The following is a 62,613-nucleotide window of genomic DNA, read 5'->3' as shown; positions in this document are numbered from 1 at the left end:
CACAGGGCTTCAGTAAACACTACCAGGAAGCACCAAGAGAGACAAGAGATTAAGTACAAACACTAGTTTAACCGAAAAACTCTGTTAATGGAGATTGTAAAGTAAGGCAATCTGTATCTGAGTTTTACCTCGAGATTGTAAAAATTCCTTTGTTCAGACATAATGCTTGATACATTTCCTTAAGAAGGTGGGCTCTCAGAAACTGGCCTTTGCCACAGCCTTACAGAATCCATCTCTAGCTGTGGTCTCAGCTAGCTGATAAGCTTTTTGTGCCCCATGAAGATTATTTTATTTTATTTTATATTAATATTTATTGAGCTCTACATTTTTCTCTGCTCCCCTCCTTGCCTCTTCCCCACCATTCAGTCCTCTCCCAAGGTCTCATGCTCCCAATTTACTCAGGAGACCTTGTCTTTTTCTACTTTCTACTTCCCATGTAGATTAAATCTATGTAAGCCTCTCTACCTGGAGGAAGGAAAAGAGATGGACCATGTGTTCCTCTTTTAGGAGTTCATTTAAATACTCTGGGGCGGGGTGTCAGGATCTGGCCTGCTGGGATTTGGAGTCCAGACCAATATAACTCTCTGGCCTGGGGCCTAGGCTCCCAACTTAACATCTAGTTTCTGGAATAAAGTTTGCTTCTGGTTTATTATTAGACTTTGGTGGTCTGTCCACATCTTTATGCAGCCCCTCTGGACCCAACAATTACATTCCTAAATATAGCCACCAATGTCTCCTCCTGGCCACTTCCTCCTCCTGAGGCTGACGACCAAAGTCCAGCAATCAAAAGCCCCCTTTGTTTCACCTAACATGCCCAACTAAAACCAGCACCTCATCCTAACACAGGGTTTCCCCCTTTACTTTTTTGTTTGTTTGTTTTTTGAGACAGGGTTTCTCTGTATAACAGTTATGGCTGTCCTGGAACTTGTTTTGTAGACCAGGCTGGCCTCGAACTCACAGAGATCCTCCTGCCTCTGCCTCCTGAGTGCCCCCCTTTACCTTTATAAACTGCCATTTGCCTATGGGCCACATTTGTCTCCTCTCTATTCCGAGGCCTGTAACATGACACATTTCTTCCACTCACTCCGGATAGGAAGCCCGCAATAGACCGACGTAGAGACACCACCATAGTCCGATTCTCTGAGTCGTGTGTTTTATTGGGGTTACTTACAGGAATGTAGGTGAGGAGTTACTAACAGGAGCAGCAGTGACTCAGAGACTGGGAACCTGGAGCACACTGTACAGCCTGCAGGCAACTTCACGGGCGGGAGAATGTCCTCTCTAATATTCCTTAAAAAATAAATGCTGCTGGCGTGCCCAGTCGTGTAGCCTGTCCAAGATACCCGGGCAGCGAACTCACAGAGATGGCTGTCAGAGTGATGTAGATTCCCCGTGGCGAGTGGCAGAGCTGGCTGTGGGCAGGCAGGCAGGACACAGAGACATGGACATGTAAAATGAGATTAAAATATTTATTCGGGGTGATGGAGGAAAAGGGGAGGGGGCAGAGAAAGAAAGGGAGAGGGGGAAGGAGAGGGAGAGAAAGAAAGAAACAGAGAAAAGGAGAGAGAGAAAAGACAGAAAACACGTGTGCACACGCCAAGAGAGGGAACAGAAAGAGAGAAAGATGGCGAGGAGAGGTCAGAAGGCACTGGGAGTGGGCATGGCTTGCCCCTTAAAGGGACCAGGGACCAAAAGGAATAACATTCTCCAAGTGAACTCAGTTGGTCTAAGCCTCTTCCAGACAACTTGACTGAATTTTGTTTCTTCCGAACGGCTGGTCTGGCTTCAGAACCTTGGCCTGGCTGAGAGTGACCCTGCTTTTTTTGGTTACTCTGGCAAGGAGGAACCTAGTGAATCTGGTTATTTTCAGGGACTTCCTGAAGCTATTGTGAGTTGTTTACCTTCCTGCTTAAGGAGCTTGCCTGCAGGATGGAATGCTTTTTTATGTTTTGCCTTTTGTTTTTGGTTGGTCGGTTCGCCGGGTTTTCCAGACAGGGTTTCTCTATGTAGATTCGGAGCCTGTCCTGGAACTCACTCTGTAGACCAGGCTGGTCTCAAACTCACAGACCTGCCTCAGCCTCCTGAGTGCTGGGATTAAAGGCATGTCACCACCGCCCGGCAGGGTGGGATGTTAATATTGAAGGAAACTATTTTACAACGCTTGCTCACATAATGCAGGAGTTAGGGCTCAGCTCTCTGGGGCTGAGAAATCTTCGGACCACACAGGTAACAGGAGGTAAGGCGGGAGCTATGGAGAGTGGAGATAGTTTCACCCTGAAGAAAGCCCCCCCCAAAGAGCCAGGCTAGCGGAGGACTACAGTCGCAAAACCCAGGAGAGTATGCCCCCTACCTGTGGGCATCAGCCATTCTACAGCTTGGGGCTGTGGAGACAGGCTCAGAGGCAGGGACTCACATCTACTGGGTCCTTCTTGATAAACCACAGTCCCATGCCCAGCTGGCCAGCAGTGGAGATCAGCAACAAATCCTGAAAGGCCAGCCTTTTCCCAGGGGATCCAGCAGCTACAGACGGAAGGTTGGTCACAATCAGCTGCTTTCATCATAGAAGAGGAAGGGTAGATCAGGCCAGACCCCTGCGTTCAGTGTTCAGTGCTGCCTGGAGGTTGGCTGTAGGACTCAGGTGACTGGCTCCGGGTGGGATCAAGGACACAGTCAGTGAGCAGGTGAGGAAACTCTACCAGGCAGCAGCACATCATTAGGTGTCAACCTGTGTGTGCCCTGGGACAGACTCTCTGGCCCCCAGCCTCCCACGGTGTCTGTTGTCCCCCGGAGCCCCAGGATGAACCCAGAACACCAGTGTGGAGGGACACTTGGTGGAAGGGTATTGTTGTCCCTGCGCTGCCTCAGCCTTCTCTGAGGGAGTCACACCCAAATCATGCCAGGGACCCCCCCAGGTCTCAGGGCATGTAGCGCACCTGAAATACAGCCGACGTCTTTAGAGTCACACGGTCGTAGGGCTGAACCTGGCTGAGGAAGGGAGAGGCAGCAGGCAGGAGTCTGAGCACACCTGCTCCCTGGGCTGTCCCTGGATGGTCTGTGCCTGTGAGCCCCCTGCCTGGTGCAGATGCCGTGTGAACATGACTTCCTGGACGGACCTACTTGTTCCTTGATCCCTGGTACACAAGATAGGAGAGCCTCAGGTGGAATTGAGGTGCACAATAAAGCCTCTGATTGTTTCTTCAAACTGTACCCCTAAAGAGCCACCTATCTACTCTGAGAAGCAGAGACCCACAGAGGGTCTCAGGGGTCACTACTGGGGCAGGAAACCCCAGAATCCATTAGATTCGCAAGAGTCACCCCTCAGGGGACAGAAGGTGCCTCCATGTGGTCACCAAGGGCAGAGTCCCAGGCTGGTAGGCGCAGCAGGGGAGGGAGAGGTAAGAAGGACCCCACTGTCCTCACAGGACAGACTACAGGCACAGTGGGGTCCTTGGGCTGCTGGGCATTTGGGTTCAGTGCCCAGAGTCTTGCTCCAAGCAGGCATCTAAGTCACTTGCTGCAGCTAGATCAGGCCACTACCCTCATTTATAATAACAAGATAAAACGTTACAAGTTGATGTTTCTGTCCAGACCAGGCGAATCCCAAACCCAGAATTTTCACTTCCCTAGGCTGAGTGTGGCTCAGCAGGCATCATTGACCGTTCGTGCTCCAGGGCCCTGGGTTCAAGATTAAGTGCTGGAATGCTGAAAACACAAATTCTGTTCCCAGGCTGCCACCTAATCTCCCACTACACTGCTGTGTCAGGCCCTCTCACAGTCATGTGCGTGTGTGTGTGTGTGTGTGTGTGTGTGTGCATGCGTGTGTGGTGTTTGTGCATGTGAGTGCATGTGTGTGCACGCGTGTATGTGTGCGTGTGTGGTGTGTGTGCATGCGTGCATGCACGTGTGTGCGTGTGAGTGCATGTGTGTGTGCGTGTGTGTGGACTCTTTTCCCACGGTGTTGTCAGGCCTTCTGAACGTGTGCACACACTCCTTCCCATTGCTTCTTCAAACCCCACAGGGAACAGGTCATTTGCCCCTAACCCCAACGCTGTCCCACCTTCCAGTTCAATCTTAACAACCTCAGTCCCTCCCCTTGCTGCAGGAAGACTCCGTCGGTGTCAGCAGCATGAAGCTGAATTTCAAAGGCCTGAGGGCCCTGGTGACAGGGGCAGGGAAAGGTGAGTGGGAGAGGAAAGCGGCCGAAGGTGACCTTGTCACAAGCCCAGTCCTATCGAACCTGACTCTCACATCACCCAGGACGGCTTCTGTTGCCTGGCTGGAGACCCACTGCCCACTGGGACAGAATGCCACTCTCTGCCTGGTCACCACAGTGCCACATCCTGAAGGACAAGTTTAACTTGGCTCCAAGGCAGCCCCCTAGATCCAGGCTGGGCAGATGGGCACCAGAAATATCCTTCTCTGAGACGCCATCAGGAGGGTACTGCCCTGGTGCCTCCTTCGGCATGGTGCTAGTCAGTCTGACCTCTGCTCAGGGATAGTCTTGTCTAATCCTGACTTATAACCTTTGGGCCAGCAGCCTCTCACCGCTGGCTGCAGCAACATGGGGGCAACAGCCTTTACTCCCTTCTGGGACCCAGACCCCGGGTGTGACCAGGCCTACAGGGCTCTAATGCCGCCACCCTCCGTCCTTACAGGGATTGGACGGGACACTGTGAAAGCCCTGCACGCCTCGGGAGCCAAAGTGGTGGCCGTGACACGCACCAACGCAGACCTGGTCAGCCTTGCCAAAGAGGTGAGCATACAGCCCTGCCTGGCCTGGACCTGCTTCCCACCCTCAGGGATACATCAGAAGCTGACAGGGACAATGCCTCAGGTCACCAAAATATGTCTCCCACAGTGTCCGGGCATAGAGCCCGTGTGTGTGGACCTGGGTGACTGGGAGGCCACGGAGAAGGCGCTGGGCGGTATTGGCCCCGTGGACCTGCTGGTGAACAATGCAGCCGTGGCGCTGATAGAGCCTTTCATAGAGTCTACCAAGGAGGTCTTTGACAGGTGGGCACTTGGGGAGCGTGGGCAGGCTGGGGAGGGTTGCGGAAGTCGGGCGGTGCAGGAAGACATTGTCTCTCTCCTGCCAGGTCCTTCAAGGTGAATGTGCGCTCTGTGTTGCAGGTGTCCCAGGTGAGATGGTAGGAGTTCCATGGCCTGGAGATGAGCACCTGGGGAGGGTGGGGTGGCATAGGGCACGGTGAGCTACCCCTAACTCTTGGCTTCCAGATTGTAGCCAAGGGCATGATTAACCGTGGAGTGCCAGGGTCCATTGTCAACGTCTCCAGCATGGTGGCCTATGTCACCTTCCCTGGCCTGACCACCTACAGTGAGTGCGCCATTCATTGTGGTAGGAGGAGGCGGTTCTGGGTGGGTCTCCCAGGAGGAGGGCTGAACAATTAAGGGGTCCTCAGCACGCGCGCACACACACACACACACACACACACACACACACACACTCACGCACATTTACAGGTTCCACCAAGGGAGCAATAACCATGCTGACCAAAGCCATGGCCATGGAACTGGGGCCATACAAGGTAGGCACAGGAGCCTGGGCGCGCACCTGAGGGACAGATGACGGGCACCTGGGGCAGGGCTGGGGGTTGAGGGTGAGGATGGGGTGAGGCTCGCAGACTACACACTGCTCTGAGCAGCGGGGGTCAGTGCTCAGCTGGGCAGAGTGAAACAGTCTCATGGGGCTTGTGCTGGGGTAAGTCCTGAGCATGTGGGTAGGGCTAGCTCACTGGCTGTGCCACCACCCGTGGCTTCTGGCCCCAGATCCGGGTAAACTCCGTAAACCCCACTGTGGTGCTGACTGATATGGGCAAGAAAGTCTCTGCAAAACCTGGCTTTGCCAAGAAGTTAATGGAGCGCCACCCGCTGAGGAAGTTCGCAGGTCAGCTGGGGGCGTGGGTGAGGGAAGCAGGCCTGGCTCCCAGCAGGCAGGAGAGCAAGCAGAAGCCCTGACTGCTCTGTTCTGCAGAGGTGGAGGACGTTGTCAACAGCATCCTCTTCCTGCTCAGCGACCACAGCGCCTCGACCAGTGGCTCTGGCATCCTGGTGGACGCTGGGTACCTGGCCTCCTAGACTGCCCAGATGCAGTGGATTCCTGGAGGCCTCTCCACCCCCACCCTCACACCAGGACGCTGCCTTCAACCCACCCCATGTCTATCCCTAATTTTAGACTCCAGGATCCCTCCCTTCCATACCAGCTGGGCTGGGCTAATTTGCCTGAATAAATGACCATAGTATCCCAAACTGTGAAAGCTCACACCTGACACACATGAGTCGTTACATTGCAAGGCCATTTGTGGATTGTCACACCGCAGTGTCCTGTGCCGGATGCCCCTGGTTCCCCCTGTTGGATCCAGCTGCTGCCCTGTGTCTGCCCCTCACCTGTGCCAATGACCAATGCCTCATGGTCTGTAGTGGCCCTGTCTGAACTGGGATCAAGGACAGTTGGCTTTTTAAAAAGGAGGGTATCGTCACACAAGAACGCCTTCTGTCACGGTTATTGGCTGAATGGAAGTGGGCGTGACAGAAGCGGCCCCTAGCACCAGGGTGCAGTTTCTCAGAGTGCACAGGACTGATCCAGCTATGGAGAATTAGCTGACTCTACTTTTTTTTTTTTTAAGATTTATGTATTTATTATGTATACAGTATTCTCAGTATTCTGTCTGTATGTATGCCTGCTGGCCAGAAGAGGGCACCAGATCTCATTACAGGTGGTTGTGAGCCACCATGCCACTGCTGGAAATTAAACACAGGACCTTTGGAAGAACAGGCAATGCTCTTAACTGCTGAGCCATCTCTCCAGCCCGTATCTACTTAGTTAACCCTTGTGACACAAGCTAGTGTCATCACAGAGGAGGGAGCCTCAACTGAGAAGTGCTTCCACGAGAACCAGCTGTAAGGCATTTTCCAAATTGATGGTCAATGTGGAGGGCCCAAGCCACTGTGAATGGTGCCATCCCGGGCTGGTGGTCCTGTATTCTATAAGAAAGCAGGCTGAGCCAGATGGTGGTGGCACATGTCTTTAATCTCAGTACTTGGAAGGTAGAGGTGTTAATCCCGCCAATGGAGAATAAGACTGCTACCACAGTTTAAAGTCAAATTTGAAGCAAGCTTTAGTTAACTCTTGCTGTGGGAGTTCCTTCAGCTCCTTCAGCCAATCGCCGCTGAGTTACCAGCCCATTGGGGCGTGGTCTCTCTCCCTTTAAAAAAAGCAGCGGCTGTCCTCCACTCTGTCTTTGTCTTCCGGCTCCGTTTCCGGCCCCTGGACTCCTTTCCTGTTCGCGCGGAGGGGCTGTTGTCTGGGACGGTAATCTGTAAGTTTTTTCCCCTTTGAATAAATAACCATTCTATTAATCATAATTCCAAACTGGTGTGGGATTGTCTGTGACTTACGCCTTCAAACTCTGACCTGGTGAATGGGCTCTGGCCAGGCCCATACCCAAGTTCCTGGGAAATGGCCTACAATAATGGTTTACAGAGGCTTAAGAAGGTAAACCCATAATTCATTGCATTTCCCGTCAGGTTCAATCAGGGGCAAGCATACAGCCTGCCTACATTCAATCGGGGGCAAGCATACAGCCTGATGTACCCCCAGCCTACATCCAATCGGGGGCAAGCATACAGCCTGATGTACCCCCAGCCTACATCCAATCGGGGGCAAGCATACAGCCTGAGGTACCTCCAGCCTACATCCAATCGGGGCAAGCATACAACCTGAGGTACTTCCAGCCTACATCCAATCAGGGGCAAGCATACAGCCTGAGGTACTTCCAGCCTACATCCAATCAGGGGCAAGTATACAGCCTGAGGTACTTCCAGCCTACATCCAATCAGGGGCAAGCATACAGCCTGAGGTACCTCCAGCCGACATCCAATCAGGGGCAAGCATACAGCCTGATGTACCTCCAGACTACATCCAATCAGGGGCAAGCATACAGCCTGATGTATCGTTTGCCTGTGAAACTGCTGTCTGTGAAACTCCTGCCTGTTTGTGATCTAGCACATCCGGTGCAGATGGGTCAAACAAACTTATTTAGGGAGTGAAAACATGTGGCTTGTTATCTCCATAAACAGTAGCCTCCAGTATCTCAGGAGCTGTCTGTCCTTGGGCAAGGAGCTGCAGATCAGAGGCATTTTTGTCTCATAGATCTCTTAGGCATAGTAATTAAAATTTTATATGTAACTTTGGCTCTCACAGAGGCAGGTGTATCTCTGGGATTTCAGTTACACAGAGAAACCCTGTCTCAAAACAACAACGACGCCGACAAAAACAGGCTGTGTAGGCCATGGGTCAACAAACCAGTAATCAGTCCTCCCTGGCCTCTGCTTCAGTTCCTGCCTCCAGGTTCCTGTCCTGCTTGAATTCTTGTCCTGACTTCCTTTGATTATGGACAGTGATGTGGAATTGTAAGCCAAATAAACCTTTTCCTCCCCAAGTTGCTTTGTGGTGTTTCTTTTCTCTTTCCTTCCTTCCTTTTTATTTCAAAACAGGGCTTCTCTGTGCATCAGCCCCGGCTGTCCTGGAATTCACTCTCTAGACCAGGCTGGCCTCGAACTCACAGAGATCCGCCTGCCTCTGCCTCCCAAGTGCTTGTGCCGCCACCGCCCTGGCAAAAGTGTGCTCTTTCAATCCCAGTGCTAGGGCAGTGGAGACAGGCAGATCCCTGGGGGCTCAGTGGCTAGCCTCTAGCCTAATTGGTGATTTCCAAGCCAATAGGAGACCAACTCTCTAATGAAGTTGATGGCATCGCTGAAGATGGCTGACCCAGGGCTCTCTGACTTCCATACTCATGTCCACAGTTATGCATCAGCACACATGCTGCACGTGCACACACACAAAATTAAAAACACAAAGAGAGGGCCAAAGATGCTACTCCATAGGTAGAATGCTTTTGTCGAATCCCCAGGTTTGTATAAAAGGAGTCTTGTGATGAAACCCTGTGATCCCTGCGCTTGAAGTGGAGGCAAAAGGATCAGAATTTCAACTACACAGCAAGTTCAAAGTCATACTGGGCTGTGTAAGAGCCGGTGTCAAAAATAAGCAAACACAGGGGCTAGAGAGATGCTTCAATGGTTAAGAGTACCAGCTACTCTTCCAGAGGACCTGAGTTCCATTCCCAGCGCAGCTCACAACCGTCTGCATTGCCAGGTCTAGAGGATCTGACACTCTTATGCAGACATACATACAGGCAAAACACCATTGCACATGAAACAGAAAATAAATCATTAAAAGAATTAAGGAAACACATGTGGTAGCACTCACCTTTAACCACAGCATTCAGGGAAGCAGAGGCAAGTGGATCTCTATGAGTTCAAGGCCACCCAGGTCTTCACAGGAAGCTTCGTTAAATATTTTTAGCCATTTGGTAACCTACATATCTGCGTGTAACACACACACACACACACACACACACACACACACACACACACACACAGTGAAATGTAACCTGTAACTCAGAGTTGTTACCTAAGACTAAAGTAATAAGATAAACCTTGCTTGCCTATAGCCAGGCCATTAAAGGAAGTTGAAATTACTTGTAAATTATAGCAAACCAAAGTAACTTGTGAATTTTCCTTTACATGATACATTCTGATATTGTGGAAAGACACAAGTGTATCCTATGTTTCTGACATACTGTGTTTATAACACCTGGCCAGAGTAAAGTAGATCAAACCAGCCTGAAAGATGCCACCCAACATGCCCTGGGTCAAGTAAACAGCATGCCCACACATCGCACCTTCTTCTTCTTTTTTTTTAAATATTTATTTATTTATTTATTATGTATACAATATTCTGTCTGTGTGTATGTCTGCAGGCCAGAAGAGGGCGCCAGACCTCATTACAGATGGTTGTGAACCACCATGTGGTTGCTGGGAATTGAACTCAGGACCTTTGGAAGAGCAGGCAATGCTCTTAACCACTGAGCCATCTCTCCAGCCACCCCCCCCGAGCCATGATGTGGTTGCTAGGATTTGAACTCAGGACCTCTGGAAGAGCAGTCAGTGCTCTTAACCTCTGAGCCATCTCTCCAGCCCCACATTGCACCTTCTAAGCAAGTTGCTGCAGTTCCTGCCAAGCCAGGACCAGGTGTCTTTTTCTTACATGGCTCCCTACAAGATTACTGCTTGTCATGAAGCCCCTGGCATCCCTAATGCCTCCCCTAATACCATAGTCATCTAGAGTCACCAGAATGGGCTGGAAGAGCACGAGGCTAGATCTCTCAATGAGACAATTGTCACCGGATTGTCAGGTTCCATCAAGCCCACTGCTATAGACAGACAGTTACGCCCTGACACAGGGAAAAGGTAACACCAATCCAGAGAACCAAGCCCTGACACAGGGAAAAGGTAACACCAATCCAGAGAACCAATCCAGATAAAGTGTTGTTCTGTGTCCTTGAACAGGCCTTGGAGCCCTCACTGAGGCAGGGAAGGAGAAATAGAAATGACAAACACATGAATACAGAAAACCAGGGACCAGGTGGTCTGCACTTGGCGATAGAAAGGCCACAGCAGCGCCCACCCCCATCTCAGTGTGTTTATGACACATGGTTGAACAAGGGAGATGGGCTTACTGTATACACCTGAACGAGGAGCCAGGGTTAGCTGACCTCTGTAGGAGAGCAGACTTAAGGTCGTCCGGTGTGGGTGTACACTGAATGTTTTCTGCGAACACTGTCAACCTTCCAATCAGACCAGAGGCAGCAGAGGAAGGCTCTGCCTTCCCTCAGACCAAGGGCGAGGCTTTGCCACTCCCACAGGACTGAGACATTGGCGGTCCTTGATAGTCCAACACATTCACCAAGGACTTCACTCATCCCTACAGTCCGTTGAGTCACAGATTCGTGATAAGAGGACTGATAGGCTGGTTCTCCCTTGAGGGCACCATGATAGCACATTCAACATTTCCCATGACTCTTAGATTAATACAGAGATCTAACAACACCCAGCTCCTTAAGGTACCTTGAGCCGTCTTACTTTCTGGATTTCAAGTTTCCTATCTAAAAACAAATGACCTAAGCTTAAAATAGTGTGAAAAGCCTATACAGCAAAGAAATAAAAAACAGGCTGTGGTCCGTACAAAATTTCAAGTTTCCCTGCCAGGGGCGGGAGAGAGGACTCAGTGGTACCACTGACTGCTCTTGCAGAGGACCTGCAACCACTCTCTTCTGGCCCCAGTCAGCGGCTCGCTCTGTGCTGCAGCGCCCCCTGCTGTCTGCGAGCCTGGCGTTCCGGGAGCTGAGCCTGAGCCGTGAAGTTCGCGGTGCTTCAGCAACCAATCTTCTAGCTCCTCCCTAGGTGCCCCTCGCTGCCTATCTTCACACTCTACCCTGCTCCTGAGGTGTATGCGCCTCTTTAGTCTTCCTTGCTCCTGAGGTGTATGCATCTCCTTAGTCTTCCTTGCTTGAGGTTCCACTGTTGCGTACAGACCACCAGGGGCTCAAGTCTGAGACTCAAGTCTCTTCCTAGAACATTTGAGCTGCAGGAATGACCAGATCAGAGCAGAAAATGACTAAAATCTACAGCCATAGCCAAAAACTGGGCAAGAGTGCATGACTAGTGACCCAAAAGAAACACAAGAGTGAGAGAATTGACAAAGTGAGTCTGACAACCAAGCTCAAAGCTCAGCTTCTACAGAGGAGGGGGAACCTTACCCTCTTTCTGTTTGCTTTTTAAGTTTCTATCAGGATTAACTCTCCATGAGCGCTGCGGAGATGTGGAGCTCATGGTAGCTCTGGGTTTCTTGCTCTTTGAGTAAAAACCAAACATCTAGGGCTGGAGAGATGACTCAGAGGTTAAGAGCACTGGCTGCTCTTCCAGAGGCCTTGAGTTCAATTCTCAGCAACCACGTGGTGGCTCACAGCCATTTGTAATGAGATCTGGCGCCCTCTTCTGGTGTGCAGGCACACATGCAGGCAGAACTCTATATGCATAATAAATAAATCTTAAAAAAAAAAATCCAAGGAGCCTTGGAAGGCTTCCTGGCCCCAGTGTCAATCACAGAAATATCAGAGACAAGCCAGCTGTGTCGATGGAACCTCAGGACTTTCCAAAGACGTTCCCCAAGAAGGAGAGAAAGGCAAGCTTTCAAGAGCGGCTGGAAGCTATGTGAGCCAGCGGGACACAACCAGCACTGTCACAACTTAGGAACTAATGTGAAAAAAAACACCTCTCACCGTACATCCTAAAGAATCCAAAAGTAGGGCTGGGGAGACGGCTCAGTGAGTTGTGTCCTTGTGCAAATGCGGCCTCAGTTTGGATCCCTAGCATCCAGGTAACAAGTTGAGTAAGGGGGCAGCAGACATCTGTCACCCAAGCCTGGGGATGGAGCAAGAGGATCATGGGATGAGGGAGGAGGGAGGGTAGCGATGCTCTGGCATCCAGTCTAGCTGAAATGGTAAGTTTCATTTTCACTGAGAGACCCTGTCTCAACAATAATGTGGAGATCAATTGAAGATGACAGTCAACCTCAGGCCTCTAGATGAACACAGATATGCACAGGGGAACACACTCACAGAGACAGACAGACAGACAGACAGACACACACACACACACCCCAACAAACCGAAACTGTGAACTGGAAAACATGACATAGCTGTATCCAGGTCATGCATTTGGGAAATACCAGTTGTGTACTTGGGTGGTCTCAAACTCACTAGGAAGTTTTGACTCCTAATCTCTCTTCCTCCACATACTGAGTGCTGAGATTATAGGTGTTCACCGCCACACCCAGACTGATTTACTTTTTTCTTCTCTTTTGAGACCAAATTTTTCTGTGTATCACCCCTAGGTGTCCTGGAACTCACTCTGTAGACCAGGCTGGCCTTGAACTTAGAGATTCACCTGCTTCTGCCTCCTGAGTGCTAAGATTATAAGTGTGTACCACCACCACCCAGTTAAGAGGGCATTTATTAATCTTTCTCCTCACGAGCCAGAGATCCCCGTGAGATGGGGTGGGAGCTGCTCTTCCACAGATATTAGTGGGCTATGTGATGCTTAGGTCATGGGACCAGCCTTGGCAGGTGGAGGTACTGGGGACACAACCACATAGTCTTTATCCTGTAGTAAGCTGCATTAACTCTGGAAAGGCCCTGGCAGTGACCATATGGTCGGCTCTGGGTTACCACCCCTGCAGAGTCTATAAGCGCCCCTCCTGTTGGTGTGGACTTGCTCTTATCCTTGGTTCCTGCAATTCAAAGACACTGTATTTACTGCTGGAGCCCCTGAGCGAAATTAGAGGAGCCTTCTGATGGGGTTGTGACTTGCCACGTTCCCGCATTAGAGTCCCAGGCAGGTGACTAGGTCACAGCTGCATTGGCGGATACAAGGGACACCTTCCCTCATATCTCCACGCTGCTGTGAGGACTCTGTAGCAACTTCCACGCTCCATCCTTCTTGCTTCGAGCTCATCCCGTTCAACTGTTTCCCAGCCTCAGTCCTTGGTCTTCTACCCAGAACCTGACTGTACAGAACCAGAGCTTCTCCCCGGAACCCAGCAGGCTAAGGACCCCAAAACCTATAGGGTTTGACCCAAGATGGAGTTTTCTCTTCCTTGTGTGTGTGTATGCCTGTTCATGTGCAGCCTACTCTCAGGTGCCATTCTGTGTGTGTGTGTGTGCACATGCCTGTTCTTCATGTGCAGCCTACCCTTAGGTGCCATTATGTGTGTGTGCACACGCCTGTTCATGTGCAGGCCACCTGTAGGTGCCATTCTGTGTATGTGTGTGCATGCCTGTTCTTCATGTGCAGCCTACCCTTAGCTGCCATTCTGTGTGTGTGTGTGTGCGCACGCCTGTTCTTCATGTGCAGCCTACCCTTAGGTGCCAGCCCTCAAGTATGACACATCCTGTTTTATTCTCTCTCTCTTTGATTTTTGAGACAGGGCTTCCTTGTGTAGCCCTGGCTGTCCTGGAACCAGCTCTGTAGACCAAGTTGTCCTCAAATTCACAGAGATCTGGTTGCCTCTGCCTCCAAGTGCTGGGTCTAAAAGCATGTGCCACCATGCCTAGCTTACGTTTTCTTTTAATGTGGGTTTTGTGGCCCAAATTCATATCCTCAGGTTTGCATGGTAAGCCCTGCAGTGACCAAGTCGTCTGCTAGCCCCCAGTGTCTTTATGTTGAAACCAGGTCTGCATAGCCCAGGCTGGTCTTGAATTCTCCATCTCCCCGAGCTGAGATTACTGGCTTGCACTGCTATGCAGGGCTCCGAGGCGTGTTTCATTTCTGGTGAGCACAACCCAGTCACGACTAATTGCTTCCTGCCCTTCACACACACAAGCCCCTCTAGTGACAACGGGAAGCCGTAAGCCCATCTCAAGTTGAAATCATCATAGATGGGAAGTATTTAACAGATCTAGCTCCCACGGCACCTTAGCTTAAGAACACAGCCTGTTCTGCGTATCCACCGTCGAGACCTCATTGCTGGGGCTGTCAACTACTCAGAATCTGGAGAGAGAATTGCATGGTGCACCCCTAGTCCCGGGGAAGACCACTTAACTTACAGTAGGATTAACTGAGACAGTGTCTTAATTTAGCCCTGGCTGACCTGGAACTCCCGTTCCTCAGGAGGTAGAGGCACACGGTCCTCTGTGAGTTCAAGTTTCACTTGGTCTACACAGCAAGCTCCAGTACAGCTAGGGCTACAAAAGAAGACCCTGTCTCAGACAAAACAAAACAAATGTCCTAAGCTGAACCATCCTAAGCCAGGGACCATCAATCACCTCTCTATGCACCAACACACACAACAAGCACACATGGGCCAGGGTACAGACCCTCTCTCAGTCATGTTCACACAAACACTATATATGTGCCCGTGTACACAGGCATACACATACTCATGCACACAGCAGCTATGCCCATACACTCTCATGTACCCAGGCACAACCATGCACACAGCAGCTATGCCTACTCTCTCTCATATCACCAGCATACCCACGCACAAAACATCTGTGCCCTTACTGGCACAGGCACAGTTATGCACATTACAGCCACGTTCACGTATGTTCCATCCCATGTGTTGAGAAAGACTACTCTCTAGTCCTGTTTGGCCTCACAGTATGGAGGGCTAAGGAGGTGGCTGGTGCTGTAGGAGCAGGCCTTCCTGGAGGAATGAGCGGGTGTGTGGACATCTGCAAAGCCGAGCTGCCAGGTGTCCTGCTCACTTATTACAAGAGGAGCCAAACTAAGAATGTCACAGAAGCCTTTACTCAGTACTGCAGCCGCTTCCCGCAGGACGCCCCTGAGAAAGGTGCTGGGGCTGCATCCTGCTCCGGAGGGGCCCAGAGGAAAGGCTCTGGCTGTGCTGTTGATTTCGGAGAAGCTCGGGGAAGAAAACCCTAAACCTCCAGTTAGAGGAAGATTGTCTCCTGGTGGTGATTCCGGGAGGCCAGGGATTGAGGTAACAATGAACAGCAGCCTGGCTGGGAAGCGCAGCCTTGGGCTGACCGTAAGCATCCAGTGGCCAGGTCGTCTGCACATTCTGGGTTTGGACAGCGGCTCTGTGAGCAACCCAGGAGGAGTCTGTGGCCAGGCCTGGAGCCCACCTGGCACCACCCTAAGCTGCGGCTGTGGGAGGTCGGGGACCCGTCCCCTCCCGAGCCACAGCGTCTGCATACAGCTCGGCGGCATTACTTTTCTTGCTGCTCTTGTGATCTCCGCACACACAGTCCAGCTGTACTCACGATCCCGAGGTACCTTGTGTCCCAACTGGAAGAAGGATCGTGGGAGGCCTTCAAGCAGTTTCGTCTTCTGCTGACTGCCTGAATCCAAGGCCCGAGGGAGCCAGGACGAGCAGCCACCAGGGGTCATCAGTTACTGAAAAGCTACCTCACCCCTGTTCTTCATAGGGCACCAGTGGGTGTCTGGGTAGAGAAGGCAGTGCACAGACTGGAACCTGCCAGGGGAAGAAGTGAGGTCAGCTCTGCTGGGCAGGGGGCTGACACCAGAGCCCTCCGGGGCTGAAAGAGCCCGGTGCCCACTCACCGTGTAGGGTCCTGCTGTATACTGAAACCTCCAGCTACGTTCACCACATTACGTGGGTTCTCAGGACCCCCATAGCTCAGGGTGACCTGGGAGGGGGATGGGGGAGAGTGGGGGTCAGTTCTTCCTCTTGGGTACTTTACCTGCTAAAGTAGAGGCTTAGGGAAGCAAGACAGTGACCCTTCATAAAGAAGCCCCTCTGAGACTTGTCATGAGCTTCTGCTCCCGAGGATCCTTCATCCAGCAGGCAAGGTCTTGGCCCAGGGCTCACTCCCCAGGGACAAGGACACCCTGCGGCTAGCCCTCTCCTGAGCTCTGCACGACTGGGAGACCCCCTGGGAGAAAGGCTGAGTCCCTGTAGGAGTGGGCTGAGGCCCAGGTTCGGGTGTCTCACCTGCTGCAGAATGGCATCGGACGGCAGTCTCTGCAGGTTCTCCAGGTGGGAGTGGAAGAGGGGGCTGTGGCGCAGACGGGCACCTAGAAGCCCTTCCACAATGTAGCCCACTGTGCAGTCATCAGGGAGCCGTACCCGCTCGGCCGTGCTCATGAAGCTGCCCAGGCTGGAGGGCAGGTCAGTCAGCACCGACGTATCCCTCACCCTCCCCAAGCCAGGCAGCTGGGCTCCCAGCCTCCCACTTACCTGGCCCATGGACTCATTTTGAGAGCAAGGCCTCTGCTCAGGCAGAACCCAGCCCCACCAGTAGCAAACCAGAACTTCACTGTGTTTGACTGGAAAAAGGGAAAGCTCGGTCAAGGCTGCCCAGGATAGGGCTCCTCACCGTCAACCCTCCAGCTGAATCGTGTCATCCTGGGCCACCGTACAGGAGAGTCTGCAGAGGGCACAAGATGTTCCTAACAAGTCACAGTGGCCTCTAGACCCTTGCCTATCACTGTGCTTGGTTCGCTAGTTCCAAGGGCCTCACCCAGCCCATGCCTGTCTTAGCCCAGCCTCAGTTCTTGCCCAATTCACTAGGTCAACCTCGGGGAGGATGCTGGCCCAGCACTCACGGCGCCACCACCCTGGACTCTCTCGGTGGCCTCAATGGGGTGGTCCAGGCTAGGTCGCCCCAGGTAGACGTCCTGGTTGGAAGAGAAGGTGGAAAGCAGGTGCAGCAGGCTTTCGGGGTTCACGTAGTTGTCATCATCCACGTGGCAGAACCATCTGCAGGCGGAGGGAGAGGCCTATGCACTGAGGGCCCCCCGTTTGCGTGGGAGCCTCCAGCACGCTCAGCCCTGGGTTCTCTGATGGGTGAGTTACTTACTTCCGTCCGGATTCTATGAACTTATCGTACTCCACCGACATTTTACAGCACAGCGCTTGGCGGGTGCGCACAGCAGAGCAATTGGTGTTGATCATGCGGCCGCCTATACGGTTGGAAATGGGAAATTTGAGGGCTGACTTCCAGCTTGTCTCCTGGTTTAGGCTGGAACACGCTTGTCCAGTCACCGGATCGGGTTCAGCTGCAGTCCAACCACAGCCCTCATTTTGAAACAAATGACAGTTACTTAGAACAGCCCAGGTGGGAACAGGTGACTGCCGACGGGCTTGGCTTCCTCAGGGAAGGTGGGTGCCATTGGTCAGTGGCGCCCTACCAGGAACTGGGGGTGGGGCGGGTGAGGAGCTGATGGCAGGAAGGATGGGCACTGGAAGGTGGATTGGCCATGGATGGACATCCCGGCTCTGCCCTCCACTAGCTCTGTGAATCCAGCCAGGTGCCTGACACAGGAACAGAACTGCCCCGGTAGCTACAATTCAGTCCAGGGGGTAGGGGCATCTCACCTGCCAGCAGCTGGAGCTCAGGGTCCTCTCCGTCGGTGAAGATGAACGTCTGAGGGAGAAAACACCGTGAGGCACCAGAGGATGCAGTGAGTAGGTCTGGGACCAGAGGTGCGGGGAAGGGTCCAGCCCGGGCCCAGAGGTGCGGGGAAGGGTCCAGCCCGGGCCCAGAGATGCAGGCAGGGGTGCTAGCCCGGGCCCAGAGGTGCGGAGAGGGGGTCCAGTCCGGGACCAGAGGTGCGGGGAGGAGGGTCCATCCCGGGACCAGAGGTGCGGAGAGAGAGCCAGCCCAGGACCCCGGACCTGCGCGGCGGGGGCGGGGCGCGCACCTGCCGCGGGGCTCGTGAGATCCAGGTGCGCAGCAGCAGCCGCAGGCGCGGGCTGTGGTTCTTCCGAGTGGTCTTGACTGCGATGAAGACATCGTCGGGCTGCAGGCGGGAGACCTCGAGAGACAGACCAGGAGTCGGGATCCGGCCGGGGTCCGGTGCGGGCGCGCGGGGCAGCGGCAGCGGCAGCAGCAGCAACACGGCCAGGACCGCGGCCAGCGCGAGGCAGGCCCGGCACAGCAGACCCCGCACACGATTCATACGCTCGCCCCGGCCCGGGCGCTGTGCGCCCGCCTGAGACTGAGGCGGCCCCTTTAAGAGCGACCAGTGCCCCGCCCCGAGCCGCGACCCGGAACTGACGGCCGCGCCGCCCCGGAAGTGAACGTCGCTCTGCGGCGCCGGGGGTGGAAGATGCCGCTGCCGGTTCAGGTGTTTAACCTGCAGGTAGGGGTTGGCGGCTGCGCTCGCCGCGCGGCCGTGCGGTCCGGGTCGGGCTTGGTGGGCGGGGCTCGCGGCGGGCGGGGCTCGGCTCGCGGCTCAGGCCTGGGCGCGCGAGCCCCGCCAGCCTCGCGGGCCGCCCTGGGCTCCGGCCCCCGCCCCGCCCCCGCCTCGCGCGCCAACGCTTTTCCGTGCGGGTGCAGGCGGCCCGGGAGCGGTCAGGATGCGGGGCAGCCCGGCGCCCAGCTCCGCCTCGTCGTCGGCCTCAGACCTGAGCCGTAGCCCTGCGCACAGCAGGTCAGACTTGCGGCCCGGGACGTCGGGCGACTACAGCCTGAGCGCCAGCCTCTCGGCCTGCACGCTGCTCTCCGAGGTACCGCGGCGCGCCCTGCCTGCGGGAGGCGGCCCTCGGCGTCGCCCGAGGTCCCGGCGCCTCTTCCGCTCCGTGGCCTGCCTGCTGTGGCTCTCCTGACTCTGCAGAGAGGGTGTCGATCTATTTTATTATCTGTGACCTGGAGGAGGCTTCATTAATCAGTGTGGCGGCTGGGAATGCCTGACGGCTCCTGCAGTCAGTCAGAGAACTGTGACCCACACCAGTGTGGGAGAGCAGAGGAGGGCGCTTGGCCACCAATACCTGTGGGAGCCCAGCGCAGTTGTGCCTTGGGACATGTTGGGCAGGACCGACCACGGAGGACAGCAGCGTCCCCGCCCTCCCTGGTGCTGTGTGTCATGGAGCTTTTTCTGTATTGCAGGGGGCTGTGGAACCTATGCAGATTGATGTCGACCCCCAGGAAGATCCCCAGAACGCACCTGATATCAACTACGTGGTGGAGAATCCCACCCTGGTACGGATCTTCGTGCGGGGAGGACTACCATCACTTGGGTCTGTTGAGGGGTCCAATCAGACTCCCCACTGTAGTGGATAGCTTTGGGAGATGGTGATGCTTTAGTGACACTTTCGGAGCCAGGAAACTGGGTTTTCATTTGCCCGTCTGGGTTGGCTTCTCAGGCAGTTTTAAGACTTTGCACCCTCCTAGTGGGAACACCTCCGTAAAGGCCTATTTCCAGCCAAAACACTTTGTAATCTGTTGTCACCCCAACTTCCATCACTTGTCGGGTATGTCTGTGTTCCCGCTTTCCAGTGCAGAGCTGGAACCCTGTCCACACTAGTGGGCTCTTCCCAGAATCTGGGACAGCAGTCAGTTCTGTAGGCCTAAGGGAAGGTTTGGTATTCTGGCTCATTCCCTACCCCCACCCCCAGGACCTGGAGCAGTATGCAGCCAGCTACAGCGGCCTGATGCGCATTGAGCGGCTGCAGTTCATTGCTGACCGATGTCCTCCACTGCGGGTCGAGGCCTTGAAAATGGCCCTGTCTTTCGTACAGAGGACCTTCAATGTGGATATGTATGAAGAGATCCACCGGAAGCTCTCTGAGGCTACTAGGTAAGGCCCTGAAGGGGGCAAGTGACTACGTTCTGTGCCCGTCATGCCCAGCATCCTATCTGAGGTGTAGCAGTACCTCTGTACATTAAGTCCTGTGGCAGGGAAGTGGTCCCAGGCCCTGTTCTCCCTCTCCTGGCTTCCTTTGCCTATGTGCACACAGCTGGAATACTAATTCTTCAGAACCTGGTTTAGCTGTCCTCCCCCCTACCCCTGAAAAAAAGGGGGGGTCAAAACCCTTTATCCTCCATTAAAACTTCCCTATCTGACTGTGGGTCCTAGGTCAGGAAGTTTCTCTGTAAAGGGCCCCTGGTACAGATGGGGCCTTTGGATGGGGCAAGGCAAAGGCCTCTTGACACCCAGCCTATAGTTTGTTCTGTCCTCTTCCCTTCCTCCCTGGTTCTTGTGGTTGTCGCTGTCCTGATGGCTAGGTTATCCTCCAGGGAGCTGCAGAACGCACCTGATGCTGTCCCTGAGAGTGGAGTGGAGCCCCCACCCCTGGACACAGCCTGGGTGGAGGCCACTCGGAAGAAGGCCCTGTTGAAACTGGAGAAGCTGGACACAGACTTGAAGAATTACAAGGGCAACTCCATCAAAGAGAGCATCAGGTGCCGGCCTGCTCTGGGCAAGGGAGGCGGGCAGCTGGGCCTGGCTGGCTCCTCGACCAGTGTCCACTCACTCCCAGGCCTACAGGCGCGGCCACGACGACCTAGGTGATCACTATCTGGACTGTGGGGACCTCAGCAACGCCCTCAAATGTTACTCACGAGCCCGAGACTACTGTACCAGTGCTAAGCATGTCATCAACATGTGCCTCAATGTCATCAAGGTGACCTAGGTGACAAGTGGGTAGGCATGGAGGGCCCGGGAGAGGCCACCCAGACTTAGCTCGGCCTTGCCTGCTCATCTGCCAGGTCAGTGTCTACTTGCAAAATTGGTCTCATGTGTTAAGCTATGTCAGCAAGGCTGAGTCTACTCCAGAGATTGCGGAGGTAAGATCCACCTCCATGGTGGCCCCCTGGTAGCTCCCATACCCATTCCTAGCCTCAACGTCCTTTTGAGTTTGCTCTTGACCCTTCCCTGGGTAGGCTGGGGGACAGGGAATAGAGCCTCTTGAACAAGGAGGACAGGGCAGGGCCTCTCATATCTGCTGCCTTCCCCTGCAGCAGCGTGGAGAGCGGGACAGCCAGACCCAGGCCATCCTCACCAAGCTCAAGTGTGCTGCAGGTGAGGCTTCCAGACATCTCAAGCCCTTGTAACCTTGGGGAAATAGCTAGAGATGCAGTACTGGCAGGCTCCAGGACTTCCATGTGTGTCTGTGTTCAGGTAGAGAAGCCGGTGGGGCGTGGGAAAGTAGATCAGCTGGTTTCCAAGCCTGGCTGTGTTACGGGCATTTTTGAGGCTTCCCTGCAGACATACTTACAAGAATGTCTTCAGTTAGATGCCGTTACTAACAAACTGAGGAATACTGAGGGCAAGGCCAATGGGCTGTCCACTGATGACCAGTCTCCTAGGGCTCTAGCAGCCTCCTCTAATAGCCTGTCTTCACCTGTCTCCTGCCTGGTCCCTCTAGGCCTGGCTGAGCTGGCTGCACGAAAGTATAAGCAAGCCGCGAAGTGCTTCCTTCTGGCTTCTTTTGATCACTGCGACTTCCCAGAGGTGAGGAGGAGCACGTGGGACTCTTCAGCTTTCCAAGTCCATAAGAGGAAGTGAGGGCTCATGGATTGAGGTGTTAACCTCTCCTGAATGAAGTCAAAGCATTGTCTGAGTGGGTAGTGGGAAGGCCAGGCCCCGGCTCTGGGCTTCCTTCTTGGTGTGTGCACCCGTGGCCCCACCTCCCCTTCTGCCTCTCAGCTGCTGTCCCCCAGCAATGTGGCTGTCTATGGTGGCCTGTGTGCCTTAGCCACTTTTGACCGTCAGGAGCTGCAACGCAATGTCATCTCCAGCAGGTAAGTTGGGTGGTAGCTCCCACCTCCTGTTCCTGCCCAGGGTCAGGCCCTTAGTCCCTTCTTAGCTGAGCACTCTGGTGTCCTCAGCTCCTTCAAGCTGTTCCTGGAGCTGGAGCCACAGGTCAGAGACATCATCTTCAAATTCTATGAGTCCAAGTACGCCTCGTGCTTGAAGATGTTGGACGAGATGAAGGTAGGAGACAGGTACAGTCGCACTGAGACTGGGCTAGCCTGTGCCTCAGGTCACTGACCAGTTCTCCTCTGCAGGACAACCTGCTGTTGGACATGTACCTGGCCCCCCATGTCCGGACGCTGTATACCCAGATTCGCAACCGGGCTCTCATCCAAGTAAGTGGGGGAGGGGAGTGGCAGTTAGAGGCTGCATGGGGCACACACACTGGGGACAGTGGACAGCTTGTGGCCTCCGTCCTGTAGTACTTCAGCCCCTACGTGTCAGCTGATATGCACAAGATGGCTGCAGCCTTCAACACAACAGTTGCGGCTCTGGAGGATGAGCTAACACAGCTCATCCTGGAGGGGCTCATTAATGCCCGCATCGATTCACACAGCAAGGTGCGTAGTTAGGGCTGGGATTGTTGGGGGCGTGGCCTGCTGGGCCATTCTGAACCTCCCATACTTGTACAGATACTGTATGCTCGAGATGTGGATCAGCGCAGCACCACCTTTGAGAAGTCCCTGCTGATGGGCAAGGAGTTCCAGCGACGTGCCAAGGCCATGATTCTGAGGGCAGCTGTGCTGCGCAACCAGATCCACGTCAAGGTGAGCAGCCCGGGGTGTGAAGGAACGGGCAGCGCTTACACAGCCTCCACTGAACCCCTCCTGTCCACTGCAGTCTCCGCCTAGAGAAGGGAGCCAAGGGGAGCTGACTCCAGCCAACAGCCAGTCACGGATGAGCACCAACATGTGAAAGGCATCCCCGACCTGCAGAGACCGGTCCGCACTCCTGCCCAGCCCACGGAAGCAGCACCTGGGCCTCTTGCCTGCTTTCCTCAGAGGAGGCTCCAGACTATGTGTGGTTCATTAGAGCAGCCTGGCCACTTGGATGCCAGTTCATTGGCCTTCCACTCTGAGGTACTCTGCTGTGGTAGGCAAGCTGCCCGCTATGGCCACTGAGGCCTGACTCTAGATTTCTGTCCAGTGAAACAGACTGTGTGCAATGCCCAGGTAGGGGACCTCGAAACCCTCCTGTCTGTCTGTGTAGTTCTGACTGCAGCAATGTAGCCCATTAAAGTACAGATTGATCACTGCCTCGGGCTCTGCTCCTCTCTGCTTTGGAAGATCTCACCCAGGGCAATCCCCTGAGTATTCTGACCACTCAGGAAAGGCAAGGTGTACCCTACTCATTCCACACTGCTTTCCACTGAGCCAGGAGAGCAGCCTCCTTGGGTGCGGGCTGGAAGCAGCAGTCATTGGCCATTATTAGATCTCTGCAAATGAATCTCTGAAATGGTTTATTGTTCAGTCCTGGAAACAAGTTGTGGGAACAGGGCAAGTTCAGCCAAGGTGCCTGAAGACACCAGCATGTCCTTTTGTGTCAAGTAGGAGATTCCCTGAGTAAAGGCATTTTCTTAAAAGAGTGTCTAGGCTTCAGTGGCTGCCTGGGGTAGAGATGGCCCTTGCTGGCTCTCAGGCTAGGGCACTACCCATGACTTCGGAGAAACCACCTGGTGTTCCGGGCCTCCCCTGCTGAGGTTCCTGCAGCCCAGGCTGGGTCTCTTTCCAGGCCAGAGACTTCTCTAATTTGGTCTTAAAAAGTAGTCCATGGCCTGACAGGAAGAGCGAGAGGGGAATGGTTGTTAGGAAGCCAAGGTTCCCACTGCTGCAGAGGTGGATGGGCTGGTGCAGCAGGCGCCTGCTCACCTGGGCAATCTGCTGTCTCCTTGAATGCTCGCTTCTTACAACAGCCACGGCACAGGTTAAACACACATCTGTTGCCCTGTATACAAGAAAGCTGGTGAATTGAGGCCAACACCCATGCCCAGACCAAATTCTGAGGTAGGGAGTATCAGACTCCAGCAACACCCATGGGGACTGCCCTGCCCACCTGCAGAACAGAAGGGCCAGCTCACCTTTGGATTTCCACACTGGTCACACTTTGCATATTTAGCTGGAAAAAAGCAGGGGGAGAGGTGCTGGTTGAATGAGACAAACACGAGGCAAGCCAGGGTGACTGGCTGCCACCTCTACAAGTCTTGCTGTGACCGACTGGTAAGGATGGAGGATGTGGCTAGTTATATGACAGGAGATGGTGGACACAGCAGAGTGAGCATGGCCTCACTGGGAACAAATAGGAAGCAGATGGGCTTCCAAGTGTTCCAAAGCCCTAAGGTCTGTTAGCCTGTCACCCAGTGAGAAAATGCAGCCAGGTACGGTGGCTCATGTCTGTAATCCTAGCACGCAGACTGCTGCTGCTGCTGAGGCAGCGTGGACTACACAGTGAGATCCAGGCAGCCTGGCTTACAGAGTGAGACCTATCCCAAGGAACAGAGACAACAAGGTCCCTCCTGCTAATTCCCCAGGCTTGCAGAGCTACTAGAGAAAACTCCCAAGGAGCTGCCACCAGACTGCTGAACTCCTAAGAAGCAGCTGAGTGTGAGAGCCCAGGCTGCCGAAATGGCCAGGGCACAGAGGACAATGCACTGGACTGAGACCTCAAAGCTGCACACCTAGAAACAAGAGAGGCTAGCCACCTTCACCTCCATCTATTTGGATCAAGATCCTGGCTGACACCATCCACATAGCAACCTCCCCAGAAGTTCTCAGACTGCATGGAGACTGCCTGAGCCCCATACAAGAATGGGGCTCACCCAAGATTGAGCAGGCCAAGGATAGCCCTAGTGACCCAAAGCCCTGACATACAGGAAAACTCCTCTGTGGTCACCTGAACAGCACCTAGCTAAGGAGTTCATACAATGGCCTTGTCTGATACATCGTACACAGATGAGATTTAAAAGCTTTCACATGTTCTTAGTGTCAAACCCAAAGTCTGGTCTGGGCACAGGACAAACGTCCCTAGGCATTTGTTTCTGAACCCAGGCCTTAGATGTGGCAGAACCTGGCTCCTACCTCCAGTTAAGGCAAAGACAAAGAGACTGACAGTCAACCAGGTAACCTGGCCTGAACAGAGCACTCACGTTTCAGGGAAGGGTCGAAGGTCTTGTGAGGGTTCCTCAGCTGCTTCTTCAGCTTGTTCTTGGACAAGCCATCCAGGCTGCCCTCTTCCTCCTCCAGAGCCCGCTTACTGCGGCCACCACTATTCTCCTTGCTCCCTTCCCTGGGCCTGAAGGGAGAGGGCACACCCAGAAGATACGGTCAGCTCACTGCTGCCAAATGGGGCCCATCTCAGGTGTGGTCCTGGGCAAAGGGGCGCTGCATAGCCACGGAGGGCACAAGCCAAGGACACGTTTCTCCCCTTCATCCCAAGTAACTATTCTTGTCTGCCCAGCCACAGAGGGCCTGTATCAGGACACACGTGCAGCCCACACAACAGAGATGATATCTAAAGTTCAAGGGCACAAGGTTAGTGCCACTGAGCCCAGGCAGGCTTTGATCACAGATGACAGCCTGCCCAACTTTGGAGATTCCAGCCCCAGGGTCCACCCGGTAACCCCAAGGACAAAGTCACACAAGACCAAAGGATCTTTGGTAAGTACCCAAAGCACTTTTCTCCACACAAAGCCTCTCCTCTTCCTTCACTCAGAACAGGGACTTGCCTTAGTGACTAGAGACAATGACAATGGGCACCTGTGCGTGAATTCCCACCGTAGGCTGCCTTAGCTCACTCCCTGTGCGTGTATTCACACTGTAGGCTGGCATAGCTTACCCTCTGTGTGTGTATTCCTACCGTAGGCTGCCTTAGCTCACTCCCTGTGCGTGTATTCACACTGTAGGCTGGCGTAGCTCACCCCACCCCCTGTGTGTGTATTCACACTGTAGGCTGGAGTAGCTCACCCCACCCCCTGTGTGTGTATTCACACTGTAGGCTGGCGTAGCTCACCCCCTATACATGTATTCACACTGTAGGCTAGCGTAGCTTACCCCTCTGTGTGTGTATTCACACTGTAGGCTGGAGTAGCTTACCCAGGCCTGATGTAGGGCTGGCAGATCCAGTGGAAAGCAGGTAAGTTGTCAGGTGGCCTCACTCCTTCTTGCTGCCTGGACATGTCTTCCTGCAAAGGCCCAAGACGTGTCAAAGACCTAAGCTGCTGGCCACTACAGAGCCTGCTGGGCTCCCACAGCCCTGCACCTGCCTGACACCGAAGCTTTAGCGCCTGGCTCACAGCAGCCACGCCCTCCAGGGTCTTCACTCTGGCCAGCTCCTCCCGAAGCTGCTGATGGACCTGCAGCCTGAGGCAGATGCCTGTCATTCAGTCACCACCTGAACCATGGCCAACTCTTTTCCCACCCAGGCTCTGGCCTCCCTCACTGCCAAGCCACCAGACAGCAGACTTGGCTGTCTTGGGAAGAGCACAGAGCACTCCACAGCTGACACTGCTTAGAGACACAGACTCTCAACTCCTATCCAAGGAGCAACTCACGTGTGGTGCCACAGCTTGAAGAGATGGGCCCGGACGTAGGACAGTGGGCAAGGGTGCTGCTGTACAATGTCCAGGTACTCCTCAGCCAGCTCCCACACAGCAGGGCTCCGGCCCTCGAAGAGGGCAGGGTTGTGCAGGTTGCCCTCTGGGAAGTGGGGAGAGAGGAAAGCCTGGAACACCTTCCTGGCCACTCAGGTCACAGGCTAGCTATAGGGGAGCAGGCAGGACAGTGAACACTGTCCACTTAAACGGTCTACAAGGTCAGGACAGGCTGAGCCATCCACTGCTCACCTGCACTCATGACCCCTTGCACACCCGTGTCCTGGATACACCGCTCCACATCCTGCAGGCACCGGATATTCCCATTTGCAAACACAGGGATTCCCACAGCCTTCCTGTGGGGGGCAGGGAGAGAAGCCTGACCCTATACCACACCAGGGCAGTGCTAAGCCAGGAGGGACAGAGACCAGCCACCAAGTTCCACCCTGTTTGTTGAGACACCTTGCCTGCTATGGTATTGCTGCCTTCACTCCTAGACACAGGACATCAGGTAATGCTGAACACACCAAGGTGTGGAGCTAGGTTTATGTCCCTTCCACGAAGCCCACAGGACCAATGATTGCACCCAACCTACTGCATCCACTTGCCTGACCGCCTTGATGTGCTCCCAGGAGGCTGTTCCTGCCATGGGCCCCTTCTGCTCCTTGGTGCGCCCATGTACAGTCAGCAGCTAGGACAGACCAACACATGGTTCAGCATTCTCTAGGCCAAGGTCCCAACCTCAGCTTTCCATGCAGGAAAGAATGGGGGCCAGCTGGGCCTGGGTCTATCCCTGGACCCCAGGGTCTTAAAAGCCCTGCCCCGTGAAGGAGCCCCAGGATGCTGAGGGGTGGCTCCTGCTGCTTTCATGCATGTCTCACAGCACACTTGACCAGGCTCAACATGGAGGACTGGGGAAGAGTACCAAGTCTGATGCCCTGTGGCTTACACCTAGTCTTCCAGAGAGGCTGGATACTGAGCTCACCTAAAGGAGGCCATGGCTGATGTCTGGAGGGCCTGAGACACGGTACTGAACCCAATGTTACTCCCCATCGTCAACACCCTGGAGCTGGGATGGCAGTTTTAGAGGCTCTGAGACCAAGGTAGCAAGTCTTTAAAATGGGGCCAGGAGGGGCCCACTGCCATGCCCACATGATGCACCCCCCACCTAAAGCTACAGGAGGATCAAGAGCCACCTCTGCCTTGGAAGGTTGTCAGGGAGAGACAGTGTGGACGTGAGCCCAGACTGCCTGCTGGGTCCCAGCAACCATCCTAGGAGCCACGGCCCTCACCTGACAGCCGGCCTGCTCCAGCATCCGGGCATACCTCACCGTCTTGTCAATCTCTGGGAAGACACGGATTTTGCACGTGACAGGAACAGAGAGTCTCTCATGAGCCAACAGAACTGAGAAAGAAAGGTGACCTCTGAGGGAACCATGGTCCTACTCCAAGGTGGACAAGCCTCTATATGCCAGGCCCACAGAACCACACTAGCTTTTCCAAAAGGCAGGCCTAGGGGCACATTCTTGGTCTTCTCCTAGTCTTCACATGTGATATCGGCCTGTCCTGGTTTCCAATGAGAGGTAGCACCCAACAGACCCAGTTGTCCCCATGGGGCACTGGGAGCTAAAAGGAAGCCCTAGAGGGATGACCATTGTCCTGGCCTGAGCCCTAGCCAAGCAGTGAGTGCTTATGAGCCCTGTCAGAATGTTTCTGGGGCTGCTTCAGCTGACCCGGTGGTGCGCAGCCAACTCACCCATTCTCTGAAGCAGATCCCACTCCTCCTGCAGAAAGGCGCCGTAGTGACCTGCAGAGGACAAGAGTGGCCTAACGTCACTCTCGTATCCGCTGTCATGAACCTCCTACAAGGCCAGCTCCTCAGAATACAGAGGACTCTACAGCCAGGCTGTGTGTGTGAGTGAGCGCCTTCGTATCGGATCCCCAAATCCAGCAGCAGCTCTGCTTGGAGCAGGGGGGGAAATAAAGTCAAGCAGCTTGTCAACACCTAACATGCGAGTTCTGCCTGCCCAGCTATGAAAACTCAAAAGTGGGCTGCACAGAACACCTATACCACACAGCCTACTATCAGAGAGCCCAGGGAGCCTGTGTGCGGATTGCAGAGCCACGGAACGCCCACCAGCTGATCACATTTATTTAGAGGATAGCCATGCAGCCAGCAGAGCCTGGTCTCCACTGAAGTACCTGAGAACAGTCATTTTCCAGGATAATAAACCCTGAAAAAGGGCTGCTTGCTGGCCACAGGGACCACTGCAATCAGAGGCAGGGACTGACTCTCCCCATGCCCACCCACACAGCCTCCACCAGAACAAGCCTGGACCCCTTATATGGAGGCCTAGTGGGCTCAGCACTGGCCCGGACAGGTGTCAACACAGGACTGTGGAAGTAACCTCACCTCTCTTGGCTATCATCTGTGGGCAGCCCAAATTCAGGTCGATGGCATCACAGTAATCTTGTGCCAGGAGACCCGCCTGGACAAACACCTCTGGGTCATTGGCACAGAACTGAAGAAGACATGAAAGTCATCCATGGTCATAACAGGTCTAAGACTCCCTGCCTAGGCCACCCTGCCCTGTGAGGAGCCCCACAGTGACCCAATAAACTGTGGTCTTCTCACCAACATTTACAATATGATAAAGTACGGAATATCTCTGGCCACTATGAACATGAGTTACACATGTATGTTACATGAATGTGTAACAGCAGCCAAGGGCACAGAGTTCCACAGAACTGATAGCTCTGAGACAGAAGGACACTGAGACCGAGAGGAAGTATCACGGTGACACCGGGGCTACAAGTCCCTCACATCATCCAAGCCGTCTCTTCACCAGGGCTCAGGCTGGTTCCCAGGGAAGAGCCCAGTCTTGGGAAAGTTCATTCAGCAGCTGTGTGTTAAAGCAGGGCAGCACCCCACATTGGCCCCGCAACCCTCCACCTGGGTACGAAAGCTTGGAGATGCTGCCCTCGTATACAGGGTCTAGAACTCGGCTGCTACCTGGTCGTCATGGTCCCTCTGCCCACCTGCACAATGAGAGGCCTGTCCTCGGGACACACTTCACAGTACAGGTTCTCCTTCCGGTAGTTAGCATCTCTGACGAAGACCTGGGCGTGCAGCATAGGGGTGTAGCATAGCTGGGCTCCATGGCGGCGGCTCAGCAGTCTCCAAGCCAGCTCACTCTGGTCCACCATGGGTGCCACCACATGTCGGGCACCTCCCAGGGTGCGGCTCCAAAATTCAAAACCCTGAAGTTTGGGCATCCTCTCCACACTAAGGGCAGAAGGGAACCAGGCTCACTTCAGCCATAGTATATATGCCACCATACCAGGGAGGGTACAAGGTTCATCTGAAAGGAGCTGACCGTTCTTCACACACACACACACACACACACACACACACGCGCGCGCGCGCGCGCGCGATGGAGATACCACACGATGATGACAGGAGAGGCGTCAGCAGGCACAGGGTCGAGCCGCCCCCACCCCAGCCGTGACCCTGTCCGGATCTTACCCCCTCATTTGCTGCTGGATTAAATGCCAGCCTGGTGGAACGGGTGCGGAGGATAAACAGGTCAGTGCTGGAACAACGGATATGCGCCCCTACGGGTGGGACCTGGCCAGGCGAGACCCCGGATCGCGGGCAGGGAGAGCAGCGAGCACATCAGCCCACCGGGCTCCCTTCCTCGTCTGGCCTAGAGCCTCCTGTTCTGACCCGGTTCCTTGGGCTGGACAGGGGGCCGAGGCTACTACCGAATGACGGCGAAGGGACTCGGATTAGAACCACTTCCCGCACTGTTAGGGCTGGCCGCGGCTCCACGAAGGCCTGTGGCTGCGGGCACGCTCCAAAGAAAGGGACACAAGGCCCCGGAGCCTCCGCCTTACCCGCGGCGCCGCCACGAGGACCCGCAGGAACGCGGCGAGAGCCGCCCAGCACCGTAGCTCAGACTCAGCTCACCGCTACCGGAAGTGCCGGGGCCGGAAGCGCACTGTCAGGTTCTCCGCGCGGTCTGCGGTGCGGCGGCGAACAAAATCCTCGGAAACCGCAGCTCGGCGCCAAGGGGACCGGCCTTGTTGAAACCGGAGCGGACCAGGTACAGACTGCGCGTGCCCGGGGCCACGTTGTGCTTTTCAGACAATTATCCCAGGGAAACCGTTCCGCCCACCTCTACTCCCTCTCCACCACGCCTTCCCAGAGCAGCTTAGTTCTTCAGACACAAGATGTAAATTCAGTATAATACACAATAATTCAGATCCTGGATAGGAAAGGCTATCAAAAACAAAAACAAAAAACCACCAAAAAACAGACTGTCAAATTCCAAACCGGGACAAAGGGCTGAGATACCTATTTAATCTATCAAAACGGGCCTGGCGTCGGGTTCTCCGAGCGTCCCTAAGTCCCTTCCTCTTACAAGATAGGGCTAGCATACCCGACCCCTACCCTGAACTCTACAGCCCAGGGGCTGGGCTTCCCTTAGGTAACCAGAAACTTCCTAGAGCAAAGGAGCAAACACTCAGTGGTCTGGCCACTCTGAGTTCTCAGGCCAGACTCAGGTTGGTCTGTTTTATTTTTTATTTATTTATTCCTCATCATCATCATCTTGAAACAAGGTGTCGCTGTGCAACTTCGGCAGGTCTGGGACTCGCTATCTGTGTGTGCACCTTAATTCTCAAGGGTCAGTTCTCTCTCCTTCTGCTTGTGGATCCCAGAAAATGAACTGAGGTGATCAGGCTTAGTAACTGGGGGAGCTATTGAGTCTCCTCATCAACCCACTATCTTTTTTTTTTCTGCTTTTCCAGTCAGGGTTTCTCTGAGTAGCTTTGGTGTCTTGGAACTCGCTCTGTAGACCAGGCTGGCCTATTATCCACCTGCCTCTGCCTGTGCTAGCATTAAAGGCATGATCACCACTGCCTGGTGCAATAGCTTACTTTTAATCAGAATGTTTAGTCAGTTTGTATTTAACCCAGCAGTGACAGAACTGAGCCTACTTGTTTTCAACGTGTCTCTTCTGTGTGGTGTTCCTGTGTTGCTTCTTTCCTGCAACAGACTGAAGGAGGAAAATAAAGAGCAGACATAGCTGGGGTTTTTTGTTTGTTTTTGGTTTTTTTTGTTGTTGTTGTTGTTGTTTGAGACAGGGTTTCTCTGTAGCCTCAAAGCCTGTACTGGAACTAGCTCTTGTAGACCAGGCTGACCTCGAACTCACAAAGATTCACCTGCCTCTGCCTCCCAAGTGCTGGGATTAAAGGCATGTGCTACCACCGCCCAGCACACTATGTTTTTGATAGATAAAAATGAACTTCAATATAAACTGAGAGGTGGAGTTTGCCACAAGTTCAATGCTGGGCTAGTTGACAACACAGTAGACAGTTAATTGTCACTTGACACACCTAGAATGACCCAAGGAGGGAGTCTCAATAAAGGATTGTCCAAGGGCTAGAGAGATGGCTCAGTGGCTGCTCTTGGAGAGGACCGAGTTTCCATTCTCTCTGCCACCATGGTGGTGGCTCATAACCAACTACCCAAAGCCCACTTCTGGCCTCTGTGGGCATCAGGCATGCCTATGTTGCACAATCATGCAGTCAAAGCACTTATAAACTTTTTAAAATTAAAGTTTTCTTTAAAAAGGTTGTCTAGATTGGGTTGGCCTGTGAGCATGCCTGTGGGAGATTATCTTGATTAGTAGGAAGCCCTACCTCCTGTGGGTAAATTGGCATGGGATCCCAGGCTGTGTAAGACTGGAGAAAGCAAGCTGAACACCGGCACACATGTGTTGGAGGAAGACCGCTTGTTCGTCCCAGCCGCCCAGAACCAAAATAACCACACAGAAACTATATTAATTAAATCACTGCTTGGCCCATTAGTGCTAGCTTCTTATTGGCTAACTCTTACATCTTAATTTAACCCATCTCCATTAATCTGTGCATCACCACGAGGTCATAGCCTACCAGCAAAATTTCAGCATGTCTGTATCCGGCAGTGACTCCATGGCTTCTTTCTAACTCCTCCTCCTTTCTCCCAGCATTCACTTTAGTCTCCCCCACCCCAGCTCTTTCTGCCCTGCTCTGCTATAGGCTCAAAGCAGTTTGTTTATTAAACAATGATATTCACAGCATACAGAGGGGAATCCCACATCACCTCCCCTTTTCTATTTAAATAAAAAAAGGAAGCTTTTAACTTTAACATAGTAAAATTACATATAACAAAACAGGTTTCAAGCAAGAATTACAGTTACAATATTTATATCTACTTTATCTTTTATCATAACTAAGGAAAACTACTATAACTATAAATTTTTCAACTCTATCAAAGACTCCAGAAGGATATAATATTACCTAAGTTAATAGGAAGTGTATTGTAAGCAACTTCCAAAACTCTAGAAATGACAGAGACATCTTCCTGCCTGGACAGTCACCCAAAGTTCTTCTGTATCATTGGGACATCCATCTTCAGCCTACAGGCCCATAGTATCTAGCAGACTTTTCCATAAAGCAGGAAATTTCAAAGACGTTCTACCTATCTTGGCAGTTTGTCGGTCACTTTCTTCTGTGTCCTGCACACATGTGTCAATTCATGGCTCTGAGCTTTGACTGTGGATGTAATATAATTAGTTGCTTTAAGTTCCTATTGTTTTGACTTCTCCAAAGTGATAAACTGTTACCTGGAATTGTGAACCAACTATGACAGTCATGGTAGTTTGAATGTAATGGGCCCCCATAAGTTCATAGGGAATGGCACTATTAGGAGGTATGGCTTTGTTGGAGTGGGTATAGCCTTGTTAAAGGAAGTGTGTCACTGTGGGGGTGGACTGAGACTCCCAGTGTCTCAGTCGACTTCCTGTTGCCTGCAAGATGTAGGATTCTATGTCTGCCTGTGGGCCGCCATGCTCCCCACCATGATGATAATGGACTGAACCTCTGAACTGTAAGTGAGCCACCCCAATTAAATGTTTTCCTTATAAGAGTTGCCAGGGGGGCTGGAGAGATGGCTCAGAGGTTAAGAGTTCAATTCCCAGCAACCACATGGTGGCTCACAACCATCTGTAATGAGATCTGGTGCCCTGCAGGTATATATGCAGGTGGAACACTGTGTACTTAATAAATAAATATTAAAAAAAACCTCTAAGACAACAGTAAGTTTTTTTCTTTATGAAAACAAGTTATTTTTTTATTTATAGTAGTGCTTTACTTCATTTCCTCTATTGGAGTCTTACTACTACTTCCTCTGATTTTTTAAAGAAGATTTATTTATTATGTATACAATGTTCTGTCTGCATATATGTCTGCACACTAGAAAGGGGCAACAGATCTCATTATAGGTGGTTGTGAGCCACCATGTGGTTGCTGGGAGTCGAAATCAGGACCTCTGGAAGAGCAGCCAGTGCTCTTAACCTCTGAGCCATCTCTCCAACCCCCTGATTTTTATTTATTAATTTATTTTTTATATAGAGTTTCATTATGTATCTTCAGCTGGCCTGGAACTCACAGAGATCCACCCGACTCTGCCTGTCAAGTAGAGACACCAAAGGTATGGACTACCATATCTGGCTAGTTTCACTACTCCTTAATTGTTCTAAGGCTGCTCCCACGCACCTCGAGTCAGAGTCTGAGAGTCAACAGTTTCTGTTGTACAATCACCTGCTCCCACTTTTCACCTCTGCTGTCACACATCAACTCCACAAACCTTATAGAAATACTGCATCGTTGAGTCCTGCTCTCCAGCATTGGTGCCATTGTTGATATGCATTTTATAACGATATGAGTTACAGAGGCCACTTACGATACTTGTATTTTCTGCCCTGTAAGAAAATGAGAGGGGCTGGCGAGCTGGCTCGGCAGTTAAGAGCATCTGCTGCTAGTCTTAGTGTTCTATTGCTGTGAAGAGACACCATGAGGGGCTGGAGAGATGGCTCAGTGGTTAAGAGCATTGCCTGCTCTTCCAAAGATCCTGAGTTCAGTTCCCAGCAACCACATGGTGGCTCACAACCATCTGTGGTGAGGTCTGGTGCCCTCTTCTGGCCTGCAGGCATATACACAGACAGAATATTGTATACATAATAAATAAATAAATCTTTAAAAAAGAGAGAGAGAGAGACACCATGACCACAGCAACTCTTATAAAGGAAAACATTTCATTGGGGTGGCTGACAGTTTCAGAATTCCGGTCCGTTCTAGGACATGGCAGTGCGCAGACAGACATGGTACTGGAGCAGTAACTGGGAGTCCTACGTCTTGCAGACAACAAGAAGTGATCTGTCTCATAAAGTTCAAAGTCTCTTCTGAGATTCATGCAATCTCTTAGCTTTCATCTCCCTATATAATCAAAATCAAAAAGCAGATCACATACTTCCAACATACAACGGCATGGGATATATATTATGGTTCCAAACATAGGGAAGGGAGCACAGTGAGGAAACACTGGGCCCAAGCAAGAACGAAAACCAGCTGGGCAAACTCCCAACTCTGCATCTCCATGTCTGATGTCAAAATGCTCTTCAGATCCCCAACTCCTTTCATCCTTGTTGAGTGCAGTAAACTTCTTTCTCTTGGGCTGGCTCCACTCCTTGTCAGCAGCTCTCCTCAGCAGGGATCCCAGGGCTCTGGCATCTCCAACATCCTGGAGTCTCCAAGGCAATCAGCTTCAACTTCACAGCTTCATGTAATGGCCTCTCTGGGCCACCATTCAGGGACACCCCTGACACATGCCTTATAGTGGCTTTCCTTAGGCACAGAGATAACTCCATAACCCCTTTCTTCTATCCTTGACGCTTAAGCCAGAACCACGTGACCGAAACTGCCAAATTCCGCTGATTGCTGGGACTGGAACATGGCTCCCTTGTTCAATTACATCTTCACCAGCTTTCAGCTTTCTGTTTTTGATAATTTCCTTCACTGCCTAAGCTTGGCTGTTTTCTATAGACCAGGCTGGCCTCAAACTCACAGAAATCCACCAACCTCTGTCTCCTGAGTACTGGGATCAAAGGTGTGCACCACCACACTGGGCTAACTCCTTTGCACAAGCTGCGTGAGATCTTGCCCTGAGGTTACCACTTCTCTTTCTTTCTTTCTTTCTTTCTTTCTTTCTTTCTTTCTTTCTTTCTTTCTTCCTTTCTTTTGCCCGTCCTTCCTTCCTTCCTCCCTCTCTCTTTCTCTCTCTTTCTTTTTTTTCTTTTCCTTTCTCCCTCCCTCCTTCCCTCTATCCTTCCTTCCTTCTTTCCTTCCTTTCTTCCTTCCTTTCTTTAAGATTTATGAGTGCTTTATCTGCATGCACACCTTTAGGCCAGAAGAGGGCACCAGATACCACTAGAGATGGTTGTGAGCCACCATGTGGTTGCTGGGAATTGAACTCAGGACTTCTGGAAAAGCAGACAGTGCTCTTAAGCCATTGTGCACTGAGCAATCTCTCCAGTCCCCCATTTTACTCCATTTCTTAATCTGTTTCTCTCCCTGAACACAGGATTTAGCTCTATTCCACTTCCTGGTGCCCTTTTCTCAGACTGCACATTTTATATTTTATTTTCTTAGCTTCTTTCTTTTCACTATAAATCTTCGTCGGAGTTATCACTAATAAATACATGACAGAATCTATGCTAGGCTGTTTTGAGATTTCCTCTGCCAAAAGACTTAATCCAAAACTCTTCACTTTAGGCTCAGGCAGACTCTTTGGACAGGAGCAAAAGGCAACCACTTTCTTCACCAAAATATCACAGGAATGATCTCCAGGTAACATACTAAAATTCTCCCCCGGCCCCGCTAAGAGGAGCAGCCCCCTCATAGTTCAAATCACCCTAAACACCAATGTCTCCCACTGGTATGGCCCATTAAACAGTGCTTAAAGTATTCCACTGGTTTCTTAACTCAAAGTACCAAAGTCCAAATTCCTCCAAACACAAACATTCCTCCTTTCACAGCAATACCCCAGTCCCAGTACCAACTTCTGCCTTAGTTATGGCTTCTGTTATTGTGAGGAGACACCATGACCACAGCAACTCTTATAAAGGGAATACTTATTGGGGTGGCTTGCTTACATAAGTTCAAAAGTTCACTCTGTAGGGCTCAGCCATGACAACCTCAATAGAGGCCTGAGATTCAGTAGTTTATCCTAAGGCAATACCTGGTTCCAGGAAAGACCACAAACTGAGACCACTCAGGCAGGCATCACCCAGGAACAGGTCATCCAAAAGAAATTCCTAATGTTCCAACTGTTGTACACAGGAACACCTGTCGTCCCTCAGTCCAGCACACCCATCCCCTTTCACCAAGACACCCCTAGACAAATGTCAGCCAGTCAGAGGTCCTGAGTCTTAGGAATTCCTCACCCCAACCTCTGCTATTATAAAAACCCTGCCCCAACTGAGCTCGAAGCGCTCAGATTGTGCCAATGCATTGGACACTTGGAGGGTCCAAGTTCAAACTTGAATAAGAATAAAGGCTCAGCAGTGGTGGTGCCCGTCTTTAATCCCAGCACTCGGGGGAGGCAGAGGCAGGTGGATCTCTGAGTTCAAGGCCAGCCTGGGCTACAAAGCAAGTTGCAGGACAGCTGTTACCCAGAGAAACTCTGTTTCGGAAAAAGAAGAAAGAAAGAGAGAGAGAGAGAGAGAGAGAGAGAGAGAGAGAGAAAGAAAGGAAGAAAGAAAGAAGGCTCTTTGCTTTTACATACAGGATTCAGTCTCCTTGTTGGTTTTTTGGGGACTCTGCAATCTGGACATAACACAGTTCATTATCGTCATGGTGGGACATAGTTGTGAGTTGTGTGCCGGCAGACATGGTGCTGGAAAAGGAACTGAGAGTCCGACATCTTGCAGGCAACAGGAAGTGGGCTGTCTCATGGGTGTGACTTGAGCATAGATGAGCCCTCAAAGCCCACCTCCACTCTTCCATAACAAGGCCACACCCACTCCAACAAGGCCACACCCACTCCAACAAGGCCACACCCACTCCAACAAGGCCACACCCACTCCAACAAGGCCACACCTCCTAATGGTGCCGCTGCCTTTGGGGTGGCTTTTCTACCACACTGCTCTTCCAGAGGTCCTAATTTCAGTTCCCAGCACACACAAGGCGAGCTGGGCAGTGGCGTTACACGCCTTTAATCCCAGCATTCAAAAGGCAAAGACTGGGCATCTCTGAGTTTGAGAACAGCCTGGTCTACAGATTGAGTTTCAGGACAGCCAGGGCTACACAGAGAAACCAAGAAACAAACAAACAAACAAACAAAACGAAAACAAAAATGAAAGACAAGATGCACATCCCTGACATTTATCCAGCACTCCTCATCCTTTCTACAGATCTAAGTTTCTACCTGTTTTAATTGCTCCTTGGGCTAACGTCATCTTTTAGTCTTTATCGGTCAGATCTGAGCATCTGCAATGCGCTCACTTGCATTTATTTGTAAATCTCTGAAACTCCATCATCTCATCAATAAAGGAAAAAATAAAGCAGAAGAAGGAAAAGAAAACAAGATTAAAGAAAGTAACAGCTGGACCTGGTGACACACATTGGAATTCCAGCTGGCCTGGAGCTCTCGGTCCTCCTGCCTGTCCTCCTGAGTGCTGGGATTGCAGACATGCGCCACCACGCCTTAGCTCTGGCTGGTCTCCTTGGCATTGCTGCTTTGGGGTTTGCTGAACTTCTTTCATCCCTAAGTTAATTTTTTTCAACCCATTTAGCAATATTTCAGTCACTTTTTTCTTTTTTCGAGACAGGGTTTCTATGTGTAGCTTTCTTTTTCTTTCCTTTCTTTCTTTTTCTTTTTCTTTTTTTTTTTTTCTTTTTGGTATTTCGAGATAGGGTTTCTCTGTGACTTTTTTGGAGCCAGTCCTGGAACTAGCTCTCGTAGACCAGGCTGGCTTCGAACTCACAGAGATCTGCCTGCCTCTGCCTCCCAAGTGCTGGGATTAAAGGCGAGCGCCACCACCAGGCTATGTGCAGCTTTCTTTGGTGCCTGTCCTGGAACTTGTTCTGTAGACCCGGCTCCCGCATGGCCTCGGCCTCCCCGCGCTGGGATTAAAGGCGAGCACCACCACTGCCCAGCTCTGTTTTCTTTTTCTTAACAGGGTCTCTAATGCAGATTGGCCTTGAACTAGGTTTCTAGCTAAGGACCTTGAATTCCTGCTCCTCCTATCTCCCTCCCCACAAGACTTAGTTTATCCCGTGCTGGGAATCAAACCCCAGGCTTCGCGTGTGCTGGGCAAGCACTCTACCAGCTGAGCCACTTCCACAGCCCTTTTCTGTTCTTCCCTTGTTCTTTATGCGACAGTCCACGTTTCTAGTGTTTGTCGACAACTGTGTTGGAATTTCTTTCTGCTTTGTTTCCTGGGGTCCCTTTATTTGAGCTAGGGCGTTACCTGCCCTTAGGCTGGCCTGCCCCCTAGTGGAGCCTTCCAGCACTGTTGGTCAGCTGAGGCAGCACGGGCCACCCCTGCGATCAACAGGCAATTTACAGATCTGGCATCTGGGAAGGGACAGCCTGTGACCTCCGCTCACCTCTCTTGGCAGGGCCCCACTACCTTACCGTAAGCCTGGGCAAAGGCACTGAGACTAGACTCCTCTTCCTGCTGCTCTGGAGCTGAGCTTCCGACCTCCAAAGGGGACTTGATGAGGAAGAACCCCCGGCATAAGCAATGCAGCACAGAGAGCTGGGGTGGAGAGCCTTTGGTAGCCTGTGCAGTAGCCCTAGGCTGGCCCTGGGGGAGGAGCCTGTCCTTAGCTGCACCCGTCACGTGGGCAGAGGGGGACGGGGCCAAGGCAAGTGCCCCAAACTCACTGCTCCTGCCAGGATTTGGTAGATTTTCCTGAATACTGCTTTCCCTTTGGCTGAGAGTCCTCAGAACACCTTCCAGGACTTTCAATGACTTTCTGGAGACTTTTCACCAGAAAAGGCTGCCTTGCTGGGAGCAGTCTTCTGAACCCTTCCGGCCACCAGGAGCACGGGACCCTTTTAGTTCAATGTGACTCACACGATGCTCAGGTTCTGCCAATGTGTTCCCGGTTTGTTCCGTCTTATTCTCTTCATTTTTATTTTCTATTTTTTTGGACAGGGTCTCATCATGTAGCCTTAGCTGGTCTGAAACTTAGTGTGTAGACCAGGCTGGCCTCAGACTCACAGAATTCACTCGCCTCTGTCTCCCAAGTACTGGAATAAAAGGGCATGGGTAGCATGTGCCGTCATGCCTGGAAAAAAAAAATCTTAAAAAAACAGCTGAACTAAACAGCATATTCTGAAGAATACCCCTCCACCACCCTTCTTCCCTCTTCCCATCATCCTCCCTAACACACAAAGCGGCATTACCGTTATACCCATATATAGCATTATAACCATATCGACTCATGGTCTTCTTGCTTCAGCTAGCTACATGCTAGGAATACAGGTGCGCTCCACCATCCTGGGATTGCCTATCTTTCCCATTTGTTGTCTTGAAGCTCACGTCAGGTTTCCTTGCTCACGGCCCTCCTTTGCACACACAGACATTCCTTCTGACAGTCATCCAGGAGAAATGGTTAGGTCATGTCCACTATTTTGTGATTTTACATAGTGTTACAATGTGTTGTGTGTGTGTGTGTGTGTGTGTGTGTGTGTGTGTGTGTGTGTGTAGGCGTAGGCGTAGTCAGGACATTTTCCAAGGAACTTGAACACTGAGGTCGTTTTTCTGCGAGCAGCCACATCTCCCGGAGACCCTTTGTTCTGTGTGCGCTTCCCACCAGTACTGCTTTGGTGCCGGTTTCCCTGCAGCCCCCACAGCACAGTGAGGTCATGTCTGCAGTTGTACCAGCCATCCTTGTTGTGACTATCAATCTTTATTTCCCTTATAATGAGAGGCTGAGCATCTTTTAATATGTGTAGAGATCTAACTGACTATTACTTTGTTTATAAATCCCTCCTTAAACGGCTTCATGGAGGCATAATTAGTACTTTGGAAGTATATGTAAAGTGACAATTACACGTCTATAGATACTTGTATATGCAGCTGAAACTGTTACAGTGAGACCATGAAAGTGTGTATCGCCACCCCCAGTTTCCCTGTGATCCCCCACCCCCTTTATCCATGACACTCCCGTTGCTACTGACGGCTGTGCTTTCCTAGGGCTTTATACACACAGAAGTGTGTCAAGTCTTCGCTTTGCTCTTTCTTCCCAGGGCTCAGTCATGGATATTCTGAAATATCCGTATTATGGGATGTTCTGAAATGCGTCTCTCCATTCCCCTGCTTATGAGTCTGGAATGGTTTCTGATTCAATCTGTTGCTATGAATGTTCTTGTCAAATCTTCATACGGACGTAGGGTAATTTATATGCCTGGGAGCAGGACAGCAGATCCTATGTTAGATGCACATTTAACTTTGCTTTTTGAAAGTGGCCTCAGATTCCCTCTGCAGCCAAGGACAACCTTGAACTTCTGATCCCCTGCCTCTTCCACCCAAATGAGTAGAGGGTTCCAGGTACGTGCCACCACACCTGGATTCCTGTGTGTTAAGGAAAGGGTTTATTTGGCTCAATCACAGTCCACCATGAGCCAAAGGCACTCAGTGCAGAAATTCAAACAGGAACCGGGAGTCAGGAACTGAAGCAGAGGCCATGGAGGAACACTGTTTGCTGCCAGCGTGCAGCCCTGAGCCATGGCCACACATCTGTTTGTGACTTCTTTGGTGGCTGCTGTGGGCTTTGCATTACAGATAAAAGCACCTTAGTCACGTCACCCATTCCAGGGAGGCATGCACACCATTTCCTCTCATTTATTTATTTATTTAGGTTTTTTGAGACAGGGTTTCACTATGTAGTCCTGGCTGTCCTGGAACTTGCCCTGTAGACTAGGGTGGCCTGGAACTCATAGAGATCTGCCTGCCTCTGCCTCCTGAGTGCTAGGATTAAAGGCGTCCGCCACCACCATGTCTTTAGTTTGTGTGCATTGGTGTTTTGCCTGCATGTATGTCTATGTGAGGGTGCCAAATCCCCCAGAACTGGAGTTACAGACGGTTGTGAGCTGCCATGTGGGTGCTGGGAATTGAACTCAGGACTTCCGGACCTCTGGAAGAGGAGTTAGTGATCTTAACCACTGAGCCATCTTCCCAGCTCATTTCTTCTTTTTTAAATTTAGCTTTACTTTATGTATTTGACTGCTTTGCCTGCATGTATGTGTGTGTACCATATGTGTAACAAGTATTCCCAGAGTTTGGAAGAGGCCACAGGATCCTCTGGAATTGGAGTTAAGGATGGTTGTGAACCACCATGTAGGTGCTGGGAACTGAACTCATATCCTCTAGAAGAGCCGAAAATTCTTTAACCACTGAGCCGTCGCTGCAGCCCCTAGCAGATTCAGGAGGGGTCAGGACCTGGCCTCCTGGGACTTGGAGTCCAGAGTGCTCTCAGGGTCAGGGGGCTAGGATAGATACAAGGGGCTGGGGCCTAAGCTCCCAACTTAACAAAAAGGGACCTTCCTTTCTTCAGATCAGGGCTTGGAGGGGTCGCGGTGAATGTCTCTGGCACCCCCCAGCCTTTCCTACACCACTAGAGGGAAGGTGGTGGGGCTCCCTACCATTCTGGTTTGCTATGCTAGCTCTCCTGACCAGAGGCCCAGAATGCCCACCTTCCCAAGCTCTCTTTTTCTGAGGCTGGAACTCAGGACCTCAGAAATTCTAGGCAAGTCCTCTACCAACTGACCCACACTCCCAAATCCGTTGAACACGCATATGTAGTCGAGGTTATCCTTGAACTGGCGGCAGTAATCTTCCTGCCTCAAGTGTTCGGGTCGCAGCTGTACACTACATGTCCTGGAGACCTTTATGGAATGGGGCATCTGGTCTGTGCCCTTAGACTCTCCCAGCTCCTCCCATCTCATTCCCTGAACATTGAAGGAAGCACACACATTCAACAGTAGCTCTTGTACTTAGGACTTAGTATTTGGTTTTATTTCCACGCCCATGCTCAACAGTACCATGTAGTATGTGTAAATTCTCAGCTCTATTAACTAAGCAGGAGGGGGGGGCACCACTCAGTCCATCTTCCCACCGCTCAGGTTTTTGCTTCTTGTTGGATTTTGAGCAGTTTGACTGTGATAGGCCGTAGCTTACGACCTGCTTCCTGAGCTTGAAGTTTGCTTCCTGAACCTGCAAGTTTGAAAGTGAGCCCCTACCCCCCCTTTCCAGTTCTACAGATTGAAAGCAGGGCCTTGTGCACATTAGACAAAGGCCACTTTTTCCTCTCAAGCTGCACCCCTGCCCTTTTACTCTGGGACTCCAAATTACACACGAGGTCCCATCTCTTCCTGAGCTCTGTTCATTACTTAATAATAATAATAAAGATTACTTGTTCCCCGTCCTGGTAACTGCCTGTCTCCTTGGGTTCTAAGAGTCCTTTCTCCTGCTTACATACTTTACTATTCTGAACACCTGGAACTTACTTTTTTTGGCTGTTATCCTAAAGTTAGTGTCTATTCTGAGTGTCTTGACAGGCTGATCTTGTGACCTTGTCTTCCTGTCCACTCCCCCTCCCACAGGTAGGTGTGTGTGTGTGTGTGTGTGTAGCCCTGGCTGTCCAGGCTAGTTGTAAACTCTGTTTCCCTGCCTCTGCGATTAAAGGTGTGTGTTACCATTGCTGGGCATCCCCCTGCTTCGGATATATAGCCCAGTCTGACCTCTGCCTGCTGGGGTAATGGGGCCCAGTCTGGCTTCTGCCTGCTGGGGTGACAGAGCTCCAGAGTCTTGCTGAGCTTTGTAGAGAGCATTTAGTTTGGAGCTTTGACCCTTAGGCCAAGAGGTGGTGTGAATGGACGCAGAGACAAGTGGGTCTCTGTGAGTCTGATGCCAGCTTGGTCTATAAAGTGAATTCCAGAACTGCCAGAGCTGTTAAGAGAAACCATCTTCAAAAACCAAAAAGAAATTCTGAGCCTTATGGTCTTGGGGCTTTTGTTCATTCTTTTAGATTGGGTTTTATGTATGTAAACGCTTTGTTCGCATGTACGTCTATGGACTGTGTGACAATGGCTGCACACAATCTGGTTCCTCTGCAAGAGCAGCCAGAGTTCTTGCCCCTTGAAGTCATCTCTACTGCTCAAGTGCACAAGGTAGATTTACGCCACTAGAACAGAGGTTGTGGACGATTATTTCTGACTGGTGGCAGGACTCGCTTAGTGCCACGCCACTCAGCCAGATGTTAAATTTGTCCTCTACCATCTTTCTCAAGACACCTGTGAACAGCAACTGCTTTTGAATTTTTTTTTTACTTATTTTAGTATTGTTACGCTCGACACACATGGTCAGAGGTCTATTAGTTTTTCCTACTTTTTAAAAATATTTAGATACTTATTATGTACACAGTGTTCTGTCTGCATGTACCCTTGGATGCCAGAAGAGGGCACCAGACCTCGTTACAGATGGTTGTGAGCCACCATGTGGTTGCTGGGAATTGAACTCGGATCCTCTGGAAGAGTCAGTGTTCTTAACCTCTGAGCCATCTCTCCAGCCCCTAGTTTTTCTACTTTTATGTGGGTTCCAGGGATCAAACTTAGGTCACGGAGCATGACTGTACCCACTGAGGGGCATCACCAGACCCAGCAACTGCTGAAATCACATGGGAGATAGAAAGAGCAAGGAGTCTCAAGATTTTATTACCAGTCACAGATTGGACTTATACAATACCATGTGAGTCCCTAAGGGTCACATGGCAGGGTGAGGGAGGCAGGCATTTCTAGGCTGGTTCATAAATCCACTCCTTTTTGTTTAACCAGGCACTAGGAACAACAAAGAGCTTTTAAAGAACATTCTATGTTGAACTAGAGCTAGCCAGATGCTTATCAGTCTTGGGCTAACCATTAACTAGGACAAGACCCCTTCTGAGCACCCTATTTGCACCCCACTTGAAGGTTCTCCAGGCTGCAGCTGTCTGCGACCACCTGTGGACAGATGCTGAAGATACTGCTGCCGAGTCTGCTGGACTTGTGGGGACTTGTTGTTCTCCATTAATCCTGGCCCTTGACCCCCAAAAGGCTGCCTTACAAGACCCATCATGTATGGGCTTATCACCAAGCCCATACATACAAGCTGGCTGTCCTACATTCCTCAGTGACCTTGGAGACCTTTGACTGTGCTGTGTTGTCCCTCTGTTCTGGCCATGTCACCTGTTTCCAGGAATTTGTTTCTCACACCAGCCAAGTGCTGCTCAAGTTTTGCTCTAAGTGTCTGGTCTGGCACCAACTGAGCTGATACCCACAGAGCAACGTGAAGGTGGAGATATTCTGCTCTCACCGCAGCCTGCGGTCTCCAGCCCCAGGGCTGAAACACTCATCAGCACACTTAGTCCTCACTCTAGAGTGTCAGGTCAGGGACTGGACAGACTGAACAGAGGCCAGCGCTCACATGCGGTTTAATTGTGGAAAGGGCACAGCAACAAGAGCAGCATCTTTACCAGGTTGGTGTAAAAATCAGTCCAGACGTGGTTCTTTACACTGACAGTTGCAATAAATTCAAAACCCAGGCAGCGATTTGAATCTTTTCTTGGAAAACAAATACAGTGAGTGTCCGGTGCGGTCCGCAGGGTCAGCATGGCCCTGCATCATGGGTGCAGCCGGGATGCTGGGGGCCAAGGGCCACGGGCTACAGTGTCTGCTGGGGTCCTCATCCTCCAGGAACCAGCCCCCTCCATACCCTGCCCTGCAGTGGGCAGGGCCAGGAGAAAAAGGGGCTCCAGCCAGCAGCCTGTCTGGTAAAGTCTGGAAACTACCAGAAATTTGCCCCATATGGCTTCTGCCATTTTAAGGGGTTCTAGAATGAGCAATGGGGATCTTTCCCAGCAATGCAATAAATATGAGAATTTATGGAGAAACAGCCAGCATGGCAGAGGCCACACGGCAGAAAAGGCTCAGTTTGGCTTCTGCACATCTCCACTGACTCTTCACAGACCAGGTGTCTCCAAGTCAGTGGCTCTGGGAACCCCACTAGGTGGCTGGGACACTGGGAGCAGGGGGTCCCACCAGCAGGACCCTCCTAGTCCCTGCGTTTAGGGTGTGGTGGGGATTGGAGCATCTCTGGTGGCGGGTGTGGAGCGTGGCTTCATGAAGGCCTAGCCCTCCCGTACACTCACTCGAGGCTCAGCCAGGGAGCTGTGGATGATGTTGATGATGGACTCCAGGCCGCTGCCCTCCAGCAGCGTGCGGTGGTCACCCTCGATGATGTGCACAGAAACCTTCCCATCGCACACCTGCAAATGTGGACAGCTCACTGTGACCGCCCCAGCCACTCCGCCCCTGGCAGGTACGTCTGCCTCACCTGCCCCACTCACCTGAGAGAGGTTGTAGTCAGCACCCAGATCCTCACCATAAGTACCGCCTGTCTTAGCACGCAACAGCGTCACATTGCCATGGTACTTGGCCTTGGGTTTATACTGTTCGGCCGCCCGCAGCTTGTGGTAGAAGGACAGGGCAGCAAAGCTCAGCTCGCGGCGGTCCAGGCTGCGGTGGCTTTTGGTGATGAGGTCGACAGCAGCAGTCACCCGGTCCTCCAGGCTTTTCAGTGGGAGCAGGGCCTCTAGCATCTGGAGGGAACAGTTCTGAGTATCGGGGTGGGGCCAGTCTGCCCCGCTTTCCACTGGGGAGACAGGGATCTAAAGAAGTTCCCCCATCTGTCTGGTCCATGTCATTCTCAGCTCCAGCCTGCCCTTCCTGTCCACTCCAGGGTATCTCCTGGCCTACCTTGTTGTGCTCTGCATCAATGAACTGCTTTACGAAGAAGCAGATGGCCTCAGCCTCAGCCTCGGCCTCACAGCCTGGGGTCATCTTTGCCCGATAGCTCTGTCACGGGAGGAGACGCTGCTGCACCAAGTGTTGAAGTGACTAGGACCCTCCCGGAAGAAATGTGTTCACATCCAAGACACAGGCTGCAGCACTCAGGACCAGTTGGCCCAGCTCTTACCTGGGTGTAGGCCAGCACGAAGGTGTGTGAGCCGTCAAACAGGAAGAGGCTGTTGTTGGTGGGGGCTGGGCCCTGCTGGGCCTGCAGCTGAGAGCACATCTCAAAGGCTACACAGGCCCCGAAGGAGTACCCAGCCACTCGGTAGGGCCCCTCGGGCTGCACTTGCTTGATGCAGTCGATGTAGTAGGCAGCCAGGTTTGGGATGCTGTCCAGAGGAGCCGCTGTAAGACAGCACAGGGCTCAGCACTTAGTGGGGAACGGAGCCCCTAGGCAGCGAGCGCCGCCCCAGTGCGTGCACAGTACCTTGGGTGCACTGTAGGCCGTAGGTGGGCACGCTGAGTTTGGCAGCCAGGTTTTGGAACACAGTGGTGGAGCCTTCAATGGGGTGCACCAGGAACAGAGGCCGCTCAGAGCTTTGTACCGAGTTGAGCCGAGTGAGGGTCGGGCCCTCGGGGTTCACCAACAGGGTGCTCAGGTTCAGCTGGGTCTGCTTCAGGGCCGAGTCATTCTTGGACTTGGGGGCTGTCACCTCTGTAAGGACGTAGTATGATATAGGTTGGCCTTGGTATGTGGGTTCTGGTACACTATACATGTGCACTATACACTATACATTGGTCCCAAATGCTCTTCGCTTTTTTTGTTTGTTTGTTTTTTCAAGACAGGATTTCTCAGTGTAGCTTTGGAGCCTATCCTGGCACTCACTCTGTAGACCAGGTTGGCCTTGAACTCACAAGAGATCCGCCTGCCTCTGCCTCCCAAGTGCTGGGATTAAAGGCGTCCAACACTACCACCCAGCTCCAAGTGCTCTTTGGAGAAAGGACCCTACTGTTGCCCCAGTGCTGGCAGCTTGGATAGGACACACCAAGACCCTCTCACAACCTGCTGCCCGGTACGCACCACTTGCTGAGCCAGTCTTGGAGGACAGTTCCTGCAGCTTCCGAAGCGTGAGCTGTCGCACTTCACGCATGGGCAGCACCAGGTCATGTTCACGTTCCAGGATCTGGCGTACTTCTACACCCATGAGTGAGTCCAAGCCAAGATCTGCCAGCGAGCTGTCCAGGTTAATACCTGCCAGGTCTCGGATGCCTGCCAAAGGGATTACTGGTCATTATTTAGGAGGGGAGGGGAGTGAGGACAACCTGGACATGGGAACCAGGTACGGCTGGGAGTGCTGGGCCTACAACAGACCTGTTACTCTCTATAAACAACCATCACTATGGTCATTGCTCCCCAGCATCACTGTCAATCACCCAGGCCATGTAACCCTGTCCTCTGCTTCTACAGATGGGGAAGCTAAGGCTTGGAGAGCTACGCAGGTTCCTGAAGTTGGCTCACCTAGGATGTGTGCTACGGCCTTCATCAGATCCCGCTGGGCTTCGCCATCACCATGGGCCACAGCTTTCTTCTCAGCCAACACAAAACTACTCAGGACTGCATAAGGCTGGTTCAGGAAGAGGTCCAGCACCTCCATGCAAGAGGCGATACGCTGTGGCAGTGTGCCACCGATGACGGTGTCGTTGGTACCCATTGCTTCCAGGACGATGCCCACATCACCGATGGCACCCCATTGCACGGCAAGGCCTGTGAGCAAGGGAGGCAGTGGGTGAGGGGCTCTGCGGAGCGTGTGAAGTCACAGCACGCGTGGGCGGGGCAGAGGCCCACCTGGGAGGCCATCGTGCTGGCGCTGCTCGCATATCCGTTCCATGGCAGAGTTGGCGAAGCCATAGTTGGTTTGGCCAGCGTTACCACGCCCACAGCTTACAGAGGAGAAGGCCACAAAGTAGTCCAGCTCAGGGCAGGCTTCCCGGGTTGCCCTGTGGGTGGGAGTTCATATCACTTTATCATGCCCATAACCTCTCCAAGGCAGTCCAGAGAAGGTCACAGGCGGGACCAAACGGAGGTCCTGCCTACCTGTCCAGGTTCAGGGTACCATTGTATTTGGGCTTGCTGACATCCTGGAAGAGCTCTGGCGTCTGGTTCTCTAGCATAGCGTCTCTCAGGACCTGGAGAAAGGGTTAGTGTTTGCTGCAGCTCTGGGCTCTCCCCACTCAGCAGCTGCCTGCTGCTGGGTCTCAGGCTTTGGAGGTGTCTGGAGCCCAGGATGCCTTTCTCACCATGGCCAAGTTGAAGACACCTCCCACAGGCCCAAGCTTTGTGGCTTCAGCGATGAGAGCACGGGCCCCCTCCAGCGAGCTGGCATTGCTTGTTGACACGAGCACGTGGATGCCCTGGCGCCTCCACTCTCGAACCTGCTTGGCTTGGTAGCCTGTGGGACACAGGGCTGTGGGGCTGCACCGGAGGAGAGGGAGTAGCCTACAGCCCCTCCCAGAACACCTTCCACCAAAGGGAGGCCTATATCACCAGCTGCCCCAGGTGCCCTTACTTGCTTACCTGTGCGGATTCCAGACCGGGAAGTTAGCACAAGCCTCTGGGCCCCCCGGAGCACGAGCCACCTGGCCAGCTCCAGGCCAAAGCCACCTAAGCCACCAGTGATGATGTAACTCTTGTGGGCTGGGCAGAAAGTCTTGGCGATAGCAGAAATCTGGGTGGGCTGAGCCCCTGGGAGCACAGCCTCTGGCTCCTCCTCCCGCACCTACAGATAAGAGTAGTGGCTCAGAAGCAACAGAGGGACCAGGGAGATGATGGAGTCGATGTGTGATGTCCTTCTGATATGTGTTGCTCTTATTTGCTAATGAATAAAGCTGCTTTGGCCCATGGCACAGCAGAAGACAGCCAGGCTGGAAGAGATACAGAGTAGCTGGAGCCAAAGAGACACCATGAGAAGGAAGCCACCAGAACCTTAGCAGTAGGCAAACAGCCTCACAGTGGTACACAGATTAATAGAAATGGGTTAATTGAAGATGTAAGAGTTAATTAATGGGACTGGAGAGATGGTTCAGTGGTTAAGAGCACCAGTTGCTCTTTCAGAGAACCTGGGTTCGATTCCCAGCACCCACATGGCAGCTCACAATTGTCTGTAATTACAGTTCTAGGGACCCCACACACATGGCAAAACACCCATATACATAAAAATAATAAGCAGTCTCCAGTTCCAGAGCAGCTAAAGGTACTTCTATCAAGCCTGATGACCTGAGTTTGACTCCTGGAACATACGTGGTGAAGAGAACCAACTCCCACAAGCTGTCCTTCAGCCTCTACTCTACACATGTGCCATGGCATTCAAATATCACACAGAAGGAAATGTAGTTAGAAAACTAAACTCTGCCAGCCAAAGCCAGCGTGGGCACCCAGGGACTGCCTCACCTGGACAACAACTTTGCCAATGTGTCTCCCCTGAGCCATGTAGCGGAAGGCATCCTCCACCTGGGTCTTGGGGAACACTGTACACTTGAGGGGCTTCACCACCCCATCCCGGATGCCAGCCTGCAGCAGGGCCGCCACCTCCCGCCAGGTCTCATTGTTCTCCTCGAAAAGTGCATCCAGCAGGATCCCGTGGAAAGTGACATTCTTCAAGAAGATAGCCATGCCTGAATGGGAGAGTCACGGTCACTGGTGGAGACCCCAAGCCCCCACACTAGCTCCCCACCCCTGTCCCCAGGACTACTAACCCAGGGGGTGGTTGTTCGAAAGATCAAATTTGCCGATCTCTAGGAAGCGACCATGCTGAGCGAGGCACCGAACACTGGCCTGGAGCTTCTCTTCTGCCAGGGAGTTGAGTACCAGGTCGACCCCTAAGGTGACAAACACAGATCCTCTGGATCATGCGGGCTCAATCTGTCCAGAGGGCTAGACTGAATATATGAATCCCTCCCAGGCAATGGCCCAGGTGGGCACCTACCTTTGCCACCTGTGTGCAGTAACACATGCTGCTCGAATGATGTGTCTCGTGAATTAGCAAAGCTGGTGTCATCGAGCTGAGGGAACCTGGCCTGGAGGTACGCTCGCTTCTCAGCTGAGCCTGTGAGGAGAGAGGCCCTAGTGAGCCTGGGTCACGGAGTTCAGGGTCTGGGGTTCTGGGGGGCAGGGCCCTTACCCACAGTGGTGAAGACTCGGCAGCCCAGACTGAGGGCGATGGAGATGGCCGCCTGGCCCACCCCGCCGGAGCCCGAGTGGATGAGCACAGTCTCTCCGCGCTGCACACGCCCTCGCACCACCAGGGAGTAGTAGGCAGTGGTGTACACGACGGGCACAGAGGCGGCCTCCTCCAGCGTCCTGAGGGCACAGCACAGGATCACCTCAGTCTGGCCACCAACTAAGATCACGTCACCCCCAGGGGCAGCTGGCCCACTTACCAGTTGGAGGGCACTTCCCAGAGGAAGTCTGGCGACAGCAGAACTGAGGTGGCCAGGCCCTCTGCGGGCACCAGCCCCATCACACGTCGGCCACCCCTATCACGGCCTGAGAATTCCATGCCCAGCATGCAGTCCCGGTTGGCCCATTTTCCTGCAGTAGACAGAGGGGAGGCGCACCAGTGCTGAGGGTCCCCTCTTCGGTTGTCCAGGGTACGGGGGTGCAAGTGTAGGCAGGCCCTGGTGTGGGGAACCCTTTCCTCCCCAGGACTTCTCCCTGGGTTGCGCATGCACTTTCCCTACTCCAAGCCACTCAGCTGCACCTGGGATAGCATCTGGGGACAGCTTGCCCGTGGCGAGCATGATGTCGCGGAAGTTGAGTGAGGCATAGTAGACAGTGCAGAGCTGTGCTCCTGGGCTGGCGGGCTGGGCATGTTTCAGGGGAGAGCAGACCCAGCGGATAGAGGCAAGGTCTCCTCGGGTAAGGACATTTATGAAGGCATGTGATGTCTGCTCCTCAGGCTTCTCTGAAGACAAAAGGAAGCAAGAATGCCACAGGGCCCACCTGGCCGGGCTCTTCGTCCCCCACCTCTTCCTTGGCCTGACAAGTGTAGGGCAGGCAGCGATGGGCTCACCCTGTTCTAACAGGAAGTGGCGGAAGGCACCCCAGGCCCCATCACGGTACACGTTCATCACAAGGTCAGTCTCTAGCACCTTCCGCAGCTCTGGAGAGCCAGGGTCCAGCTTGGGGGTATGAGACGTGCTGCTGAGGTTGGACAGCAGGATGCACCTGTGGGACGAAAGGACGGACACCAAGGGTGGGTGGGAGGGCATGAGGGCGTGAGGGCGTGTGAGCACCTCTCAGGGTCTCTCCTACCGAATCCGGTGTCCACCAGGCTCTTTGCGGAGACAGTTCACCAAGCCTACAACACCTGAGGTGGGGCAATCCATGGCTGTGAGCCACACAGGCTGGGAGGAAGATGTGGCCAGAATGCTCTGCAGGATAAAGAAGGGTCAGCCTCCAGGAGGGTCCCATGCCAGGGAGGGCAAGGAAAGGTACCCAGCCCCAGGACCTGACCTTCAGAGAGTCCACCCACTGGAAGCTGGTATCTTCCACAGGCAGGAAGAGGGGGTTGTCCTGCGGTGTGGCTCGGCGGTATAGGAAGAGTGCAGTACCGTAGAATGACTTCTTAAGGGCCACTAGGTGCAGCCCCTTCTTTGAGAACAGGCTCTCCCATTCTTCCTGTGTGATGGCATGAGGTCTGACGTAAGTGCCGAGCTGGTTGGGCTATACTCAGCCCTCACCTGCCCTGCATACCCAGCAGCAGTACCTGGCTCAGGAGGCTGGGCCCAGGCTGCACCGCAGAGGGGAGGCTGACCAAGATCTCCCCAAGGGAATGACCTTTGAGCACCGTGTGCATTAGCAGGAAACCACCTTCCTTGAGGGCATCCACCATGTTGCTCAGGGCTGAGGCTGGGTTGCCCAGCCTGGCCACTGCACAGTTGCAAACCAGAAGGTCAAATGCACCCAGGCTGCTGGGGGCAGGATCCTCAGGGTTCCACTGGCCCTGAGCAATGTCATACTGCTGCAGTTTGGCCTGAATATCCTGTAGGGCCTGGGGGTGCTGGTCGGTGGCTGTATATTCCAATTGTAGCATAGGCTGGGTGTTGAGCAGTGCCGGGATGTAGGAATACAGGTGACCTTCTCCTGCTAGCACCTGGGGGAGGAGGAACACCTTAGATTTGCTGCCTCTAGGAAACAGCAAAAACCTGGGGGCTGGGTAAGCATCCGTGGGCCGTTCAGTCTGTGGCAACGCCAGCTAGGAGGCTCCTTCTACCTCACCAAGCCTGTCAACACTGTCCCATCTTGGAGCCCAAGGCATCCAGGAATTCCTTCTGGTATCACATTCCTGGCTGGTAGGGGTGATTTCCCCACAATCTTTTAAGGTGAAGACCACAGAATGCAGCCGCACCATGACTGCCTGCTTTCAGATCTGAGATCACCCTGGGTCCATGCATATGTACGGCCTGTCTACCCTTCCAGCACCCACCTCTACCACCTTCATCTTGAGGCTAGGCAAGTTCTCCAGGGCTGTGTCTATGCAGGCCTTGAGTGCCTGGGAGTTAAGGAGACCACTGATCAGAGGGTCTTCTGGCAGCAGGAACCTTTCTTGAGCCAGCGCCTCGCCCAGCTCCAGCTGCAGGTTCCCATTGAGCTGCAGCTGGCAGGCAGCCGCCAGCAGCCGCGACAGCCCATGCTGTGACGGGTCCTCCAACCCAGGTGCTGCCATCTTCAGTCCTTGCTGGGTGGCCTTGGTCTGCAGAGCCTGGGCCAGATCTGAGGGAGAAAGGTCTGTTTTCCAAGGCCTCCAGCCAACTTTAGGACCCTTTCCCCAGCTTGTCCTTAGGACAAGCCAACAGCTAGAAGAAATGGCCAGAGGACAAAGGGATACAGCAGAATGCTGTGCCTAGCCAAGGAGAGCAGCCTTACCCTTGCACAGCTGCAGCTCCCTCTGTAGGGCAGGGCTCTCAGACAGGCACCCAGCCTCCACGTGGGGTGTGAAAATGAACTTCTCTAAGGTGGGAACCAGCTGTTCCTGCTGCCGCCGTGGGGCTGCTGTTGTGTGTAGCCTTGAGATGTGGACCCCACCAGACACCGTGCTGCCCAGACAGAGGCTTGTCGTCACATCGGCCACTATGGAGACACACTGGTCAGCGTTGGCAATGCCCAGCAAGGACACAGGTGCACAGAGCGAGGGTCAGAGCTACCTTGATTCTCCCCTTCCAGCGTGTACACCTTCTGCAGGTGGGTCGCGGGGTCAATATGGATGGACGTCACTCGGGTAGGTAGCCGCAGACTCTGCTGGCTGTCACCCAGAATGGAGATCTGTAGCATTGTGTCCAGGAAGGTCACCCAGTTGTCTTTCCAGAGCAGCTTTCCCTGTTCGCCTGCAGCAGAGAGGCTGGGTCAGGACTCCAGATGGTACCTGCTCCATGGGCCTCTACTTCCCCTCTGGCAATTGTGCTCAGACTCCGGGATGTTCCTGCCCACCTTTAAGGCTGGCCTCAAAGATGCCCTGGAAGTGAGGGCCATAATCATATCCACGCAGCCTCAACTCCTTGTACACTTCTGTCTGGGTCAAGCGGGAAGCAGGGGCAGATTCAGGGGCATTCAGGTCTGCTGGGTGGTCGAAGAGCTTGGAGTCAGGGTCTTCCCACTGGTACACTTTTCCTGTAGGAGATGGAACAACGGGAGGACCTGAGCACGGGCTGGCTGGGATGGGGTCCCGTGCACACAGGTCCAGCCGAGTCCCACTTACCACTCACTATCAGGTTGCTACTGTCAGACACTTCAAAGGCATGGGAGGCTTCTAGTAGCCGCACCTCCAGAGACACAGTCCCTGCAGAGAAGGAAGGTCAGACCAGAGTCCTCAACATCCCAGCGGCCCCTGCTGAGGGTGTCTCTTACCTGTCTTGGGCAATATTGTGGCCTGATGAAGGGTGACATCCTCAAACACCACGGGAGTCTCTTCTAGGGACAGGCCCAGGCTGCGGGCCAGCGTCTTCCACACCAGGCACAGGTAGCCAGTAGCAGGGAAGATGACCCGGCTATCAATGCAGTGGTCGACCAGGTAGTGGTCGGGAGACTCAGGACTGGCATCTGTAAGGGACAGAGACCTCAGCATTGGCCCATGTGCCTGGGAAGGAACCTCCCCACCATGAGACCCGGCTCACCAATGTTGTAGACTGTAGCAGAGGAGGAACTGGAGCCATTGGGGAAGTCTTCAGCAGCTGGGACATCCCAGGTCTGACCGTGGTCCCACTTTATGTGAGGGGAGATCAGAGGAGTCCCTCGGGGTGCCGGAAACTCCACAGGCGGGAACAAGGCATTAGGGTTGACATCGATGCTGGTGGAGAGAGCCGAGTGACACACCTGGCCCCAGGTCTGAGACACTTGTGGCTCCATTTGTTTCAAGATCCCAAGATGGCCAAACAGGGCCAGAACTGAGTGAGGCCAACAGTAACTAACCCCTCTCATGGAGGGTGGAATGGGCCCCCAGGAGCAGCAGGGAGCAGGGGAACTTACCCTGTGAGATGCACCTTGCCAAGGTTGGTGAGAAAGAACTCCAAGTTATCTTTATGGTCCCTCTTCATCAAGGGGATGATGGTGCAGCTAGGCTTCACGCCTCGCTTCAGGACAGCCTGTGCATGGCAAAGGAGGGCTGGGCTTTGACCTCCTGCGTGCCACACTCATCCTCTCCAGTGACTGGCAGGCTGCTGCGCCCCTTCCCCGGGCAGACCCGGTGCTCACCTGCAGAAGTGCATGGGGAGCAATCTCCAGCAGCACAGCGTTCTCGGGGACATGCCACAGAGCTTCCTGGAAGAGCACAGGGCTCACCAAGTTGTTGACGTTGTACTCAGCAGAAGATGTGCGGGCCAGGCTGCTCTGCCACTGGGCCTCAGGAATGGAGGTGCTGAGCCAGCGAGCTGAGCGTGGCCGTGGTTCCCGGATCACCTGAACACAGGAGCTTGGTTAGCAAGCGAAGTCAAGTTACCACACCCTTAGGTCCACGTATGTGGCCAGGTACTCACCTTCTTAAGAGCCTGCAGCAGCATGGGGGCAATGCCTTCCATGAAGTAGGAGTGGAAGGCAAGGCCACCTGTCCGCACCTCCTTGGCAAACACACCCTCTTGCTTCAGCTGCTCCACGAACTCACTCACTGCAGCCTGCAGGCAGCAGAGCCAGCAGTCAGAGGGGTCTGAACGGGCTCTCCCTTGTCAGGAACGGTTCACCCAGCTGAAGTCTCACCCAGAGGGACGGGAAAAAGCACAGCTCACCACTGGGCCCTTTAGAACTTGGCTGACAGACTGAGGAGGCCTTGCCTCCCATGTAGGCCAGGGCAAAAAGCAGGGGAAAGAAATCCTGCTATGGCTGCAGGGCCCACCTGAGGTCCAGAGATGGTCACAGTGTCCTCAGAGTTGTGACAGGCAGGCACTACACCAGGGGGGCAGCGCTGTTTACATTCCTCCCAGGACAAACCTGCAATCAAGAGTGGCTGGCCTCAGAGCAGGTCCCCACCCACACCGGTGAACCAGGATTCTGTCACGAGCAGCACCTGGGGCCAAGGGTGCTGGTGGTGACACGACAGCCTCAGACCGGCCTTCCCAGGTCTTTTACCCTCTGCCGCGTCTGATCTCAAGAGGAGGGGCCACTACAGAGAAGTAATGGGGGGTGGGCTGGGCAATGACCACCTAGGGTCAAGTAAGTAGCTCTCTGCCCCTCATCTCACGTGTGTGGGGTTTTCTTTTTTCTTTTTTAAACACATTTTTTTCGTGTGTGGGGTTTTCATGTCTTGCTCAGGCCTGTGGGCTCAGAAGAACTGAAGCCTCCTGTAAATATAATTCGAGCAGTGACCTGGCCCCTTGTAACCGCACTTCTTCCTCCAAGGCGGCAGCTGATTGTTTTGAAGGACCCAGAACAGAAAGCCCTTCAAGAAGATCCTGGTACCTGAGGTGGGGGCCCAGAGAGGATACCTACCAACAGCTGCCATGGACCCAGCTGGGAGGCGGGCGTCCTTGATGCACTGGCCTCTCCAGTAGGCAGCAAGCACAGCCTCCCTCTGGGAAAGACAGCCATCGGCATAGCCACAGGCAACTTCTCCCAGCGAGTGCCCAATGATGCCGTCAGGTTTCAGCCCCACAGAGGTCAGCAGGTCTATGAGAGCAATCTGGGGGTTGGAGACATAGGTCACGTCACACAGCCCGGGATCACTAGACTTGACCACTGACAGTAAAGCCCGACTCCTGGGAAGCCCTACTCTTCCCCAGGCTTGCTCTGGTGCCCACATGCTGGACCGTATGATCCTGGTGACCTACCTGGATGGCAGTGAGGCTCACAAAGGCATGCACGATGTCATCGAAGGTGCTCTCATCTGTGCTCAGCAGCAGGTCTGACACTTTTACTCCCAATGGTTTCACAGCCTCATCAGAACGCAGAATAGACTCACGGAAGCTGTCCAGGCGCATGAGGCTCAGCCCCATCCCGCGCCACTGCGTGCCCATCCCTGTCCCAGAAAGCTTATCAGGGCCACAGCATGGGACCCTACCAGCCTTGCCCTCAAGAAAAGGGAGGTTGTTCTCCCCCCACCCCCCGCTCCGAGGGTTAGCCTGGGAGCAAAGTGCAGGCTCACCTGAGCAGATGAACCAGAGTGGGCGTCTGCTGGCGGGCACTTGCTGCACTTCCTGGACATCTCCCTCAACACCCAGCACAGTATAACCCCTGAAGGGCATGGCAGCTGTAGGGGTGGCTGCAATGTCATTGAGCATGCTCACAAAGGCCAAGTCCTGGCTGTGCTGGCGGCCCTGTTCCAGCAGGCCTTGCACCGCCTCTACAGTTCGTCCACTAGCGTGCAGCAAATGGGGAAGGGCAGCATGTGGGGCAGGGGCAGGGGCCTGCCGTGTGTTGGGCTGGAGGATGACGTGGACGTTGGAACCTCCAAAGCCAAAAGAGTTGATGCCCACATTGCCACCACGAACAGGCAGGGGCCTATCCACCACCTGCAGCCGTCCATCAAGAAGGGCTGGAATTTCAGGGTTGGGGTTGTGGAAATGCAGGTTGGGGGCCCAAACCCCATGTTCCAGGGATAGCAGCACCTGCAGTCAGAACACATTGTTAGTTAGGGGGCAGCAGACTCCAGCCAAGTGTGGCACTACCCACCTCCCTAGAACACACCGCTCCCCACCCAGTCAGGCGCAGCCCCAGAAGGCATGCAAGTTCAGAGATGGGTCTTCCAGACAACTATACATGTCTCCCAATGTAGAAAGAGGCTGAAGGTCCCTACAAACGGACAGGCAGGTGTGAGGGTCACCCATCAGGAAAAGGCATGCCAGAGCATTTGCTGGCTCACTCCTCCCTTGCCATCATAGAACGAGGCGTTCTGCTAAACCTGGCTGCCCAGATACGTCTTCAGAACTGCCCATCCTTTTCGCAGCCAAGCGTTCCCTCTGTCCAGAAGACCACAGGGCAGCCCCGTCCTCCCTGCCTTCTCGGCCATGGTGCAGGCAGGAGCCCACAGGTAGGTAAGTGGTGGTCACAGTACACAGTTATCCACATATCAGAGACTTCTGACTCACATAGCCCGACCTGTTCACCTTAGCTAGAGCTGCAAGTCCTGAGGCAGGCTCAGGGTGTCCCATGTTAGATTTGGTGGATCCAATTAACAGAGGGCCTTGGCGGGAGGCACACAGGGCTCGCACAATGCTGTTCAGCTCCTGGGGGTCACCCACCTGCAGGGGACACGTGTAAGTTAAGGCTGCAGCCAGGAATCTCTCTAGTAAATGTGCAGGAGTCAGGTATGGGCTAGAAAGGGCTTTTACCTTGGTGCCCGTGCCATGGGCTTCAATGTACTCAAGGGACTCGGGGGCCAGGCCGGCTGGCCGGTACAATGATTGGATGAGTCGTTCCTGGGCTTCTCCAGAGGGGAACGTCACACCTGGGGCAGATGGGGTAATGGAGGTATGAAGGCTTGCGCATTCCACCTCCCCATTTCTTGAGACCCACGCTCCCTTTGCCCTCTGTGCCCACCTTGCTCCTTGCAGCCATCTGTGTTGGTGCCAGCATTCAGTACAGTGGCATAGACCCGCCGGGCCAGGGACTTCTTAGTCAGCAGAACCGCCACTACAGCCTCAGAGCGACAATATCCATTCCCTAGGGCAGATCAACACCTAAGCCAGGCAGGTACTCTGGGACGATGGTGTGTGAGTGTGCGCACACACTCACACCCATACGCCTCAGCAGGAGTCAAGATGCCATACTGTGTACAGACTGGAACCCTGCACAGGAAGCCTAAGGATACCCCCCATGCCAACCTTACCTGAGTCATCAAAGGACTTGCAGGTGCCCTCTGGGCTGAGCATGCCCAGCTTCATGAACTGCACAGAGGTGTTGGGTTTCAGCAGCAAGTTGATGCCACCCACAAGGGCAGCAGGGCATTCCCCACTGCGGATGGCCTGATAGGCGCTCTGTAGTGCCAGCAGGCTGGAGGAGCAGGCTGTGTCCAGGGCAATGCTGGGCCCTGCGAGCAAGGGCATAAAGCAGGTGTGGGTCCAAGGCGGACATGGCCTACCCAGATCTCGAGCACCCCACTCAGCTTTCCCCAAGAACAGGGAAGCCCGAACCCCAAAGGGTTGCCCGGATGGATGGACACATGCAGGTAAGGCCTATGCCAGGGCTGGGCTGTCCACCCACCAGGGTTGGGAGAAAACCAACCTTTGAAGTCGAAGAAGAAGGAGAGTCGATTGGCCATCATGGCACGCTGGCAGCCCACCATGCTGTAGCCCAGGAGTGTCTCAGGGTCTCTGCTCAGGGCCTCCGAGGCCTCGGAACCACTCACACCCACCCAGACACCAGTGTTTGTTCCTCGGAGCGAGGCTGGGTTGATGCCTGCCGGGGGCAGCAGTAAGGCTCAGGTTTGGTCACACAGGTTTGGGTGAGAGGGGTACTATCAGAGGAGACAGTGGGCCTCTAAGGTCTGGGTCAGTCTGCAACCACAGGAGGGACAGAGGACACCACTGTCCCAAAGGCAACTCCTTTGGCCTCTGGTGTCACTGGTAGGTCCCAAGGGCCTGCTAGCCAATGAGTTCTCTAGGGCCAAGGGCAGCCTGCCCCAGGACAGGCTGAGATAAGGAGATACAGGCAGACAAAGGCCAAGTGTCCAAGCAGGGAAAGCAGAGGACAGTGGGCAAACCCCCAGGGAGCTGTGCCCAGCCTTTGATAGGGCATGGGTAGCCAGACAGGCCCAGTTAGGAACCTCCATATTCACCACGGAGGCTGCCAGGGTCCTGCACCCCCTGATCTTACATTGTATGCCAGAGCCGCATACAATCAAATGTACATCAAATGGAGGGCTAGTTAGCTCCTACCAAACCTGAAGCTCACTCTTCCCACCATGACACCAACCCACTATGGCTGCCCACCGTGGGGTCTTCTAGGCCCAGGAAGGAACATGTCCATGTCCCAAGCAGGATCCAGCACAAGAGACAGCCTGTTGGGCAGGGCTATTGCCAAAGCTGGAGGCCGAGCCCCTGCAGAACTACCTGCCATAAGCCCCGCCCTCAGCTCCAGAGCAGCCAGAGATCAGGGAGTGAGGAAACTGGGGTAACAGGGCGCGCCTGGGACACCACTGGTGTACAGTTGTGAAACTGTGACCTACCCAGAGCCCCCGCCTCCTGAGCCACTGGCCCTAGATCAGGGCTGGGGACAGGGCCAGAGGCCTATGCCAGGCTTTCCTGATATCTCAAAGCCAAGAAGATACTATTGTTGCATTTCCTTTTCCTTTACACAGCGCTGGGGATGAAACCCAGGTTCCTGTGCACACCTGACAAGGACTCTACCACCGAGCTACACCCTCAGCCCTCACATTCTCGGAAGGGCAGGAGCACCCCAATGACCCACCTGCGTCCACAATAGCCTCATAGCTGACTTCCAGCAGCAGCCGGAGCTGGGGGTCCATTGTGTGAGCCTGCTTGGGGTGGACCCCAAAGAAGGAGGCGTCGAACTTGGACAGGTCCTTCAGTTTCCCAGACCGCCTGGGCAGACCATAGAGCCCTGTGGAACATCACAGCCCCTGAAGCCAGGGAACAAGGAGCTCCTTCTTCTTGGGCAAGGCTCCAATAAAGAAGTGAACCAACCTCACTGTTAACGAGAGTTCCCAAAACACCCGCACGTGTGTGGCCCAAACCCGCCAGAGCTGAGGTTGGTGACCACCCCCTGCCACCTCCATCCTGATGGGAGACCCTCTGCCTGATATGTGGTTGGCCAGGCCAGCCTCACAATGCTGACTCACACCTGCCCATCAGGTAGAGCCACTCTACGTTAGAGCCCGTTGGGTGTGAGAGTCAAATCAGCATCTTAAGACACCGGCAGCCCGCTCAGAGTACAGGCTGCAGATGGGACTTTCAGAAGGACCCTTCTCCTGCCCAGCTTTGGTATCCTCCATGTAGGACCCAAGCAAATCACCTGCCCTATTTTGATTCTGACTGGTTCTCAACCTCACAACTCTACAGGAATCTCAACGGGCGGGCACTGTCTCCAGGAAATGCCTTGGCAATTGACTCCCGATCTGTTCTGCGGCCTGATCCTGACGGGACACTCACCGGCCTTCCATCGCCTGTCATCGTCTGTGACCATGTCCACACCGCCAATGAGGTTGGCCCAGAACTCCTGCAGGTTCTCTGACTCAGGCAACTTGCCCGACATGCCGGCTATCACCACCTCCTCCATGGCTCTTCTCTGAGGGAAAGGTAGCATGGTGGGCCCCACACAGTCATTCCCAGCCACGGCCACAATGTAGCCATCGCTACTCAATTGGTTAAGATGGGCCCTGATCCACAGGTAGCACCTGAGTGTCCTGCACTGACTTTCTGAGAGCCACGGCTCAGAAAGCCCCTAGCAGTACCCAGCCTTACTCACTGGACAAGTCGGGTGCTCAGGTCTCTGAGCACTGAGAGCTACTTCTAAGGTTTTGATCCCTTCCTTTCGCACTGACATAACATGCCCTGACCCTACCATGCCTCGCTGGAGCTACACGGGACCATATAACCTCCAGGCGCCTACTGGGTACTGGTTAAATCAGGAACTTGCAAAGAGAGATGGGTCTGGAACACTGGCAACCATGCTCTCACTTCATGCCACGGGGAAGCCAGCGCTTCCCTTTCCAGGTGGGGATGAAGACTGCTCTGGGCCAGAAAGACGCCAGGCTTGCTGAGGATTCAGAGGGAACAGGCCCGGCTACTATGGAGTGCCCAGGTCTGGCGGGCCAACGCAGCCCCTGCCCATGGACCCCTCCAGCAAGATCCCGACCTGGAATACTAACTACTTCCCGCTAGGTGCGGAGCAGGGACGGCCAATGCCTCTCGCCACCTGGCCTAAGACCTTACAATAACCTGGCGGAGGCAGCAGCAGGGTCTGCATGAGGTCCTCGGGTCCCCAAGGCACTTGCCCTGGACAGTCCAGGCCTTGCAGCCGTAGGTCTAACGTGGAGGCTTCCGCGCCACCCTGCCGGCGAGGCCTGGATAGTCCGGTGACTTCCGCTGAGGCCCCTGAGGCCTCGTGCGCACCCAGACCCCGCATCTGGCCTCTCCGAGCTGGCGCCCGCGTCCCACCGCCGCGAGCGAAGGCCCCGGCCCCATCCACGCGGCGCCCAGCCTCCTGCACCGGGGCTGGCGCGGCGCCCACGTGACAGCGGCCCGCCGCGCTGGCCCTCCGCACACCCCTCCCGCGCCCCTCTCGGCCGCACCGCACCGAGCATCCGGGTGGCTGACCGTCGGAGGGGAGCGGCGGCGCTTCTGTGAGCGCAAAAACACCGGGGATCGGCGCCCGCCTGTCCTCCCGCCGGACCCCGGCCTGCCGTCCCGGACCCCGGAACGGAGCCGCGTACCTGACTGGGCTCTGGAGGCAGACGACGAGCGCGGAGCGCGATAGGCGAACTAGATGGGGACGCCGCTGCCGTCTCTCTGGCTCCCTCTAGGCCGCGCCGGCGCTATTTAAACCGCGGCCATCCCCGCGCGGCCACGCCACATGGGCTGACAGCTTGGCTGCGCCGCCCAGGCCAATGAGCGTCGGGGCTGCGCCCCGGGACCCGGCGCGCCGCCGCCGGTGGGGTGATGCCCGCGCGCGCCGCCCCCAGCCGGGACCCTGCGCGGGCGCGCGCCGCAGCCGAAGGAGCGCGCGGCCCCCGCCCGCTTCCGTCCCCCGCCCCCGGCCTCGAGCAGGCCACGCGGGCCCGGTCCCGACGCCCTCATCTCTCCTGCCCTCCCTACCCCCGGGGCCGGGTCAGGTGTGCACGGTGCGCGTGCGCGCGCGCGGCGTGGGACGGGCGTGCTTGGTCACACTGGGAACTGCGCGGAAGACACCAGGGCCACG

At 53.7% G+C, this 62,613-nt stretch overlaps 5 protein-coding genes across 13 annotated transcripts; 2 read left to right on the top strand and 3 right to left on the bottom strand.

The window, feature by feature from the left end:
* The first annotated feature begins 2,572 nt into the window (after nt 1-2,572).
* Nucleotides 2,573-6,267, top strand: LOC125397166 (carbonyl reductase [NADPH] 2-like). Its single transcript, XM_087909641.1, has 9 exons — nt 2,573-2,681; nt 4,103-4,178; nt 4,656-4,753; nt 4,859-5,013; nt 5,097-5,139; nt 5,236-5,335; nt 5,482-5,546; nt 5,788-5,905; nt 5,993-6,267. The coding sequence occupies exons 2-9, from the start codon at nt 4,127-4,129 to the stop codon at nt 6,094-6,096; spliced, it is 735 nt and encodes a 244-aa protein (XP_087765767.1). The 5' UTR covers nt 2,573-2,681; nt 4,103-4,126; the 3' UTR covers nt 6,097-6,267.
* An 8,939-nt stretch (nt 6,268-15,206) lies between these two features.
* Nucleotides 15,207-18,366, bottom strand: Rfng (RFNG O-fucosylpeptide 3-beta-N-acetylglucosaminyltransferase). The gene is made up of 8 exons (XM_048429422.3): nt 18,109-18,366; nt 17,783-17,831; nt 17,265-17,367; nt 17,011-17,164; nt 16,643-16,731; nt 16,397-16,562; nt 16,006-16,091; nt 15,207-15,916 (listed from the first exon to the last, which is right to left on the bottom strand). Exons 1-8 carry the CDS (start codon nt 18,364-18,366, stop codon nt 15,835-15,837), a joined length of 987 nt encoding a protein of 328 aa, XP_048285379.2. The 3' UTR covers nt 15,207-15,834.
* Nucleotides 18,367-18,412: 46 nt separating this feature from the next.
* On the top strand, nt 18,413-23,200 carry Gps1 (G protein pathway suppressor 1). Of its 9 annotated transcripts, none has more exons than XM_085694222.2 (14): nt 18,413-18,549; nt 19,296-19,388; nt 19,805-19,986; nt 20,427-20,591; nt 20,677-20,812; nt 20,898-20,975; nt 21,153-21,210; nt 21,557-21,642; nt 21,838-21,932; nt 22,020-22,125; nt 22,200-22,280; nt 22,368-22,505; nt 22,578-22,712; nt 22,786-23,200. In XM_085694222.2, exons 1-14 carry the CDS (start codon nt 18,517-18,519, stop codon nt 22,858-22,860), a joined length of 1,461 nt encoding a protein of 486 aa, XP_085550348.1. In that variant the 5' UTR covers nt 18,413-18,516; the 3' UTR covers nt 22,861-23,200. The 9 variants fall into 9 exon arrangements, with proteins under 9 accessions (XP_085550348.1, XP_085550347.1, XP_085550346.1 ...); XM_085694221.2 differs by having other exon boundaries at nt 21,150-21,210; XM_085694220.2 differs by having other exon boundaries at nt 20,415-20,591.
* Nucleotides 23,201-23,387: 187 nt separating this feature from the next.
* Dus1l (dihydrouridine synthase 1 like) lies at nt 23,388-30,524 on the bottom strand. Its single transcript, XM_085694223.2, has 14 exons — nt 30,057-30,524; nt 29,570-29,816; nt 28,944-29,052; nt 28,287-28,337; nt 27,823-27,935; nt 27,135-27,221; nt 26,783-26,882; nt 26,492-26,636; nt 26,200-26,300; nt 26,034-26,118; nt 25,088-25,233; nt 24,023-24,060; nt 23,814-23,889; nt 23,388-23,719 (listed from the first exon to the last, which is right to left on the bottom strand). The coding sequence occupies exons 1-14, from the start codon at nt 30,062-30,064 to the stop codon at nt 23,580-23,582; spliced, it is 1,446 nt and encodes a 481-aa protein (XP_085550349.1). The 5' UTR covers nt 30,065-30,524; the 3' UTR covers nt 23,388-23,579.
* Nucleotides 30,525-44,879: 14,355 nt separating this feature from the next.
* Nucleotides 44,880-62,285, bottom strand: Fasn (fatty acid synthase). Its single transcript, XM_085694209.2, has 43 exons — nt 62,129-62,285; nt 60,846-60,981; nt 60,145-60,297; nt 58,960-59,133; nt 58,565-58,765; nt 58,276-58,398; nt 58,068-58,183; nt 57,843-57,977; nt 56,882-57,344; nt 56,568-56,755; nt 56,230-56,419; nt 55,637-55,731; nt 55,284-55,418; nt 55,003-55,206; nt 54,778-54,893; nt 54,426-54,598; nt 54,160-54,351; nt 54,011-54,091; nt 53,743-53,922; nt 53,460-53,639; nt 53,182-53,385; nt 52,742-53,028; nt 52,022-52,408; nt 51,769-51,933; nt 51,568-51,686; nt 51,326-51,480; nt 51,014-51,217; nt 50,694-50,844; nt 50,435-50,613; nt 50,240-50,359; nt 50,010-50,132; nt 49,705-49,928; nt 48,832-49,033; nt 48,555-48,706; nt 48,352-48,443; nt 48,103-48,254; nt 47,776-48,021; nt 47,338-47,526; nt 46,744-46,971; nt 46,441-46,661; nt 46,221-46,319; nt 45,812-46,063; nt 44,880-45,730 (listed from the first exon to the last, which is right to left on the bottom strand). The coding sequence occupies exons 2-43, from the start codon at nt 60,970-60,972 to the stop codon at nt 45,593-45,595; spliced, it is 7,515 nt and encodes a 2,504-aa protein (XP_085550335.2). The 5' UTR covers nt 60,973-60,981; nt 62,129-62,285; the 3' UTR covers nt 44,880-45,592.
* Between the last annotated feature and the right edge of the window lie 328 nt (nt 62,286-62,613).

Source organism: Myodes glareolus, chromosome 9 (assembly GCF_982192425.1).
Source record: "Myodes glareolus chromosome 9, mMyoGla1.1, whole genome shotgun sequence".
NCBI classification, from domain to species: Eukaryota; Metazoa; Chordata; class Mammalia; order Rodentia; family Cricetidae; genus Myodes; species Myodes glareolus.
Note: the sequence above shows the minus strand (reverse complement) of the source record. Positions and strands in the feature narration are given on the sequence as shown.

Coding starts and splice junctions, on each gene's coding strand:
- LOC125397166 (XM_087909641.1), top strand. CDS start 4,127: ATGAAGCTGAATTTCAAAGGCCTGAGGGCCCTGGTGACAGGGGCAGGG. Junction 5,547..5,787: donor TGGAACTGGGGCCATACAAG/GTAGGCACAGGA, acceptor TTCTGGCCCCAG/ATCCGGGTAAACTCCGTAAA. Junction 5,906..5,992: donor CCCGCTGAGGAAGTTCGCAG/GTCAGCTGGGGG, acceptor TCTGTTCTGCAG/AGGTGGAGGACGTTGTCAAC.
- Dus1l (XM_085694223.2), bottom strand. Junction 27,222..27,822: donor TGGAGCAGGCCGGCTGTCAG/GTGAGGGCCGTG, acceptor GGTCTGTCCTAG/CTGCTGACTGTACATGGGCG. Junction 23,890..24,022: donor ACCAGTGTGGAAATCCAAAG/GTGAGCTGGCCC, acceptor TCTTGTATACAG/GGCAACAGATGTGTGTTTAA.
- Gps1 (XM_048429293.3), top strand. CDS start 18,767: ATGCGGGGCAGCCCGGCGCCCAGCTCCGCCTCGTCGTCGGCCTCAGAC. Junction 19,389..19,804: donor TGGTGGAGAATCCCACCCTG/GTACGGATCTTC, acceptor CCCCACCCCCAG/GACCTGGAGCAGTATGCAGC. Junction 21,211..21,556: donor CAAGCTCAAGTGTGCTGCAG/GTGAGGCTTCCA, acceptor TGGTCCCTCTAG/GCCTGGCTGAGCTGGCTGCA.
- Fasn (XM_085694209.2), bottom strand. CDS start 60,972: ATGGAGGAGGTGGTGATAGCCGGCATGTCGGGCAAGTTGCCTGAGTCA. Junction 55,732..56,229: donor TGGGTCCATGGCAGCTGTTG/GTAGGTATCCTC, acceptor TCTTGATTGCAG/GTTTGTCCTGGGAGGAATGT. Junction 46,320..46,440: donor TCGTGCTGGCCTACACCCAG/GTAAGAGCTGGG, acceptor CTCCCGTGACAG/AGCTATCGGGCAAAGATGAC.
- Rfng (XM_048429422.3), bottom strand. CDS start 18,366: ATGAATCGTGTGCGGGGTCTGCTGTGCCGGGCCTGCCTCGCGCTGGCC. Junction 16,092..16,396: donor CCGATGCCATTCTGCAGCAG/GTGAGACACCCG, acceptor TCCCCCTCCCAG/GTCACCCTGAGCTATGGGGG. Junction 15,917..16,005: donor ATACAGCAGGACCCTACACG/GTGAGTGGGCAC, acceptor TTCCCCTGGCAG/GTTCCAGTCTGTGCACTGCC.